At 45.1% G+C, this 69,961-nt stretch overlaps 5 protein-coding genes and 1 pseudogene across 6 annotated transcripts in view; 5 read left to right on the top strand and 1 right to left on the bottom strand.

Annotated features, from left to right (window-relative positions):
• LOC120669179 (far upstream element-binding protein 1-like) overlaps positions 1–9,095 on the top strand; it is an 11,128-nt gene extending 2,033 nt beyond the window's left edge. Inside the window, exons 6-9 of the mRNA XM_039948973.1 lie at positions 7,772–7,837; positions 8,152–8,207; positions 8,430–8,608; positions 8,751–9,095. Of these exons, the coding sequence (XP_039804907.1) occupies positions 7,772–7,837; positions 8,152–8,207; positions 8,430–8,496 (189 nt within the window). The 3' untranslated portion in view covers positions 8,497–8,608; positions 8,751–9,095. The remainder of the gene's footprint in view (positions 1–7,771; positions 7,838–8,151; positions 8,208–8,429; positions 8,609–8,750) is intronic.
• A 1,037-nt stretch (positions 9,096–10,132) lies between these two features.
• On the top strand, positions 10,133–13,250 carry LOC120669868 (BTB/POZ domain-containing protein At2g04740-like). The gene is made up of 5 exons (XM_039949743.1): positions 10,133–10,760; positions 11,528–12,275; positions 12,368–12,404; positions 12,506–12,639; positions 12,728–13,250. Exons 1-5 carry the CDS (start codon positions 10,265–10,267, stop codon positions 13,053–13,055), a joined length of 1,743 nt encoding a protein of 580 aa, XP_039805677.1. The 5' UTR covers positions 10,133–10,264; the 3' UTR covers positions 13,056–13,250.
• Positions 13,251–13,730: 480 nt separating this feature from the next.
• On the bottom strand, positions 13,731–19,462 carry LOC120669869 (rho GDP-dissociation inhibitor 1-like). Its single transcript, XM_039949744.1, has 5 exons — positions 19,090–19,462; positions 16,022–16,088; positions 14,471–14,689; positions 14,233–14,357; positions 13,731–14,144 (listed from the first exon to the last, which is right to left on the bottom strand). Exons 1-5 carry the CDS (start codon positions 19,396–19,398, stop codon positions 14,067–14,069), a joined length of 798 nt encoding a protein of 265 aa, XP_039805678.1. The 5' UTR covers positions 19,399–19,462; the 3' UTR covers positions 13,731–14,066.
• Positions 19,463–27,475: 8,013 nt separating this feature from the next.
• On the top strand, positions 27,476–47,644 carry LOC120669810 (annotated as a pseudogene).
• A 1,954-nt stretch (positions 47,645–49,598) lies between these two features.
• LOC120669809 (carboxyl-terminal-processing peptidase 3, chloroplastic-like) lies at positions 49,599–54,778 on the top strand. Its single transcript, XM_039949646.1, has 12 exons — positions 49,599–50,067; positions 50,181–50,262; positions 50,488–50,618; positions 50,723–50,809; positions 50,892–50,970; positions 51,930–52,018; positions 52,404–52,445; positions 52,677–52,796; positions 53,207–53,293; positions 53,376–53,525; positions 54,056–54,163; positions 54,255–54,778. Exons 1-12 carry the CDS (start codon positions 49,726–49,728, stop codon positions 54,501–54,503), a joined length of 1,566 nt encoding a protein of 521 aa, XP_039805580.1. The 5' UTR covers positions 49,599–49,725; the 3' UTR covers positions 54,504–54,778.
• Positions 54,779–56,188: 1,410 nt separating this feature from the next.
• LOC120669884 (E3 ubiquitin-protein ligase makorin-like) lies at positions 56,189–66,109 on the top strand. 2 transcript variants are annotated; one of them, XR_005672851.1, is made up of 8 exons: positions 56,214–56,454; positions 58,728–58,815; positions 58,913–59,724; positions 59,984–60,053; positions 64,730–64,818; positions 64,887–64,947; positions 65,294–65,422; positions 65,554–65,946. XR_005672851.1 is itself a non-coding variant. In XM_039949768.1 (7 exons), exons 1-6 carry the CDS (start codon positions 56,441–56,443, stop codon positions 64,918–64,920), a joined length of 1,107 nt encoding a protein of 368 aa, XP_039805702.1. In that variant the 5' UTR covers positions 56,189–56,440; the 3' UTR covers positions 64,921–64,947; positions 65,554–66,109. The 2 variants fall into 2 exon arrangements, 1 of the variants encoding a protein (XP_039805702.1); XM_039949768.1 differs by lacking the exon at positions 65,294–65,422 and having other exon boundaries at positions 56,189–56,454; positions 65,554–66,109.
• The last annotated feature ends 3,852 nt before the right edge of the window (positions 66,110–69,961 follow it).

Genomic DNA, 69,961 nt, shown 5'->3' with positions numbered 1-69,961 from the left:
AGCGCTTTCTCCACATCTCCTCCGGCCAGTTGCCCGTCGACCCCAAGCCCGGCAGCTCCTCCTCCCGCCGTGCCCCGCCAGCTGGATCTGGAGCCCGGTACGACCCGACTGACCCCATGGTCACCGAGCTCCACCTCCAGGCCGCCGGCGTCCAGAACATCAGGGCTCTGGTCTCCGTCCTCCTCGACCCCGCGTCCTCCTCCTACGGCCGCTAGCGGGACCAGGTCCTCCTCGCCCTCCGCCGCTACGCCCTCGACGACCACATCCTCGTCGACTCGCCGATCGAGGCGCGGGACATGACGTGGCTGCGCCTCGACAGCGTCGCCCTATCCTGGATCTTCGGGACCATCTCCCTGGATCTTCAGGACCTCGTCAGGACACACGGCGGCACCGCGCGGCAGGTTTGGGTGGCGCTCGAGGGGCAGTTCCTCGGCAACGCCGAGTACCGCGCCTTCGTGCAGGGGGACCTCTCCGTCGGTGAGTACTGCCGGCGGATGAAGAGCATGGCCGATGCTCTTCACAACCTCGGGGATCCGGTGTCTGATCGGGTCTTGGTGCTCAATGTCCTACGGGGACTGAGCAGCACCTACGACCACCTAAAGGGCTGGATCGCCCGCGAGAGGCCCTTCCCCACCTTCCTGCAGGTCCGGGACGACCTCGCCCTCGAGGAGATCACCAGGGGTCTCGTGCCCGGATCGTCCTCGCCCACCCCCGCCGCGCTCGTTGCTACTCCACCAGCCTCCTCCGCTGCTCCTGCCACCTCCCTCCTTGGTGCTGCTTCCGCCGGGCAGACCGGAGGGGGGGAGCAGTGGACGTCACCGGCGACGTGGTGGTGGTGGTGGTGGCACTGGTGGCCCTGCTTCTGGGAACACCGGTACCGGTGGGGGCCGTCGGGGCGGCGCGCCGCCACCGGCTCCCGCTCCCGCTCCCGCTCTCGCCCCTACCGCTGGAGGTACGCCCTGGCCATCCTTCAGCAACCCATGGTCAGGGCGCATCTCGATGTGGCCGTTCCAGGGTCCGGGAGGGGGGCCTCGTCCTCAGCTCCAGCCGGCGGCCATGTTCACTGGCACTGCTCCACTCTTCGCGCCTTCCTGGACCCCGCCCGCTCAGCCCAGCCAGCAACCAACCTGGCCTGGGGGGTGGGACCAGGCCGCTCTAGCACAGTCCTTCAGCACCATGGGATTGACGCCGCCGACCAGCACCGAGTGGATCGCCGACTCGGGCGCCTCGTTCCACACCACTCCCGATGCTGGTATCCTCTCTTCTGTCCGACCCCCACACCCCTCTTGTCCTTCTTCTATCATAGTTGGTGATGGATCTTGCCTTCCTGTCACCACCGTGGGTTCTGCTCCTCGTCTTCCTCATGTTCTTGTTGCTCCTCAAATGGTTCACAACCTTCTTTCTATTCGCCAGTTTACTGCTGACAACTCTTGTTCTATCGAATTTGACTCCTCTGGTCTTACTGTGAAGGATTCGGCTTCCCGGCGTCCACTTCTCCTATGTGACAGCCCGGGGCCCCTTTACACTCTTCGGCTTCCTGCTTCCGCTGCCTCGCCTTCGGCTTCTTCGTCTTCTACTTTTGCCGTGACGCCTTCTTCCACCACCTGGCACCGTCGGCTTGGTCACCCCGGCCGCGACGTTTTGGCTCAGCTCCGCCGTAGTACCGATGTTCCATGTACTAGGGCTCCTGCTGAGCACCTCTGTCATGCGTGCCAGTTAGGTCGTCATGTTAGACTTCCATTTTCTTTTTCTTCTTCGCATGCTGCTCATGCTTTTGATCTCATTCACTATGACCTGTGGACATCTCCTGTACTCAGCATGTCTGGCTATAAATATTATCTGGTCATTGTTGATGATTTTTCTCATTACTCTTGGACTTTCCCTTTGCGCGCTAAATCTGAGACCTTCCCCACCCTCCTCCACTTCTTTGCCTGGGTGTCCACTCAGTTCGGCCTCACCGTTAAGGCCATCCAGTGTGACAACGGGTGGGAGTTCGATAACTCCACCTCCCGGTCTTTCTTCCTGTCTCGGGGTGTTCAGCTGCGTATGTCTTGTCCATATACCTCTCCTCAGAACGGCAAGGCTGAGCGGATGATTCGCACGACGAACGACATCGTGCGCACCCTTCTGATCCAGGCTTCTCTCTCCCCGCGCTTCTGGGCTGAGAGCCTCCACACCGCCACCTACCTACTCAACCGTCTTCCGTCCAATGCTTCTCCTGCTCCCACTCCACACCACGCTCTCTTCGGTACCCCTCCTCGCTACGACCACCTTCGGGTCTTCGGGTGTGCGTGTTACCCTAACACCTCCGCCACCGCTTCTCACAAGCTAGTGCCCCGCTCGACTCGTTGTGTGTTCCTTGGGTACTCCCCTGACCACAAGGGGTACCGATGCTTTGACCTCACCTCTCGCCGCATTCTGATCTCCCGACACGTCGTCTTCGACGAGTCGGATTTCCCATACTCCACCTCCTCCACACCTTCTTCTGATCCAGAGCTCGCGTCTCTGTTTCCGACTGACCCGGTGCTTCAGCCACCGTTACCTGTCTGTCCTTTTCCTACAGGTTTTCCCGGCACACCGGCACCACTTCCGGTGATCCCTGCTGCGCCGCGCGCGGCCCCGGTGCCCGCGGTCGCGCCACGCACGGCCCCCGGACCTCCGGTCGTGCCGCGCACGGACCCGGTGTCTCCCGCTGCGCCACGTGCGGCTCCGGTGCCTTCCACTGCCCCTGAGCGGTACGCTCAGCCGGTGCAGGTGTACCGGCGTCGTCCGGCGCCGAACGCGGCGCCGCTGCGGTATGCTGAGCCGGTACAGGTGTACCGGCGTCGTTCGGCGTCGACACCGGCGCCGCCTCCTGCTCCGGAGGCTCCTGCGACGCCGACACCAGAGCCGTCGCCGCCGCCGCCAGCTCCGGCTTCCTCTCGAGCCGAGCCGGAGGTGTACCACCCGCCGGTCCTCCATCGGGATCCTCAGCATATCCATCCCATGGTGACTCGGCGGATGGCGTCCCAGGCCGCGACTCTCTCCGCCACCGAGGGAGAGCCGCGGGTCTCTCCGGTACCCTCCTCTGTCCGCGACGCCTTGGCGGATCCTCACTGGCGTCGCGCGATGGAAGAGGAGTACGCGGCTCTTCTTGCCAACCAGACGTGGGACCTCGTGCCGCGTCCGTCTGGTTGCAATGTGGTGACTGGCAAGTGGATCTGGATGCATAAGCGTCGGGCTGACGGCACACTGGAGCGCTACAAGGCTCGTTGGGTTCTCCGGGGGTTCACTCAGCGGCCTGGTGTGGACTATGATGAGACTTTCAGCCCGGTCGTGAAGCCCGCTACGGTGTGCACGGTCCTCTCACTTGCGCTCTTGCACACTTGGTCTGTGCACCAGCTGGACGTGAAGAATGCATTTCTTCACGGCACCTTGTCAGAGACTGTTTACTGCTCTCAGCCAGCGGGATTTGTGGACTCGAGTCGTCCGGATATGGTCTGTCGGCTCAACAAGTCTCTCTATGGACTGAAGCAGGCTCCTCGGGCTTGGTACTCTCGGTTCGCCACGTTCTTGATGACACTGGGATTCACCGAGGCCAAGTCTGACACGTCTCTCTTCATCTACCGCCGTGGGGATGAGACGGCATATCTGCTGCTATATGTCGATGACATTGTGCTCACAGCTTCCAGTCAGCAGTTGCTTCAGAGTGTCATCTCCTCTTTGCAGCAGGAGTTCGCTATGAAGGATCTTGGTCAGCTCCACCACTTCTTGGACGTCACTGTTGAGCCTCGCCCGTCTGGTCTTCTTCTGCACCAGCGACAGTAACGCCCTCGATATTCTAGAGCGGGCTGGGATGACTGATTGCAAGCCCTGCTCCACTCCAGTCGACACTCAGGCGAAGCTGTCTGCTGATCTGGGTGATCCGGTGGCTGACCCTACAGCCTACCGGAGTCTGGCCGGCGCTTTGCAGTACCTCACCTTCACCAGGCCGGACCTCACATACGTTGTTCAGCAGATCTGTCTCCACATGCATGATCCCCGGGAGTCACACCTTGCTGCGCTGAAGCGTCTCCTCCGATACGTCCGTGGCACTGTGGACCTCGGCCTGGTACTTCACCGCTCGTCCACTGCTGAGCTGGTGGTTTACACCGACGCTGACTGGGCTGGCTGCCCGGACACTCGTCGCTCCACCTCTGGCTACGCCGTCTTCCTGGGCGGCAATCTGGTCTCCTGGTCGTCCAAGCGGCAGCCGGTTGTCTCCCGCTCCAGTGCCGAGGCGGAGTACCGGGCTGTCGCTAACGGCGTGGCAGAGGCGTCCTGGCTGCGACAGCTCTTGGCGGAGCTCCACAGCCCGCTCGCCAAGAGCACGCTCGTCTACTGCGATAATGTCAGCGCCGTGTACCTCTCCACCAACCCTGTCCAGCATCACCGGACGAAGCACGTGGAGATCGACCTACACTTCGTGCGCGACAGAGTCGCCATCGGCGATGTTCGGGTACTCCATGTCCCGACTACCTCCCAGTTTGCTGACATCTTCATGAAGGGGCTGCCCTTGTCGACCTTCTCGGAGTTTCGATCCAGCCTCAACATAGCCGGTGGCTAGTTGTGGTTGCGGGGGGGTCTTAGCCCTTTTGTGATCTATTTGTTGGCTTTCTTGTTGTCCAGTCTTGAACACCGCTGCGCCGGTAGTTCAGACTGCGGGGGGGTGTTGGAGTATATTGAACCCATGTGTTTAGAGGCCCATCTAGAGGCCCATGTATAGGATCTATATATACCCACCCATCTAGGGTTGGAGGAATACACCAATAATTCCCGTTATTAGGATGTAGTACTTGTGTATAATTGATTTCATATATGACCACTTGACATCGAATGGAAGTTGAGAGCTTGTGATATGCAGTGGTTCCCTGAAAAAAGTCCATTGCCACTTCTATCTAGGATGTTATAGTATCAACATTTTTAGTACTGTCGATCATCTAAAACCGTGTGCATCATCAGTTTGGGTGGTATGATAACTTCACATGTGTGGTTGTGGCCACCTTTAACTATCAATGAAATTGTGCTTGAACTGTTAGACTTGTGCCAATGGCTGTTATAGCTTGATTAAAAGCAGAGGTTGTGAATGTTGCATATCAAGTTACTTGATTTTCTGGCGATGAAAATTTTCAAAATTTCAAGCTATCCAATTACTCAGAAATTGTTTACTGAATTTAAGCATTCTTCGAGGTATGTTGTGGGATCTTTTTTTTCTCGAACGCGCAGGAGAGCTGCGCATCAATATATTAAGAAGATAAAAAGGAGGGAAAGAGCCTCCCGAAAAACAAAAAATGTTACAGGGATAGAGGGTCTGTAACACACCCTAAAAGAAAATAAACTCTCTCAACACACTAACTACTATAAGACCAGACCACACACCACCTGCCCAGGGCATCTAGGAGGTAGGAGGTAGGGCAAGGAGATAAGAAACTCCTCGAGCCCCAGCTACAGACCACTGCTGAACATCTTCTCTAAAAGTTGTCATGACCCGGGATAAACTAGGGGTTCCCCCATCAAACACACAGTAGTTACGGTGTTTCCACACTAACCAAGATCCTAGGATGATGATGGAATCAACTCCCTCTTTAACCTGACCAGAAAACCTGCTGCTTGCTTTTGCCCACCAATCAAAAAAACAGTGTTCATCCAACCGTGGCGCAACAGCTTGCAGCCTAAACTGCTGCAGGATGCAGAACCAAAATTGCCGGGTGAAAACACAAGAGACCAACAAATGATCAATTGATTCTCCAACCTGATCACAGAGTGGGCATTTCGGTGGGTGGTTAAGGCCCCTTTTAGCAAGTCTATCTGCTGTCCAACATCGATTATGGGCCACAGTCCACATGAAGAACTTGCATTTCCCTGGAGCCCAACTCTTCCAAATTCTTTCCCATGAACCAAACTGAGTGGCTCCAATGAATAAGGCCTCATAGGCTGATTTGGTGGAGTATACCCCAGTAGTTGAGAATCTCCAAATATGTGTGTCGTCCACCCCAGCCTGTAGTTCAATATTGGAAAGAAGGTCCCACAGGTGGAGATATTCAATCAGAACCTGCATATTCAAAGCTCCTTTAATATCTGAAATCCATCTTCTACCAGAGATAGCATCATAGACTGTTCTCCTTCTTGCTCTTACTGCAATTGCACTGAACAAATGTGGCAGGGTCTGTTTTAAGCTTTGCCCCAACAACCATCTATCCAACCAGAAATGAGTATTTTTTCCATTTCCAATTATTGTTTCAACAGCCATTGCAAAGAAGGCTTGAAGCTGGGGCTGGGCTTGGATGGGGAAGAAGGCTCATGCCTTTTCAGGCTCTGTTTTCTGTAGCCAAAGCCACCTGAGTTTCAGGGCTGACCCTAATTTTTGGAGATCAGAGATGCCAAGCCCTCCCAAATAGATTGGTCTTGTGACCTTTGGCCAAGCAAGCAGACAGTGCCCTCCTCTAGCATCTTTTCTGCCCTTCCACAAAAAACCTCTCATTATCTTGTCGATTGCCTTTAAAACACAAGGTGGTAGCTCGAGTGCCAAGAGAATGTAGATGAGCATTGAAGTGAGCACATACTGCACCAAGATCATTCTACCAGCTTTGGTGAGCAAATCAGCCTTCCAACTTGGGAGTCTGTCTGCTATTTTCTCCACAATGGGTTGTGCTTGTGCTTTAGTGATCTTGTGAGGAGAGAGAGGAACTCCCAGATACTTACACGGGAATTCAGAGATCTGACATGGCAGGGATTCTTGTAAGAATGATTTGTCATCTTCAGTACAATGTATGGGGAGAACACTACTTTTTTGGAGATTAGTTGTGAGCCCCGAAGCATTACCAAAGAGCTGTAGGATATCTAGAGTAATTGCAATATCACTGGCCGAAGGCCTCAAGAAAAGCACAACATCATCTGCATATAAGGAGATCCTATGTTGCAATGCCCTTCCAGCAAGTGGTTGTAACATCTGCTCATCTGCCGCTTTCCTTATTAAGTGACAAAACACATCCATGACTAGGATGAAAAGCATGGGCGACAATGGGTCCCCTTGTCTTAGGCCGCGCTGATGATGTATCCTTTCTCCTGGAGATCCATTAAGTAGTACTTGAGTGGAGGATGTTCGAAGCAGCCCACTTATGATATCACACCAAATTGGTCCAAAACCCAACTGTTTCAATACTTCCAAGAGAAAAGGCCATGAAACCGAGTCAAAAGCCTTATTAATATCCAGTTTGAGAAGAATACGAGCCTTTTTCTGTTGGTGTAGGAATTTTGTAGTCTGGTGAACCAACATGAAATTGTCAAGAATGAAGCGACCTTTGATGAAAGCGCTCTGATTAGGGGAAATCAACTGATTTAGAAAACCAGCCAGTCTGTTGTGGGATCCTGCAGCCACCAATGAATTGAATTGATCTTTTAGTAAAAATGATTTTGGAGAAATGGTGGTTCTTGTCATAATTTTGTATTATAATACTCGTCTCTTTTTGTTAAGGTTCCATTTGAAACTATACTATCAAGATAGATCGAAGTGCTTGCCACTATTTCAGTGATCATTTTTTATTTAATGTCAGATTTGGATGATCTGATACTCATTTTATGCTTTGAGTGACGAGTGCATGATCTTATTCTAATTTTGTATGTAAAGGAGCTTATCTCCATGCTTGCTGATAGACAAGGAGTTGCTTAGGCAGTATACTATGGGTGTAAATTTCAGTGGTATGTAATTTATAAAGTGAGCCTCACTCTCTTTAACTCTGAAGTATTCTTGCAGGACCATGCAGGCAGCAGCAGGTGTTTTTGGAGACAGCTCTGGAGAGTGCTTGAATGCAATGATTTGGTGAGTTATCCTCCTTAATGTCCAGTGTGGTTGATTGCTTTTACTAATCTTTCTTTCTGTCTGGGTGCTCATACTGGACCATTTGGTAAATTACTCAAGGAAAGTAAAAAATAGATGTAGGTGCCCCTTGCAAACTATAGTCTGTATGTTGATGCTGATTTTTGTTCTATTGTGTTATTTTATATGATTTACTTGGATTGTGCTGCTGTGTTGACCTGCATCATGTTCATGCTATTTTGATTGAAGAGTAATGCTCTATGATGTGTTTTTTTTTTGTATGCAAATTACTGACTGGTTTCATTTCTGCCATGAAGCTGCTTATGGTGGTGATGCCCAAGATCCCTTACTCTATTGCTGCCCTGACCTTGAGGTACATCTTATTATGCTTTTCGTTCAATTTTTTTAACTACCAATGGAATAGCTTGTAAGCCAACCAAAATGGTTGTATTGTACCCCCGCTTGAAGTTTTTTCATGTAGTACCTGTCTCAAATTTTTCTAGGGAGGATTAAGGATTTCTGCTATATTCATGTAGTCCCTGTCTCATATTTGCGGATTCCAGATCCACTTAACTGCTCATACAACTTGCTGCAGATCTGGAGAATCGCTCCTACCCAAAAGAATGACAAATACCAGTGCACACACTTCGCTCACAAAATAAATAGCTTTGACACAGCACCTAAGAAGTTGTTGCCATCTGATTCCCGGTTGAGGCCTGATAGATATGCCCTAGAGAAGGGTGACATGTCGAAGTCTGGCACCGAAAAGAGCAGGTATTGCCCCTTTGTCTTGAATTCGGACCACTCATCTGTAGCACTAGCTGCCTCATTTTATGATTGATGCTGCAATTTTGCAATTTTGAGCACGCTGATTGACCCAATTTTGATCTACCCCGGGTTTCTGCAAAATTTTCAGGCTTGAGGAACAACAAAGAGTTGAGAAAAGAGCTCGCGAGGCCAAGGATGAGCAATTTACAGTCTGGCGCTGATTGTTGTGCTATCAGCGGTTTTCATGCCTCTTTGTAGTATTATGACCTCCTTCCAAGTGCCTGTTGTGCTATCAGCGGTTTTCATGCCTCTTTGTAGTATTATGACCTCCTTCCAAGTGCCCCGTGCTACAACTATTCAGGAAGTAATGTATTTGCAGTAATGTATTTGCTGTAAGTTCATGTACTGTGGTTAATCTAGCAGAAATTGCAGAGTTTCTTTGACCGTTGGGTGGTTGTATTTTGCATGATATATGTGAAACGTTTGGATTTTTAAAACATGTGCGTGCCGCACTTTATGTCTGAACCAAAACTCAATCGTAAAGAAATTAGTTGGGTATGGAATCAATTTGAAATGATCACTATTAGTGAATGCAAAATATGTGCAAATCAATTGTGAAAATCTTGCTTACTTATCTTTGCTTTAGAAATGCTATGTTATGTCATAATCTTTGTTATTATCCTATCACTTTTCTCTATAGTGCTGGTTTATCTTTGCTTAGGTGGTGTTTGTAATTGTAGATGCTGTGGAGGGGCAGGATCAATCAATTTTTTCTTGGGAATATTCAAAACATTCCCTATATAGAATTCCTATGTTCCGGTTTATATTTGTGACCCTATGTTCCGGTTTATATTTGACCTTATTTAAGCCACAATACACCATGTATATATGTTTCAGTTTGTACTCATTAATCATGACATTTTTTCGAGTGGTTTGTACTCGTAACTTTTACTTGTGGTCTTTATGTGGTTGAATTGCACTTAGGCTAAAATTTTTATCTATTAGAATTTTTGAAGATACATCCTTGACGGATGAACATCTTTAATATAATTATTATAAAATTATAAATTATTAGATATTTTATAGGCATAATTACTTATTTAGTAGATTTTTGAAAATACATGCGGGCAAACCAGCTGCATGTTGTAAGTGTTAATTTGTTTTCACGCAATTTCTGTTCATAACGTGGTTCTTAAAACATGTGGGGCACCCTACTATCTTAGGCTATCTCCGGTGACCGAACCATCATCCGACGTGTTTTCCTTGAAGTGAATCTTCACCGCTGCAGCAAATGAACCATTATTGTGATATGAATGTTTTGACCTGACTGCATATTTTCACCATATATAGTTTCGTTAAAATGCTTCTTACAACTAAAATTTAGTGTGTTCATTTTTCTGCAATATTATTCTTCAAGCATGTGCGGCCCTACTAGTCAATTATAAGATGGTGTATTTTTTGAAAATCTTTTCTGTAAAACTAAAACTCTTTCTCTTCAAACCAGAAATCTCATTTCAATCTCAAGAGGAAAGAAATCTCTCCTCCGGCGCCGGCCCTCCCGTGTCCCGTCCGCAGATATTTTGCGCGCACCAGTACCGTCGACTCTTCCCCTACCGCCCCTCTTCCTCGCCGCCGGCCGCCGCGTCGCCAATTCCGACACCCATGGACTCGGATCCTGACGTCGAGCTCCGTGCCCTCGACATCGACGTCGAACTCGATCCGGAGGACCTCCAGCCGTCGGTGCCCCTCAAGAAGGTCCCCGGCGGCGACCTCTTCGAGGCGGCGCGGGCGCGGGACTGCGACCGCCTCGCCCTCCTCCTCGAGGTCGGCGCCAATGTCAACGCGCGCGACCGCTGGGACTCCGTCGCACTCTACTACGCCTGCCTCGCGGGCCACGCCGAGGCCGCGCGGATGCTGCTCGAGGCCGGCGCCGTCTGCGCCGAGCGTACCTTCGACGGCGACCGGTGCCACTACGCCGCGCTCAACCTGCGCCTCCGCTGGCTGCTCAAGTCGTTCGAGGCCAGGCCGCCGCCTCTCGCGCCGCTGCCCGCCGCGCTCCGGGCGACGTTCCTCGCCTGCCCCGCCAACCGCGCCGCCTTCCTCGAGATGCTCCAGGGGAGCGCCGGCGCCGAAGCTGCCGCCCTCGCCGCGGCTGCCGGTGAGTGTTGTTGCTCACGTTTCATTTTAGTCCTTGTTCTTGCAATATATTGATGTCAAGTGGAATGATTGTATTGGTAATTGGCTCATTATTCCGTGGATCATAGGAAGGATTAAATTTTTTTGTGAAGTTCTTATTGATAGCCTGGATCTCGTTCGTATGCCAATGCCACTAAGATTATTGTCAATGGAAACCATCTTTAGTTTTAATTAGTATGCTTGCCTGCTGAAATGGAGCATGTGCAATCAGTTCATGTTGCTGTATGCGAAGGCTAATTTGATATATTGTTGTGTGTGTTTTCTGAAATAACGGATCCAGCGTAGTGGAGATGAGTCTGAAAGTGACTTTGCTTGCTCGTTCTTGGGCTATATTGATCACAAGTAAAAAGATTTGAATTTATGGTGCAGTTCAAATAGGATTTCCAATTTGGGCACCAGTCCAATTGTAATAATTGTAAGGATACTTAGTATATTTCTTTTAAATTTGAATTGTTAGCTGTCCATTTCATGTATGTGCCAATGTCAGTCTAAGATTACTATGAGTAGAGATTATCTGATTTCTGACACTATGAAAAAAAAATCCGAATCATGTGTGCTTACCTATTGAAGTGCATAATGCATAACCAATTCATCTAGCTATATGCAAAATGCCAGTAAAAGGTAATACATGCATCAGTTGTTTCATGCAGCACAATGTGCAAAATTTTGAATGCTCACTTTGTTTTATTACATATAGAAGATGTGTTAACATATATACTGAATATGCAGGATTTGGGCCAAAGGATGATCCATCAAGTGCTTGCCTTTTTCCTCCTGATATTACATTCTACGTGGATGGAAAACCTGTTGAAGCTCACCGCGTCATCCTTTGTGCTCGATCTCCTTTCTTTGAAAAGAAGTTCAAGACAGACTGGAAAGACAGGAAGGAAGTGAGATTTTCTAACCAAAAGTTGTATTATGGTGCCTTATACAGCCTCATCCATTTCTTCTATTCTGATAGACTCGAGGTAGCTGTGGACGACATGGAAAATTTGGCGCGGGCATGCAAAGTTTGCAAGTGTGAGGAGTTGCAAAAGATTTTGGATAATGAAGTTGCACATCAGAAGTATGCAGAGTACAAGTCGGCGAGAGAATTAGATTTGGACAATTCACAGAAACGATTCATTTTACAAGCGCAGTCCTTGCCTGAGGAAGATCGCCTTCCATCAGCATTGCAGCGTATTCTGCAGACTTGTCTAGCTAACTCAAGAGAAGAAGGCTATGATACTGAGGAATCAAATGAGATGCCCAAAAACTTGGAGGAGGATCTTGCTGATCTTTATATAAAAGTAGGTGATAAGGTTTTCCATTGTCATCAGGTGATTTTGGCCTCAAGGTCAGAGTACTTCAGAGCCAGGCTAGCTCGAACTGCTGATTTTCTTGAAGGTAACTGTGGATTTCAAGCAGCTCAGAACCTTCCACTTCTTGAGGAGCATGACTTGAGTGCAGAAGCATTTGAAAAGATGCTGGAATACATGTAAGCTCGGATTGTAGTTTACATGCTTCACCACTATTTTTGTTGTTATTGCTATTTTCTAGTAGCTTACTTTTATCCTGTGTTACATTTAGGTATACTGATAAGCTAGAGCATTTGGATCCTGATCAGGTAACATATACAAAACTTGAGATTATTAACTCTCATTGTAATAAATGCCAATATAGTTGCCCCCTTTTTTGGTTAACAAAATTCAAGTGCAACTATTGCAGGCTGAAGAACTATTTGACGTTGCATCAAGATACTTGTTGTTTCCCCTTAAGCGGGTTGTAGCTGATATGCTGTTGCCACATCTTGAACATGCTTCACCGGCAGAATTGTGCCGCTGGTTGATGCTTTCAGACATGTATGTGTGCTCACTATTCTTGATTGTAGTTGTCGTGAATAGATTATTTAGTGTGATACTCAATATCAGATTTTGGTCCTGAACACAGATATGGTGTCATGAAAATAAGGGAGTACATCTTGGATATCATCGCCTGCAACTTCGAGATATTCGCAGCCACTCGGGAGTTCCGGGCCTTGCTCTTGATACTCCCACCGCCATCCGGAGACGACTCATTGCGGACAACTCGTCCCAGTGCACCTGGGAGTGCAGGAAATACTGACCAAGGCAACATTCTTGATGATTTGCGTGAGAAGTGGTTAGAAGCAGAGGGCGCTGAGCTTGATGAGAGAGATGACAGTGCAGCTCTGTTCGATAAGCGGCTGGAGACGCTTATGCTTGTTGCGGAGAAAGAAGCTGTTGATGAAGACGCTTGAGTTCAGTGAGAACTAGTGTCTCGTGTAGCTGTTGATGAAGACGCTTTGTTTTTGTAGTCTTTACTGGAGACATTTAGGTTTTGTGAGTTGCTCTGTACAAATTTATCTTTTGTTGTATGAACATCAAACAGGCCAGTTTTGAACGAAATTTAATATCTAGAGAGCAAACGTAGTATCAACAATTACCTTGTCTTAGTATTGTTGCATATTATCTGAAGTCAAACAGATCCTAGATTATGCTGAAATTTTAACATCTGGTTACATGCAGTCTAAAAATTGAAGTCAATTGCTTTGTAGCTCAAGTCCTGCAAGTGAACCATCTTACTATGTTGATTTGTCGATGTTGCACAGCTACTTCTTGAAATTCTGTGTTATCATCTCCGTTTCAAATTGTAAGTTATTATAGCTTTCTTGGAGAGTGAAACTATTTTTGTGTTTAACCAAAATTATAGAAAAGATTACAAAAATTTATAGCACCACATAGATATACTATGAAAGTATATTTAATGAAGAATCTAATTATACTTATTTGGTATCATAAATTTTAGTACTTTATTATTGTATAAAACTAGATCAAACTTGAAATATTGTTACTCTCCAAAAAAGTTGTAACAACTTATAATTTGGAAAGGAGAGAGTATTGAAGAAAGTTGTTTCTTGATGAAAAATCCATAATGGTGAGCGAAGCTGTTTTCCTATTTCAGTTTGATGTGAATTAATTGAATGAACCAGGGCCTATCTTGTAGTTGGAGATGTATGAAGACCGTCAAACTGTTTGTAAAAGAAAATGGCTACAACTTCTGCGACAAAACATCCAAGGCGCCCTACCCAGAAAGGAAACACCTGAACAGAAGCTACCTGCAGACTAGCAGAGCTGTAATCGAACACACATCAGAGTTTGTGTCATCAAGTTATTAAGCAATGGCAACAGCTTGGGGCCTCGAGAACCAAAGCATGTACCCCCAATTCAAGAAGATCAATCATTCAGGGATTGAAAAAGCACGCTGCTCATCAGCTTGACGGCCAATCCCGGCGGATGTCAAAGGTGTAGTTCGTCTCCAGGTAGCACTTGCGATCGTCGTCAAGAAACTGATAAAGTGGAAAAACAAAACAATCAGGTTCATTGACTCCCGAATCATGCAGCTGAAGTGAACAATGTTGCAGGAAGGTTGTTTACCTTTGTCCTTGCAGAGTATGATCCCCGGGCAAAGATCCCCGACGGGGTGGTCTCCTCGGGCGTCAGGTAGGTGTAGGGCTCGGCCTGAGGGCTGAAGGTGCCCAGCATCTCCTTGGTGCTGTCCACTGTGCAAGAAGCGATTTCATTAGAACAAGTCAACAAACCCAACAATCCATGGTGCATCCATGGTGGGGAAAAATACAGCGCCCAGAGGACTAGCAGGAGGGTGTGCAGTTACCCCTGATGCCGGTCTTCCAGACAGTGTTGGTGTAGCGGAGGCCGGAGACGATGTTGCCGGCGACGGCGAAGGTGAACTTGAGCCTGTAGGCGCTGCCCTCCTTGAGCGTGAACCAGGGCTCCTTGCTCTTGGGCTCCGGCGGCATCCGCAGCTCCATGTCCGGCCGGCCAGGGGACAGGATGGACAGGCCCGTGATCTTCACGTCCGGCTCCAGCGTCTCTGCAGTTTGGTTGGTGACAAAGCATGAGGCCAATTTGGAACCGGAATTCGCCCAAATGTTTGCAAGTTCAGGCAGGATGGAATCATGAACAGTTCCTGAGGGTGGATACGAGGTGGAGTGCTCTGTTAGGAGAAAGACACTGTATCTGTATGATCAATTATGCTGCGGCTCTCGTCCTCCACGGTTGGGAGAGACACTGTATCATTGTCCTTCACAGCTTTTGAGGACACTGTCATTGACCACTACACCAACGGAGTAGGAGCACAGCATGAGATACCTAGGCAACAGGGCATGGATGCAAGAGAAAGATGCCGGAGCAAAGTGCCGACCGGAGGCATTTGTGCAACCTTTGGCTACAAATGAGGGCGTCGAAGCACGCCACACGGCCTTTTCCGTGGCACCCGGCACAACGCCCCTCCACTTTTCTCAGCTTCGCCAAAGCATGCTAGCCCAGTTGGTTAGTCACTCCGGCGGCACCCCTCAGGTCCTGAATTTGACTCCCCGTGGGAGCGAATTTCAGGCTGAGGATAAAAAAATCCCCTCGCTGGCTCTGTGTGCCAAAGCACTGGTTGTGAGACGGCCCAGGTCGGCCTAAGGACCCTTACATGGCCCAGGCACAGTTCCCAGGGATTACGTCTCCCAGTGTCAGGACAGGCCAGGGTTCGGGGATTTTCTCGGTCGGGGAAGCCGAGGCTTCTTCTTAAGTTAATACCGGTGGGGTGATCTTTCCCCACCCGGCCGAGTTTTTTTACTTTTCTCAGCTTCCAGCTGCGTATTTCAGACCAGAAGCTGCTGACTGGTTAAGGGACGGCTTGCAGTTCATAATGCCTTATTTAAAATTTAGAAAGGAGAGAGGATTCATAATGCCTGTGCCGCTTTGTGCAAAATTCCAATGTTCCGAACAAGTCCTGTATGTGTACTATTGCGACAATGGCCGAATCCAACTGCAGTTCCTTCCTTTTGAATTCTACTTTTTTTTCAAAGCAAATTGAGAATATGTTCCCCGGCCGGCTGCTAAGACTCGTCTTGTTTCCTTTCCTAAACACTAATTTTTTAGGAAAAGTGAATATTGGTGAGAACGAAGGTCAAGGGTCGCGATACAAGGAACACGGAGAGAGATGACCCAGAAGCCAACGGGTGAGTAGTTCACCAGACCAGAGCACTGAAAGACTCACGCACGGTGCAAATTCAAGTCGCAGACTGACGTGCATCCTGTGCGCTACGGTCTACGGATCATGACGCTTCACGCAACAAACACAAAACGAACAGACAAAAAAGTGGTTTGAATCGACAGCTTGGGGCTGAAAAGCTACTGCTGTTTTTAGTTTTACCTCCGACGGAGTTCAAATCCACGCTGCCCAGGAGCTGCTCCTTCCATCGCCTCAGGCTCTCATCATCCTGCACGAGACGACAAAAAAAAATTAAGCATTGGCCTGAAAAAACAAGCAGCAGTAGCTAAGCGAGCGATTAATAATAATGATAATACACCACCAGGGACCTGAAACAGAGGAATCAGGAAGAGGAGAATTAAATGGAGCGGTAACTGATGAAACATTCACTGCTGCTACAAAGGTAATTAAGCATTGGCCTGAAATCTTCTAAAGACGAATCCTGGACGGAAACTCAGGTAGAGAATTGGGCCACGTCTCCTGTTCTTCCTCGCCGTTGGATTTTAATTGGACCGTTCGAAAGCAAGTAAAGCGTTTCCAGAATCTTCCTCCGCCCTCCGTCGGGTCGTCGCTGCTTGCAACGCGGAAGCTGGATGCACCTGACCAGAGCACGAGGCACCTGGTACCCGCACGGCCCCAGATGCCCGATAGAGCGTGGTCGTGGCCAAAGAAAGGGTGCTTACCCTCGCCGCCTGCCTATGCGGCTCCCTCTGCTCGTTCCGCTGTCCAACGCATGCGAAGGAGGAGGAGCATCTATGGCAGTGCCAAGCAAATGCACACACGACGACACAGGCAGGCAACGCCAGCCCTTCGCAGCTCCCCCTGTGCCCTCGCACTCTGCAGAGCACACCTGCCAGCGGCCTAGCCGACAGAGTGGCCATTGGAAGATGACCAGTAGCTGCTCGACGAAATGCCTCAAAGTCAAGCTACTGACCAACACTCAACACAGACATCCTCTGCCTAGGAACAAGGTGGCTACAACATCCTCAGCCATGTCTTACTCGCGTTCGATGAAGACTGTAGCTGCAGCAAGTCGCCTTCTCTATAGGTAATGTGTCGTTTGATGGAATTTTCTAAAGCTTTCTTTTTTTCATGGTCTACATATGCATGCGCCTTGCTTGGAGTGTGCGGTGTGCCTTATAATGGATGAATCTCATTTTGTTGTGCTACTTCACCTTTTATTCTGTAGCTCAACAATATTACCTTACAGATACAGTGACAAATTTACAGAGCATTGCAGCATGACTGCATGAGCACAGACCAATAATTACAAACCAAACAAAGTTTGTTTAATACATAGCATGGAGGTGGGATCACAATGCTGGTAAAAAGATATGTGCATGCAAACTTGACAGGCACATCTCAGTAATTGCCAAAGTTCATAGATACTGTAGGAAAAGACTTATTGGTTTGAACAGAAATTTACTTAGTTAAGTACTGTGGGGTACAAGACAGTGGAGTTTGTACCACAGGCATAATTTTTTTGATGAAGTAGAAGCATATTACAAGTTAAGCAATAACAACTGTTAGAGATATGTATAGCTGTAGGCTTTTATTAGCATTCATTGGCCTTCATTGCATACTGATTCCCTACCATGTATACATAAGCCCATTGGCTATATATATCAGTGACACCCCCCTGATTGGGGTGTGTGGTGTTCCCCATATTCACCTCTCTACAACAACTTCAACAAGTATTTAGTAAAGTGAAGTTCAGCTGCTATGGCATTCTGGATTGTAGGAGTATCTTGGGCTCTGTAAGCATTAGGATAAAATGGCATCTATACATTCAAACAAATAACAGTGTAGTAGCAGCCAATTTGGCTATCATCAAACTAGGATGACACCTGAATGAACTTGAAAAGAGAATTTTTTTTACGCCTCTCATCTGAGTATGAAAAGAGAAAAATTGAGGAGGTAGAAGAACTTCCATATAGCTTTAGGAATATAACTCTCAACATACTGCTCTGTTTTCATGATGGGGCTCCAGCTTTAATTGTACTAATCATGAGAACATCAGAAGCATGGCTCTCCCAGCAGATGTTACAAATGACATTCAAGATGCAGCTACATGTAGCAATTAACGTGGAGTATGCACTTGTGCTATCCTATTTATTATGCCACTCAAGCACAGGCTTAGCTGCCTTAACAACTTTGGTTTCAGGAGCCATCCCTGAACCCTTATACAAAAACCAATCAAAAAGAGTCCACCAGAGTGCAAATTATAATGTTTTTTTAGGAAAACTGAATTTATCAGAAATATCACACTCTCCTGCAACAGTATTGTACAAAAGATTAGTGCTCAGAATACAGTGATACTTGAACTAAACTAAATCTTAGTGAGTTGCATTGACTATTTTGCTTTGTTGAATTAGTTGGGCAGCGAGGAAGTTCTAGATTGCAGTACCAAATTTTTTTTGGGATAATATAGCTTAATAAAACAACTCGAAGTCCAAGCTATGCTCATCTTTTTTTAATATCTCTATAGTAATATCCAAGCTTAAAAAGTGCCTTGGGCATGATCTTTTATAACGGTTGCAATCAGCTGGATAAATGGCAGGAAACAATTTTGTCAGTACATAAACAAACATGTACAGTACTCATCTACGGACAATTTGTTTATGACTGTTATACATACTCCAAACAGTGTGGTCACTCAGACATTTGGAGAAAGATTACAAATAGAAAATGACATATGGGTTAAAACTTCAGACACGTATTCAATATGTATATACCTCCACAAATGATAGTGTATGTTCATCAGGATTCAGCAACATAATTTAAAATCTGCCATTTCATAGACTTTGGAGCAATTCCAAACTTTAATAACTTGAGTGGCCCCCTTTTATAGCTGTGATATATTCCTTAAAGCTCTTTCAGAAAAAAAAATTATTTCTTAGCAGCAGTGACCACTTAAGCATATTAGAAAGTAATTTTAACAAAGTGTAAAAGTTTCCTATTAAAACGGAGTCCTAATGAAGTGTTTGATCCCTTGTTTTTACACTACCATGACATTACTATTTTGATCTTTTACAAAGAAAACACTGTTCAACTATCATTATGGAGTGAAGGGCTCACTGGCCAAATCAAGCTGGCGCGGCAACGCCGCGCCCTAGGTTTTCTAGTGGAGTACGAAACTAAAGCAAAGCAGGAGCGAATTCAGAAACTACAGGTAGTAGGATGAAGAAGCGAGCTGCTGAACAATCGAGGCGTTTCGTTCTCGCGCTCACCTTGTCCTTTTCGAGCTGCTCCTTGATGCTGACCCTGGGGCCGAGCTCGATGCCGTCCTTGGCCGCCGCCGTCTCCTCGTCGTCGTCGTCCTCCTCCTCCTCCTCCTCCGTCTCCTCCTCGGTGGTGCTGGCCCACAGCGACGCCTCGCTCAGCTTCCGGTCCACCGCGGCCACGCGCTGCTCCTGCTCCTGCTCCCCGGCGGCGGCGGAGCTGCACGCCTCCCTCCCCTCCGGCGGAAGCCGCGGCTGCTCCTCCTCCTCGGGCTTGGCCGGGCAAGAAGACGCTGCGCTCACGGCGGCCGACGACATCGCACCGAGAGCAGCGGTGGGATTTGCTGTGGCAAGCTGCTGCGAATGAGAGAGAGAGAGCTGAAGGGCGACAGGATCCAAAAAGACGAGGCCTGTCTCTGTCTGGTCGGGAGCACGCACAGGAATGGAGCAGCTCGGTTGGTAGCGCCTGCCCGTGGGCACGCTGCCCACCAGCGTTCGAATCCCAGGTTCGACGTTGGTGTTCTCACCGGGAACAGTGTTTCCCAATAATTTCTACAGCCTCTCGTGCATGGAGCCACAAAGGGACTGTGACGCACCCATCGCCTACGGAGTTTTGGAGGTTTCGGTGATCTTTAGAAGGACGCGGTCTTCGTATCTGTGTGTAGTTGTAGGTCTGGTTGTACACGTGGACTGTGACGCACCCATCGCCTACGGAGCCTTGGAGGTTTCGGTAATCTCTAAAAGGACGCGGTCTTCGTATCTGTGTGTAGTTGTAGATCTGGTTGTACACGTGTGGTGTGTAGATCTGGTTGTACACGTGTGGTGTGTGTGGTGTGTACGTGTGTAGGATGGTGCGTGCGTGTATGAATAGATGCTACAACTGTATCCAGATGAGAGTCATAAAAAAAGGAATGGAGGTGGCAAGGGAGAGGGGGGGAGAAGAAGAGCTACAGCTAGAACGGCCTGGAAGGAAGCAGCAGGTGGGGAGAACGTGACGGCCACTAATGGAATTCCGGCCCTGTTTGTTTTGGTTTAGCATAAGTAGCACAAAAATTTTAACCAATAATTAGAAGTACTAAATAAATTTAATTTCCAAAATTAACTCCACAGCCCTGCACTACTTCGCGAGACGAACCTAATGAGGACTTTGACCGCACAATTAGAAGATGGTTACTGTAGCATCACCGTAGCCAATCATCGATTAATTACTATCATTAGATTCGTCGTGAAAAATTACACTCATTCGTGAAAAGGTTTTACAAATAAATTTCGTTTAGTACTCCATGCATATGAGATTCTTTTCTCGGAAAGTGTGTGCTATGGTATGATAGGGAAAACCAAACAGGACCTCCTATGCCGTTTCAGGAGCCGGGACCGGGATGTTAAAGGCTGTCGAGCAGCGAGTCACGCTCAGGCGGTGGGGTGCAGTTACGCCTGCCATTTCCAAGATGCGGAGCTCACTCTCTCCCCGTTCTTGACGCAAACGCGATCAAGGAAATCCGAGCACGAAGCCGCGCGGGGCAAGACGCCACGCGTGGTGCTCCCTCCGTGCGAGTGCGATCATGATGGCTGCTTGCTTTCTGCTTGTATGAAAACTCCTACTCATATGCATGCATTATTGGTGCTTGATTTCATTTTCATGGAGGGAAATATTGTATCTAGCTATATAGCAAATAGTATGAATTATAACACTAAAAGTAAATAGTGATCTGACAATCTCTACCGGGTTTATCTCTCAAAAAAAAGAGTGATCTGCCATAAACAGCAGTACCAATTGAAGTTGAAGTAGGCTTCGGAACAATGAATGTCCTCACGAGCAGGGCGCCCCCCACCAGTAGAAAACAAGCCAAAGGTCTATCCTTAAAGTACCGATATGAAGATGAATCGGTACATATACTAGCATAGGTACCGGTTCATTTTCATACCGATACTTTTGGGGTTGATGGATTCTATGGATGAGCCTTAGGTACCGGTTGGTGGCTCACCATAGGTACCGGGTGGTAACTTTTACATTAGTACCGGGTGGTACCATCAACCGGTATCTATGGATGAGCCTTAGGTACCGGTTGGTAACACCAACCGGTACCTAAGGCTCATCCAAGGGTTACATCAAAAGGAAAATATCTCTCTTCCCATCACAAGTAATGTGTAGGTGAGATGGTAAGAAAGGTGCACGTGACGCAAGAAGTCCCAAGTTCGAATCCCAGCCACCACCGCATGCATATTTTTAACAAAAATGAATGCCATTGGTACCGGTTGTGTTACCCGGTGTTAAAGCCAAAATCTTTTAGTCTCGGTTTCGAAGTACCGGTTGGAAAAATCGGTACCTAATGTCCTATTCAACCGGTTGGTGTCGTTGGTCGCTGTTGCTGCGTAGCCATCTTAATTCCATTCCTCAAAAGAAAAGAGCCTTCTGAACTTCTGAAACCGTACTGTTCAGATCAAATTAAATTTGTTTGAGACTCGGTGCTACGGGTACTCAACTACTACTACTAGTTTTGCTAGTGGTTACGTCTTGCGTTCGAGTCAACTAGTGCTTTTGCCAAGGTCGTTCCACTCAAAAATAATAGCCGAGGTGGTCCAGTTTCTAGAATGGACGACCTGTATATATATCTGCTTCTCAACCACTGAGCCAGCCCGCTCCAATCGTGTTACAAAAGGTCAGTTTCAGTAGGAGTTTCATGAGCACATTTATCTAGGCTGGAAACTAGATAACTATGCCAAGTGAGTTTTATGATTGTTGGGGGTGCGCCTAGACTGCCACGTAAGGCTAGGGCCCCCTTTGTCTAAAAGAGTCTAAATTAGAGGGTTTAAGGGCTAGTTTATGAGTTATAGGGATTTATTTGCAGCTTTCAATGACTTGTTTGTAAATATCAAGAACTTTCTTGTAATATTCGACCCCACCAAGGAAATAAGTATCAACAACCACCTCCTCCTCCCTATAAATAGCCCCCATGGGGAAGAGGTGGGGGACTTTTGGCCTCTTGTTTATTTACTCACTTAGCTTGTTCTCCCTTCACTCTATCTCATCTCTTGTCTGTTCGGGGGCAAAACCCCAACAATGATGATGAAATTCACCTCACATTCTATAAAATTCTATCCTTCTCTCCTCTTGCCATGTCAGCAAAATTAATGATATTTAATTATATGAAATCCTCTATAAAATTCTCATTGAGACTGACCTAATACACCCGGAAGGCCGGAAGACAAGTACTTTTCATCTCCATAGTGGTTCTACATGTTCGGTTCATCAACTGGTTCTACATACATCGTCTTTTGTGCCGTCGCTGAGAGCTAGTCAACTTATTTCTTTTCTTTTCCTCAAAACACTACACGGTGATCCAACTAACTTTCTTGGGAGGGAGAGAAAAGAAACGGGTTGCTAGATAATTAGGAGTGCAAATGTGTGACATTTAAGTGCACCTCCAACCCTTTTTAGTTTAAAATTTTATACTAGTCTTAATATTATTAATTGGAAGCTTTTTTGAAACCTCCATGTGAAGCCACCTAGTATCATAGGTGGACACTATAAAAATATAGAGAAGTCCTAGAAATTCCCACAAAAATCAGAAACATCTGGCCATCCATCTAACTACTCTAATCATAATAGTCATTGGATCTGTTATCTTTTTTAATAAATTACCCACCTCTGCCATTATAAAAATAGATTAAAGTAACCCCTAAACATGTATCTAAATTACCCACATCTGTTATTATTAAAAAAAATAAAGTAACTCCTTAATCTTTGTGTAAATTACCCACCTATGCCATTAAAACAATAATGCAAAACAACCCTAATTTGTATATAAATTATCCAACTATGTTATTATTAAAAGTTAAAGTAACCCCTAAATATGAATCTAAATTATATAATTATAATAAAATATTAAAGTATATCAATATAAAATTCTAAATTAATATTTCTATCATTACTGTATTATTATGTATATAAAAATACTACTCATGATAAGTGTCACTGTGTATTCATGTACGATGAAAGAGATAGGAACACTAATTCATAAATAAATAGTTTAATTAAATATATATATCAAACACACATGGAGATGTGGTGCAAAATAAAATCTATTGCAACTATATTATAATAAATATATATTTTATAGTATGTGTTAGAATATCCAATAGATGAAAGTGCGTGAGATAGATAATTATAGTTATTAATTGTATGATTTATTTTTAAAATAACTCTAATTAGGCTATGCGGAAGCACGGGTTGATAGACTAGTTTTCCAAATTGAGATATGGTTTTGGAGAATTAGTACAAAATTTTAAATTAGAGAGGATTGGAGGGGCACCTAATGGTTACCCATTGACACCCCTGTAGACAATAGCCAGTAATCAAGTCGAGTTTTTTTCTGCGCCACTTCGCATTGATGCTGAAAACACTTGATCACATCATGCAAGATTCAGCATGGTTACGCGCCAAGTGCATGTGGAACCAACTCGTCACAACCATCTCATTCCACATTATTTTCCTTCCCCAACGGGCCAACAGCCATGTCATCCATGAAATTATACTTTTACTAAATCAACATCGGTCCATATATATAATATCTGGAGCCTCCCCGCATCGCCCTCCTTTGGCGACGCTGGCGGCATCCCTGCCGGCGCTTCCAAGACCCTCCCATCCTCTCCCTAGCGGCCTGGTCGTGCCACCACCAGAGCTGCCTGCCGGAAGCCCGTGGAGTGGTGAGGATGGTAGCGACTAGGCACTTATTTGTTTTCTATCCTTGTACCTAATTTTTCTGCATGCGGGTGGGGCTGATCTCCTGGAGTGAAAATTACCATCTTGTCATGAAATCTCTCCAGCCCCTCCCTTATTTACCTCACCCAACCAACTGAGCAAAAATTGAAACCTTAATCAACACAAACAAACAAAAACGAAATTCCAGTGTAACCAGATCTGATGACTGATAAATAGCCTAACCAAAACTCTATTGAATCACCAGGAAGGGAGCCGCATAGATTCCATTTCCCCTTCCCCCGCGTCGCTCCCGCGTGGGCGACATGGGCGGAGCACTAAACCGCCGCCGCCGCCGCCCCTTCCACCTCCTCCTCACCGCCGCGCCGCAGCCGGAGCCGGCCGCCGGAAGCCCGCGCGGCTCGCGAGGACGGTGGCGGTGGGGCTGCCTTCTCCTTCTTCTTCCATCTTCTCCCGTCGGACGCGGCCGCTGCATGAGAAGAAGGAAGCCGTCTCGCCCCGGGGCCGGCGGCGCCCGCGCCGGCGGAGGCCGGATCCGTGGCTCCCGCGGCCGGATCCGGTGACCTCGACGGTGGATCTGCTGCCAGCGTGGGGCGCGGGTGCGCGTGGGCGGCAGGAGCCGGGGGCCGCGGCGGCGCGGGTGGCGGCTGGGCCTGTGCGTGCGCGGCGGAAGGCGTGGGCCCACGGTAGCCCCGGCTTGGTCGCTCGCTGGGGAGCTTGCCCCTGGCGGTCCTGGCGCCAGAGGCCGCGCGCGGAGGTGTGCCGCGCGTGGCGGAACGACAGCGTCACGCAAGGTGTCACGGTGGCGCCCGCCCCGACAAGGTTTTTCTTGACTGAGGTCTCGTTTTGCCGAGCTGCGTGCTTTCTTGCCAGTGTTGGGATGCTCCTGGTGAAAGCCTTTGCCGGCATTTTGCTGGTGGCCATGGCGGCGGCGCCCTAGGGCGTTGTTCTCCCCGGTGGGGGCGTCATGTTGGAGCCCCTTTTCTGGTGCACGGGGGTTCTCTGGGTGAAAACACTGCCCAGTTCTTGGATGGACGGTGGTAGCGCCTGTGGCGTCGTGCCCTTCTTGGAGGCATCGTCTCTTGAGACCCAACTCGGCTTTGGTAATATTTGACTTCTTTGGTCTTGGGAGACTCTTTCGGTGGCGGCGGCATGGATGCGAGCTTGAAGGGGGTTGCCGAACTCAAGTGGAGACTTTCTTTGTTGCAGTGGTGGCCAGGGGTTGCCACAGGGTTGTCGGTGGCTGCTTGCAGCGGACCGCGGCGGCTGGCGCTGCTTGGCGGCTGTCAGTTCGATGCGAGACAGCGTTGGAGGACGGCGCTTGCGGCATCGATAACATGGGGCAACTTGGCTTGCAGCGGACTGCGGCGGGTTGCTCAACCTCGCTTGAGCTACTCCGGTGCGGTACATCGTCGAAAGACGGCGCGAGCGACCTCTTTGGCTTTCTAGCACGGCGGTGGAGGTCTTTCACGCGAGTTATGCAAGGTGATGAGGTTGGCGTGCGGTGGCGGCTCGACTGTTCGATGGGGACCCTGGGAGGTAGGGCGACATTATCCACCATTCTGATGGCAACACAAGAGACAGATCTATGACATGGAGTGCTGTGGCGGACGTGGCAAGGCCCCCGCTTGCGGTGTTTTTTCGAGGCGGCTAGAGTGGTGTCCAACGGCGGGCGTGGCGAGGCCCCCGCGCGTTTGTGGAGTGGTCCGGATCTGGTGTTATCACTCTGTCAGGTGGTGGATGGTGTTGCAACGGTGCTACAGCGTAGGGTCCCACATGGCGGTGGCCTTCTCGGTGCGGTGCAGTCTGTTTCTTCGTGTTCTCTATCGGCGTGGGGCCATGCTGGGCTCCGACGACTTTATGTGCGTGAGGCTGTCTCGGGTTGTAGTGGTCTTGGCGTGGAGTTGAGTTTGAGTTTGCGGCCAGTCCAGCCGGGTGCTGTTGAGTGGAGTTGCGTGGCCGCGTTGATGTTCCAATCCAACTGGCATGTATTGTTGTTTTACTGTTGTACCTAGCCTGGGTGTTATTTCTTCTTTTTAATATAATCGGTAGCTCTCCTGCTTGGTTCGTTTCAAAAAAAAACTCTATTGAATCACCAGAAAGATAGAGTGAGCAGACAAAAAAATGGTTAGAGATAAAAAAAAGGATGGAGCAGTATAGAAAAAAATGGCTACAGACTACAATTTTTCTTCCAAAAAATTACAATAACCGCGAGGAAAAAGACTCAAATGGGACAGAGGCGCAGTGCAGAGGATGGAGCAGGATAGATGAAGAGGAGCAGGGGGGAGTGGTTTGAAGGGCAACTATGGACGAATCTTGGAGTTGGAGATCGCCTCGCGCTGCTGCCTTGCACTGGCCTCGGTGAAAGGGGAAATGAGGCAGAGCATGATGCTGCGATGTGGGGTCAGACTGTCAGCATACAGAGACAAACGGATTGCAGGCTGGAGAGCGGATCAGATGGACAAAACATAACAAAGGCAGCGATTGGGGCGCTCACAAATTTGGGTGCCGGAACCTTCGAAACAACCTGTTGTTGTTTAGCTATGGGCTAAACTTTAGACTATATCACATCAAAGAAAACATTAAAATTTATTAGTATTAAATGAAGTATGATTACAAAACTAACTGCAAAATCCTAAGACTAAACTGCGAGATGAATCTAATGAGATATATTAATTCATAATTAGCGGATGGTTAACTGTATCATCACTGTAGCAAATCATAGATTATTTAGGTTCATTAAATTCGTCTTGCTAAATGTTAAGATTTTATAAATTTATGGTTACTGTATCATCACTGTAGCAATTTAATGAGGTATATTAATTCATAATTAGCGGATGGTTACTGTATCATTACTGTAGAAAATCATGAATTATAAATTTATTTATTTATAAATTTTATTTAATATTTTTAAATGGTAAGACTTTTTTTGATGTGACAGAGGCTAAAAAACTGATGGAAACAAACAAAATCTATATAACTACATGACATCTTAACTCCTAATAGCCACGATGTTAAGGGCGGGCGGGGAATACGAGGAGCGTATTCTCGTGGGTCATGGCCCAGATCAGTCAAGATATGGGCTTCTTTACGTAGGAATTAGGATCCTCTAGACTCTAAAACTTTGGAAATACGAATGGTCTTCGCCTCTTCGGTGACTTTATATTCCTACAAATTACATCTGTTATTTTTATTTACATATCGTTTTAGATTTATCCTAAATCAAGTTTATCCAACTTTGATCAACATTATAGAGAAAATAATAATATGTCCAACCAAATTTATTTCATTGAAATCACTATTAAAATACTATATGTTGTGTGGTTAGTATTGTTGTTGCTCTATTTTTGTATAGAAGCACGACGTCTTGTATGAAACTTTTAAAAATACATATACTTACCAATAACTCTATATTTTACCATACATTCTAATATAAATGGTGCTCAAATCTGCCTCTCGAAGATGTTCGTTCAAAAAAAAAATCTACCTCTCGAAGAGTACGAGAAGCAGAACGGTATGAAACTTGTGAAATGCAAAAGATGAACTAAAACCAATCAACCAAAAGCTGCTTTAAACTTTTTGGAGCCCAAAATTTTTGACGGCCCAAACAAGCGGGCCCGGGAGGGTACCACGTCAGCGGAGCCAGGATTCCTCGCCCACACGTGGCTCCTGGGATCCCACACCACGCAGGCACCGCGCCCGTCGACGCGACCCCCGCGTGCCGCCGTGACGTGCACCGCCGTTGCCGAGGCCCCCAGGCTACGCGCCAAAATCCTCCGTCACGCGGCGGCAGCAAAAGCAGGGAGGCACACAGAGGGCATGGCCGAGACGACGCAGGGAGAGGGAATCCATGTCGGCGGCGGCGTGGTGGGAGACGCTGGTGGCGGCGGCGGCGGCGGTGGGCGGGACGGCGGGGAGCAACACCACGGTGGTGTCCATCTGCGTGTTCACGGCGGTTCTGTGCCTGTGCCTCGTCGCCGGCCACCTCCTCGAGGAGAACAAGTGGGTCAACGAGTCCATCACCGCGCTCATCATCGTACGCCCAACCTATTCATCACTCAGTACCAATTCAGTCCTCCTTTTTTCGGTCAACAACTATTCTGCAATTACTTGCTTGATTTTACTTCTTTTTTTGGCAGGGGTGCCTCATCGGAGCGATCATATTTTTCTGCTCACCAAAGGGAAGCAATCGCACATCCTGAGGTTCGATGAGCAGCTCTTCTTCATCTACGTGCTTCCACCCATAATCTTCAATGCCGGGTATGCGTGTTTCCACTCCTGTGGCATCGTAATGGCTGCCTGATTTAGGGTCTGAACTTTCTGACGAATCGGGTGATGTGGACATGGTTTCTGTTTGTGCAGGTTTCAGGTCAAGAAGAAGCAGTTCTTCCACAACTTCATGACCATCATGTCTTTCGGGGTATTCGGGGTTTTCATTTCGGTTGCAATAGTTTCCGCAGGTAGGTTTGGCGACTCTCAAGCTTCTTCTGCATATAGGTCACATTTTCGTTCAGAGCATATAACAACTGAAAATTTCGGCCCCATCGAACAAATTGTACTTCTTGTTATCAGGCTGCTACTGGCTCTTCCCGAAAGTTGGATTTGGAGAACTAGACGCATCAGATTATCTAGTTTTGCCTTCCTTATTTGTGTTGTTTCTAACTTTCTTCGTCCTCGCTTGTAATTAGTACTGAACTCATCAACAATTTCAGCATTGGGAGCCATATTCTCTTCAACAGATACCGTGTGCACATTGCAGGTCTGCTATATGCTGCATTCTGAATTGCCACATCTTCCTCATACTTGTTCAGCTTCCATCTGTTTTTGATATATGGAGCCGCAACACAGGTCATAAACCAAGATGAGACACCAAGGTTGTACAGCCTGGTGTTTGGAGAAGGAGTCGTCAATGATGCAACAGCAGTTGTTCTTTTCAATGCTATAAAGAATCTCAATATCGGTCAGCTCAAAGGCGGGGTTGTGCTAAAAGTGAGAGCTGATTTTCTCTATCTGTTCGCAACCAGCACTATCCTTGGAATCTCAGTGAGGACACGCTTTAGTCGCATAAAATTTTAATTTTAAGAATTAGATATTCCATTTCTTTTCACACCCTTAACTTATACCATAATTTATCAGATCGGTCTATCTACTGCTTATGTTCTCAAAGCTCTGTATTTGGGTAGGTGAGTAAGTTCTTAGAAATAGACTCGGGTTGTGTTCACCTTCTGCTCTTATCTTTGAAATTCTTCCCCTTAATTTTCAGGCATTCAACTGACCGAGAGGTAGCCCTGATGGCTCTCATGGCTTATTTATCATATATGCTGGCAGCGGTATGATTATCCAATTAATACCACTAGCACTGTAATAATTTCTTTCACGATTTATCTGAAGACGTTGTATGCATCCGACTTCACAGTTGCTAGACCTGAGTGGGATTTTGACCGTGTTCTTTTGCGGTATTGTCATGTCCCATTATGCATGGCACAATGTGACAGCGAACTCAAGAATCACGACAAAGTGAGATTACCTTGTTTCTAAATTTATCAGAAATTGGTATCATTATTTGAGGTCAATATTTCCAGTTTCTAGGAAAGCTGAAGTTATTATGAATATTTATTGGGTGATGGCTGGAAATGCAGGCATATATTTGCAACGTTATCATTCATCGCTGAGACATTCATCTTTCTTTATGTTGGTATGGATGCCCTTGACATTGATAAGTGGAAGACATCAAAGGCAAGGTGAGCAACACAGATCACATATATCTGGTTTTTCCATATCTTCTGCCGTCCTGAAGTAGCTTCTATTTACTGTTTCATATCAAGTTATCTAAAATCGTGTCTAAGTGGGTTTTGTAATTTTTTCAGTTTTAAGACATCCATCAGTATCTTTGGTATCATCATCCTGCTCGTGTTAATTGGACGGGCTGCATTTGTTTTCCCCATATCCATTTTGTCAAATAACATGAGTGGAAGTTCTGAGAGAATGCCAATCACGTTCAAGCACCAGGTAGCTTCTACACCAACAATTTTAAATTTTTAATGCCTTCAGTAGTTTTAGACTGAAATGCATATCCCTGAAATTCTTTATTAATCATGTCAAAGGTTGTCATTTGGTGGGCTGGGCTCATGAGAGGCGCTGTTTCGATTGCACTAGCATATAATCAGGTGCCACTTTTCTTCTGTCTAATTACATCATGTATAAGTCCTTAGAATGATTTGTGAAACTTGCATTGTTGCAGTTCACGTTTTCAGGGGTAACATCAGATCCAGTTCATGTGTTAGCAATCGAAGGGAACTGGAGGGGAAGGAAGAACGAAGCTAGAGCAAGATAGGAACTCGGAGGACAGATTCCATTAGGAGAGAGCCATGATTACATTTCATGGCGAGTTTTGTTCTCGTCTTGCCTCTTGTAGCCGCCGGCCACGGAATCACACACGCAACTCACGCATGCCACTTACACGGGCCGTTGCCACTCTGGGCCCGACACATGCACACTGGGAATCTTGGGCCGAGTAGATCGCCGAGGCCCAAGCGTAGATGAGGATGTAGTCTTGCTGGTGGTGGTAACATCTCCCCCCTGTAAAGAACCCGCTTGCCCCCAAGCGGGTGCAGCCGGGAAGCGTTGACAGAGAGCTTCCACGTCTTCCCAAGTGGCGAGAGAAGCTGGCCAGCCGGACCACTTCACCAAGACTTGTTGAATGGAGCGAACGCCCTTGGTCACCATCTTCTTGGCCAGTACCTGCTCTGGAAACTGTCAAGGAGCATCGAGGTCAGGAATCAGAGAAGAAACCTGATCTGTCTTGGAGATGGCTTGCTTCAGCTGGGAGACGTGGAAAACGTCATGGATAGATGCCGACGATGGAAGCTGGAGCCTGTAAGCGACCGGACCGACTTTACCGATGACTTTATACGGGCCGAAGTACTTGAAGGCTAATTTCTGGTTAGCACGTGGCGCCAGCGATGATTGCACATATGTTTGGAGCTTGAGATACACTGAATCGCCCACCTGAAAAGAGCGATCAGTCCTGCCCTTGTCAGCTTGCATTTTCATACGGTGTGTAGCGCGATGCAGGTGCTATTGGAGAAGTGTGTTCATCAGCTTCTTCTCACGGATCCACTCCGAAATGTTTGCTCCCACGCCCTGAACTGAAGGCAAACCCAGGCTGCGAGGAGAATACCCGTACAAGGCTTCGAACGGGGAACACCCGATAGCAGAATGAGCTGAAGTATTATAACAATACTCAGCCGAGCTCAACCAATCCACCCATTTTGATGGGCAAGCATGAACGAAACAGCGAAGGTATGTCTCGAGGCACTGGTTGACGCGCTCGGTTTGGCTGTCTGTTTGAGGGTGGTAACTTGTGCTCATACGAAGAGAGACCCTGACCAGTTTGAAGAGTTCTTGCCAAAATGTGCTTGTGAAGATCCTGTCACGGTCGGAGACAATGGAGTCCGGAAGCCCATGCAGCTTGTAAATGATATCAAAGAAGACTTGGGCAATATCAGCAGCTGTGAAAGGGTGTGATAAGCCCAGGAAGTGACTGTATTTGGTGAATTTATCCACTACTACCAGGATACAGCTTTTACCCTTGGACTTAGGTAATCCTTCGATAAAGTCCATGGAAATAATTTGCCACGCCGATGAAGGGACTGGAAGTGGCTGAAGGAGGCCGGGGTACTTGGAACGGTCTGGTTTAGCTTGTTGGCAAGTGGAGCAACTGGCCACAAATGCTTTAATATCAGATTTCATGGCCTTCCAGGCAAACAGCTGCTTGACCCGGCGGTAGGTTACTGGGAAACCTGAGTGACCGCCTGAAGGGGCATCATGTAATGCTGACACTATTTGAGCTTGCAGGTTGCTGTTGTTGCCGAGCCAGATCCTTTTCTTGTATCGAAGAATTCCATCTTGAATAGAAAAATGAGGGACAGCTGAAGGATCTATGGTCAACTTGGACAACAACAATTGAGCATCTTCGTCCTGATTGTAACCTTGAATGATGGCCGAAGTCCAAGACGGGGCACAAGAGGACATGGCGTGCAGGACTGGTTCAGAATCATGCGGCCGCCGGGATAGAGCATCGGCCACACGATTGTCGGAGCCTTGCTTGTAAACTAACTTGTATTGCAGCCCCAATAATTTAGTGAACACCCGCTGTTGCCAAGGAGTGTTGAGGCGCTGATCAGTGAGGTGAGTTAAGCTGCGTTGATCAGTGAAGATAGTGAATTCTGCATGTTGCAGGTAGGGGCGCCATTGCTCAACTGCAAGGAGAATGGCTAGATACTCCTTCTCGTATGTAGAAAGGCCTGCTGTCTTGGGACCTAGCGGCTTGCTGATGTATGCAAGAGGGTGACCACACTGTATGAGAACAGCGCCAACACCATTGGCACAGGCGTCAGTCTCCAAGCAAAACGGCCTGCTGAAGTCAGGAGTGGCCAGAACAGGTGCCGAGCTAAGAGCAGACTTGAGAGTATCGAAAGCGGCTTGATGATCAGGTGTCCAGACAAAGATGGAGTGCTTCTTCAGAAGATCAGTGAGGGGGACGAGCAATGATTGCGAAATGTCTGACAAACTTCCGATTGTAGGGTCGAGATGGCGGACTAGAGGGGGGGTGAATAGTCCTTTCTAAAACTAATTGCGCCGGCTAACCGAAACTTATGCGGAATTGAAACTATTCGCTTAGCCAAGACTTCACCCCTCTAACTAGAACTCTAAGGCACCTCCAAAAAGATCCTACACAAAGCAAATGGAGTGCAAAGCTAGTAAGAGCTCTTCTAACAATTCTAATGCCAAGTCATACAAGCCTAAGCACTAGTACTTCACAAACCGGGGAGCTCCTACACAATTCTAATGAGCAAAAGCACAAAGCCAAATCTAAGCTCACTAGATGTTCAAGGACAAGGATACACAATCCAAATCCAAGAGCTCAACTTGCTTAGCTACACAATCTAAGCAAGAGCAACTAATTAAGCTACACAAGTTAACTAGTTACACTAGGATCTCTACTTCTAGCTACACAAGCAAGAAGATGATTAGCAAGCTACACAAGCTAACTAATCACTAGAGAGCAACTACACAAGCACAAGATATATATGAATGTAAATACAATGCTTGTGATTTGGAGAATGCAAACCACCGAGAAGAGTAGACAAAGTTGACACGGTGATTTTTATCCCGATGTTCACTTGGTTGCCACCAAGCTAATCCCCGTTGAGACAAGCTCCAAGGTTGCCGCCGATCCTCTTGCTAGTGGTGACTCTCAAGTCACACTCTCCCACGTGGAGTGCTCACACCGAGCTCTAGCACATGATCCGGCCGAACCACTTGTTGCTCTTCACGTCTCGCTCAACTAGAGTTGCTCTTCGCGGCTCCCGCGGGGTGAGCACAATACCCCTCACAATCTCTTCTCCGGAGCACCGCACAATCTTCTTGCGGGCTTCAACGGAGCCTCTTGCCACCAAGCCGTCTAGGAGGTGGCAACCTCCAAGAGTAACAAGCACACCGGCTTGCAACACGATCACCTAGTGCCACTCGATGCAATCTCTCAAAGCAATCGCACTAGAATCGCTCTCTCACTCGATTGGATGATTACTATCAAGTTAGAGTGAGTAGAGGGCTCTCAAGCACTCTCACACATGGACACCAAGTCCCCAAGGTGCTAAGTCTTCTCAAATGGCCGGCCACACCCTCTATTTATAGAGGGAGGCCCCAAACTAGCCGTTACACTCAAATCCCGTGAAAACTGAGTTTTCGCGGACTGTCCGCCTCACAAAAACCGGACCGTCCGCCATTTAAAACCAACGGCTAGAACTGCAATGATTATGTGTCAGAGTCGACCGTTAGAGCCCCGGGCGGACTGTCCACGCCCCTGGGGCAGACTGTCCGTGGTTCAAAACTTAGAACCAACCGATTTGCAAACGTCTCTGACTAAATCTGGAAGTGACCGGCGGACTGTCCGCACCCTAGGGGCGGACTGTCCGCAGTTCAAAACGTGAGCACACACAGAAACCGCAGTGTTTCTGCGCCCGTTTCAGCTTTTAAAGGCGGACCGTCCGCCCCCATGGACCGGACGGTCCGCAGTTCATTTTGGACACCCAAGACAGAACAACCAAGTTTCTGCGCCCGTTTCAGCTTTTAAAGGCGGACCGTCCGCCCCCATGGACCGGACGGTCCGCAGGTCATTTTGGTCCACCCACAGAGCCAAAAACGGTTCTGTTCGAGCTCAACCGAGATAACTGCGGACCGTCCGCCCCTCAAGGGCGGACCGTCCGCAGGTCTAGGGCGGACCGTTCGCAGGTCTATTTCTAGCAGAAATGTACCTCGGTAAAACGGCCATAACTCTTAGCTCCGATGTCCAAATTAGGTGATCTTGGACTTTATGGAAAGCTAATTCAGAGGGCTACACAACCCAACTGAATTCTTGATCCAAAACACAATGGATCAAAGCAGTATTCCACTCCAAGAGACAACCTAATTTCTGGAGAAGACCAAAAGACCTTTCTTGCTTCCCAAAGTTGATCAACATCAACTCCAACTCTTTTTCCTTTGCAAATGTGCCAACACCACTACGTGAACAACACCATGTGCATGTGTGTTAGCATTTCACAATCATTTTCAAAGGATTTTCACTTGATCTCACCACGCCACTCGATCCTAGCAACATCGCAATGTTAGATCGCTCAAGGGGCACTAGATGACCGATATGCAAACAAGTTTGCCCCTCTTGATAGTATGGCCATCTATCCTAAATCCGGTCATGCACTTCTCTACACAACCTTTGACCGGTGAAATGAAATGCCCTACAAGTCATACCTTTGCCTTGCGCATTCCATTTCATCTTCCCAAATGTTGATGCCACACAAGCACCAAATTCCATCAAGCCTTTTGATCATCATCATGAGTCAACACTTGGCTTGATCTTTCTTAAATGATATGATCCACTCCATATCATCACATGACCTCTTTGGTCCATCGATCTTGACCTTGCTCGCTCTTCACCGTTGCCTCGGTCCATCGGCGCCAAATCTTGCCCAAGCTTCACCGCCTCGCGGTCCCTCGCTTCAAAGCCTTGACTTGCCCTTCTCCATTGCAACCGGTCCATCAAGCCAAGCCTTGTCTTGATCTTCTCCACTTTGGTCACATAACTCCATGTCATGTCTCATATGCAATTAGCTCCTCGATCACACTATATGAGCATAGCATCAACCCTTAGCCATTTCTCCTCCATGGCATATGTCGCTCATACTAGTGTCTTTGTGTGGACTAATCTTCTGTGTATCTCAACATAAACACTTATTAGTCCACCTAAGTTGTCACTCAATTACCAAAACCAAACTAGGGCCTTTCAATCTCCCCCTTTTTGGTAATTGATGACAACTCTACAAAGATATGGAAATTAAGCAAATTCCAAGCTAGCACTTCACACATGTGTAAATAGCTAACTTGGTTTGGATTTTATGTTTCTTATCCACCAATAAGACCACTTGTGAAAGATTGGATAAGCACCATAAAAATCCGACTTGGTAGTGATAACTCTCCCTACATGTGTGCTCAAGAGATTTGGTTTTAAACTCACACACATGCATAAATATGAAATTTGTGGGATTGTTATCACTACTAAGTGATGCTAAGGTATATAGGATAAACCTTTGAAGCGTGATACCAATTTGAGTTGCTTCCTTGAAGTTCATTCCTTAGCATCAATGAGTAACTAGACATTCATCAAAAACTCAAGATACCTCATGAGATCAAAAATATTAGCAAGGCTCTTGATTCACTTGTAAAAAAATGTCTAGCTACAATCTATGCATGCTAGTTGTCAAATCATCAATCAAGTTCTATGACTAGCATACATCACACACAAGCAATGCATATATAAATTTTAAAACTTATGCAAATGCAAGCAAGCGCATGAATATGCACATATCAAATGCAAACAACAAAGTTCATGAGCTTGCTCCCCCTACTTGTGTGCTCCTCTTGTCCAAGAATATTGATCCTCCTCAATATTGCTCCTCTCGATCCATGTCCATGATCACACTCTCATCTCCCCCTTTGTCATCCAAGGATAATTCATATCTTTGTTCATTTCTCTCCCCCTTTGTCATCAATGACCATAAAAAGAGCCGAAACCACATGAAATTTGCCATGTGAAGATCAATGGCTACCACTTGAAGTTGTACCTCTTGTACTTGTAGGGTTACCACTTGAATACCCCTTGTAGGCAATCATATGAAGCGCTTGTGGTTTGATACAAAGAGTTAGACTTGGGTAGATGGTTGAGTCTTGAATCTTCATTTTTGATGGACACTTTCAATTTGATTGGAATTTACACCACTTGTAACAACAACATGTGGAAGCATGAAGACCACATTGAAATGCCACATGTAGGATACTAGTAGGATCCTTGACCTTGATACCTTGTAGTGGGACTCCTCCCCCTATGTCAAAGTATTTGTCAATCTACTTGAATTTTGAGCTCTTCTTGATGAGGATAGCTTTCTTGATTTGAATTGATCACTTAAAGTTGAGGATCACTTGTGGAACCACCATTGTTGCACTAGATCTACTTGAATGAATACCACTTGTATGACTATGTATATCACTTGTAAAATCATGATGGATCATTTTGTTGAATTTGACATTGATAACCAATTCTTGAACTAGATTGTTTCCATGAGCTTCTTTCTCTTTGACTTGATCTAGACTACTTGCCCAAATAATTCAACTCGGTTTGAACCAATGACAAGCTTCTTCACACCTCATTCTAAGGGTTATCTTGACAATGTTGAGTTAAACACTTGAAAGCTCATTTTCTAGATCAACTACTTGGGTTACTCGCTCATGAACATGTCATATGTTACCACTAGATCATATCAAGCATAGAAGCAATAGTGGCATCATAAAACATTTAAAATTATTTTATTTTTCATGAATGATCACTATATATGACTATATGCACTAATCATGTCCTTAGCATAGTATGAATGCATATGTCAAGCAATTTCACCTTTCTATGTTGGAGTAGAGGATAGTCATTAGATTCCAATGTAGCTCTCCAACTAGCATCATGAAGTCCAATTATAATAGCTTGGTGAAGACAATGAATACCAATATAAAAACTATTCTTCACCCATATGAAAAGAATATCACTTATCATCAAATGCACTATCTTGTTGTGGTTTGCTTGCTTCATATCTTTGATCCTTGATTGCACGAGAGAATACCATTTGAATATCACTTAAATTATCATGAATCTCTCTATGTTGGGTGTTGCTTGCTTTTCTTGATCTTCTAATTTAAGTACCAAAAATATGATAAGTACACACTACAGTCAAATGGCTTTGTACCTAATACTTGTCATGCTTCTAGCTCCTCTAAAAACCAAACCTAGGTTCCTCAACCACTTGTAACGATGATTTCAACTTGAGGACCTTTCAATTTAAGTGACTCAAGATCAATCCAATATTTGTCACTTTTCTGGCAGATTTTGTACCTCTCAAAGAATATGTCAAATCTCTCAAAGTACAAGTTGAATTGCCACGAAATTTTGTGGAGATGTGTGACACTAAGTCATATAGCAGCCATAAAAATTTGAGCTTCAATGCATTTCTAGATTGCTACCAGATTTCACATCTTCCTCATAGGTGTATGCTGAAAACTGCTGCACATGCATTGACAAGATCCACTCCAAAACCGAAGTATCCCTCATCATATTCCCATGAAACTTGTACAGCAGCTAGTATCATAAGTGTAGGGCATGCATACCAAATTTCAAGCTAGTCCAAATAGATTTGATCATCCAACTATGGCTATCTTCTCAGTTTACTCAGATTTTCAATAAAGGACAGATTTTGAGCAATTGAACTATACTTCATAAAATTGAATCAAACTTGATGTTAACTTATTTGAATGAACTCACAAGACATATATCTAATCATATCCCATATTGAATGTCATCTCATGATCATATCCATTCAAACTAACTCAATTTTGATCACTAACCATTTAATCCAATCAATCATCTTGTAGCAAGCAACAAGAGCATATATATCCAATTCAAAACATCTCATTTGCACCCAAATGAATGTGATCAACTAGAGATATACCTTGATAGCTGATGATAAGTCTAGCTGTCAGGATCCTCTTTTTTGTCCATTCGCGGACTGTCCGCAATATCCTAGCGGACCGTCCGCCTTTGAATTTTCACACCGCCGCCCGACTGAAACTGCCTCTGGCAAATACTGCCCAACACAGGCGGACCGTCCGCGGTCCTTTGGCGGACCGTCCGCAGTGTATTTTTGCGGTTGAGAACTTCTTTGCAGAGCCTCTGGTGAACAAGTCACTTGAACGGCGGACTGTCCGCCTCTTACCCGCGGACTGTCCGCACTACCAAATTTCAGACAGCCCAGAACTTTTCAAATTTCACAATTTTAACTTTGAATTGGGATCATTGCTCATATAAAATTCCAAAAATCTCAAAACTAGCATGAACACCATACAAAGACTCATATGAGTGAGTAAGAATGAGAATTCAAAAATAATTCGAGTAAAATCAAGGAAACTCAAAAATACCCCATAAATGCTTTGAAAATTCAGAAATTTGAAGCAAGGAGTGCACAAAAGAACCAAATGTCATAAGAACTAGTTTTCAAGCCACATTTGAGAAGTAAATGACATTTAACTCATTTTTCAATTTGCAAAAAGATTGTTCATCCAAAAGCAAAGTTTAACACAAATAAATTAACAAGCCAACAAATATTTCCAATGAATTTCTCACAACTAGAAAAAGATACTTGTATGTTGTAGCACTTAGACTTCATTGGTTTGATTTGGCATTGGGTTGTATAAATGCAAAGAAAATTTCAATTCCTTGATTCAATCATAAGATCAAGAATATGAATTTTATTTGAATCAAGCCTCCAATGCCTTTGGTACCTACACACATTCATCCACGTTTTGATGGTACCCAAACTAGGTTGGGTCCTCTCAAGTTAGGAACAACATACTTTGGCAAAGCCTTAGTATGAATAGCGGGATGTTTTGCAATAGTAACAAATGAGGTACCATTACCATCCTTTCTAAGCATAATATTTTCATCAATTGAAATAAGCTTAGAATTGTTACCTAAGGGACATGAATAAGCCATGTGTCCCCTTTCCCGGCATAAGTAGCATCTTCTCTTTTGTTGAGCCTTTTCTTTCTTACTCATTTGATGCTTCTCATTGCCTTGCTTCTCATAGTTTGCTTGAGCCTTCTTCTCAAGCTTGTTTGGGCAACCCGAAGCTAGGTGACCCAATATTGCACAACTATAGCACTTGATGTGAGCATGTGGATTCTTCTCTTGAATCTTGTTTTTGCTCAACATCTTGGCATCTTGAATGTGAGTTGGATGCCTTGTTCTTGCCTTGCCACCCCTTCTTGTTCTCTTTTTCATCATATTGAAGTCATCAACTTGATCATCATGGTTGATTTTGACTTGAAGTTGGGGTGCCTTCTCTTGCTCAACTTGTGGCTTTGGTTGAGGTTCTTGTTGCTTCACCAATTGCTTGGTTGGGCACATTGAGGTGAGATGACCCCAAGTGCGGCACTTGAAGCATTTGACATATTTAAACTTCTCTTCTTCCTTCTTCAACTTGAGCTTTTCTTTGTTGGGGCAACCATTTGCAAAGTGTCCCATCTCATGGCACTGAAAGCACATGAAATGAGATAGCTTCATTTCTTCTTGCTTCTTCATCTTCCTATTATATTTATTCTTGCCCCATTTCTTTTCTTTGGCTTTGCTCTTGTTGGAACCAATGCCACTCATGTCACCGAAACTTCTTTGATTTTTTATTATGCTTTCAAGGGTGACTTTTGATTTTGTCCATCTCTCTATCTTGTTGCTCAAATACTTCACTTGACTTTGGAGCTCTTTGTTTTCTTCTACAAGGTTAGTCTCATATTGCATAGTAGAAGAAGAACAAGCATTTGAAGTACATGGCATAAACAATAAATCATCACATGAGGTGGATACATGTTTCTTACCTACATCAAAAGGGTTAGCAATATTTTGCAATTGATCCTTTGACCCATGTGATGAGCTCTCACTAGTTTTAATTACTTTACTAGAAAGTTTGTTAGTGAGTAAAGCATGGTCTTGTACCAAATTCTCATGAGCAACACTGAGCTCCTCATGAGTCAATTTTAGCTCCTCATGTGAACAACTTATGACATAAAGTAGATGCTTTTGTTGTTCACATGTGTATTTGAGAAAAGAGTTTTCTTTTTCAAATTTGATTGTCTTGGCTAACACTTCCTCAAATAATTTGGTCAAGCTAGCATATCTACTCAAGAGCTCATCATATGAATTAAGATCAATCACATTGCAATTTGATACCTTTGTGTCACCTTGTGACATGAAACAATGTGGAGATGGAGATGAGCTTGATGTAGCAATATCATCCGTACATGAGCCAACTTGATCATCAAGTATGCTTGGAGTAGAATCATAATTTGCAACACTTGAATCATCATCAATCATGTCAAGTGAACTTATTGTAGATTGATTATCATCGTCATCACTTGACCATGAGGTGGAGCAATCTTCCACAACCACCATGTCATGGATGTGTTCATCATCCTCATGCACTTCCTCCTTGGTCTTATAATCATCATGATCATCGGAGGCCACCCCATATTTCTTATTTAGATAACTCCAAATCTCATGGGCGGTTTTCATATCCATGATCTCACCAAGTATACAATTATGCAAAGATCTAAATAAAATGTTAGTAACTTGGATGTCTAGATCTAGGCATTTCTCTTGTGTTGGAGTTAGATTTCCTTCATCTAACACATGAGAAAAACCTACATCCACCATCCACCACATTTGAGGGCAAATAAATTTAAAATTGCATATCATCCAAGTTTTCCACCGTGTAAAGTGTGTGCCATCAAAAATGTGTGGACACTCAACATCTAACCCATAAGTCGCCATCCTCTCGGGTCGGTAAGGACCACAAATGAGAGACCTCGGCACTGATACCACTTGTAGGGTCGAGATGGCGGAATAGAGGGGGGTGAATAGTCCTTTCTAAAACTAATTGCGCCGGCTAACCGAAACTTATGCGGAATTGAAACTATTCGCTTAGCCAAGACTTCACCCCTCTAACTAGAACTCTAAGGCACCTCCAAAAAGATCCTACACAAAGCAAATGGAGTGCAAAGCTAGTAAGAGCTCTTCTAACAATTCTAATGCCAAGTCATACAAGCCTAAGCACTAGTACTTCACAAACCGGGGAGCTCCTACACAATTCTAATGAGCAAAAGCACAAAGCCAAACCTAAGCTCACTAGATGTTCAAGGACAAGGATACACAATCCAAATCCAAGAGCTCAACTTGCTTAGCTACACAATCTAAGCAAGAGCAACTAATTAAGCTACACAAGTTAACTAGTTACACTAGGATCTCTACTTCTAGCTACACAAGCAAGAAGATGATTAGCAAGCTACACAAGCTAACTAATAACTAGAGAGCAACTACACAAGCACAAGATATATATGAATGTAAATACAATGCTTGTGATTTGGAGAATGCAAACCACCGAGAAGAGTAGACAAAGTTGACACGGTGATTTTTATCCCGAGGTTCACTTGGTTGCCACCAAGCTAATCCCCGTTGAGACAAGCTCCAAGGTTGCCGCCGATCCTCTTGCTAGTGGTGACTCTCAAGTCACACTCTCCCACGTGGAGTGCTCACACCGAGCTCTAGCACATGATCCGGCCGAACCACTTGTTGCTCTTCACGTCTCGCTCAACTAGAGTTGCTCTTCGCGGCTCCCGCGGGGTGAGCACAATACCCCTCACAATCTCTTCTCCGGAGCACCGCACAATCTTCTTGCGGGCTTCAACGGAGCCTCTTGCCACCAACCGTCTAGGAGGTGGCAACCTCCAAGAGTAACAAGCACACCGGCTTGCAACACGATCACCTAGTGCCACTCGATGCAATCTCTCAAAGCAATCGCACTAGAATCGCTCTCTCACTCGATCGGATGATTACTATCAAGTTAGAGTGAGTAGAGGGCTCTCAAGCACTCTCACACATGGGCACCAAGTCTCCAAGGTGCTAAGCCTTCTCAAATGGCCGGCCACACCCTCTATTTATAGAGGGAGGCCCCAAACTAGCCGTTACACTCAAATCCCGTGAAAACTGAGTTTTCGCGGACTGTCCGCCTCACAAAAACCGGACCGTCCGCCATTTAAAACCAACGGCTAGAACTGCAATGATTATGTGTCAGAGTCGACCGTTAGAGCCCCGGGCGGACTGTCCACGCCCCTGGTGCGGACTGTCCGTGGTTCAAAACTTAGAACCAACCGATTTGCAAACGTCTCTGACTAAATCTGGAAGTGACCGGCGGACTGTCCGCACCCCAGGGGCGGACTGTCCGCAGTTCAAAATGTGAGCACACACAGAAACCGCAGTGTTTCTGCGCCCGTTTCAGCTTTTAAAGGCGGACCGTCCGCCCCCATGGACCGGACGGTCCGCAGTTCATTTTGGACACCCAAGACAGAACAACCAAGTTTCTGCGCCCGTTTCAGCTTTTAAAGGCGGACCGTCCGCCCCCATGGACCGGACGGTCCGCAGGTCATTTTGGTCCACCCACAGAGCCAAAAACGGTTCTGTTCGAGCTCAACCGAGATAACTGCGGACCGTCCGCCCCTCAAGGGCGGACCGTCCGCAGGTCTAGGGCGGACCGTCCGCAGGTCTATTTCCAGCAGAAATGTACCTCGGTAAAACGGCCATAACTCTTAGCTCCGATGTCCAAATTAGGTGATCTTGGACTTTATGGAAAGCTAATTCAGAGGGCTACACAACCCAACTGAATTCTTGATCCAAAACACAATGGATCAAAGCAGTATTACACTCCAAGAGACAACCTAATTTCTGGAGAAGACCAAAAGACCTTTCTTGCTTCCCAAAGTTGATCAACATCAACTCCAACTCTTTTTCCTTTGCAAATGTGCCAACACCACTACGTGAACAACACCATGTGCATGTGTGTTAGCATTTCACAATCATTTTCAAAGGATTTTCACTTGATCTCACCACGCCACTCGATCCTAGCAACATCGCAATGTTAGATCGCTCAAGGGGCACTAGATGACCGATATGCAAACAAGTTTGCCCCTCTTGATAGTACGGCCATCTATCCTAAATCCGGTCATGCACTTCTCTACACAACCTTTGATCGGTGAAATGAAATGCCCTACAAGTCATACCTTTGCCTTGCGCATTCCATTTCATCTTCCCAAATGTTGATGCCACACAAGCACCAAATTCCATCAAGCCTTTTGATCATCATCATGAGTCAACACTTGGCTTGATCTTTCTTAAATTATATGATCCACTCCATATCATCACATGACCTCTTTGGTCCATCGATCTTGACCTTGCTCGCTCTTCACCGTTGCCTCGGTCCATCGGCGCCAAATCTTGCCCAAGCTTCACCGCCTCGCGGTCCCTCGCTTCAAAGCCTTGACTTGCCCTTCTCCATTGCAACCGGTCCATCAAGCCAAGCCTTGTCTTGATCTTCTCCACTTTGGTCACATAACTCCATGTCATGTCTCATATGCAATTAGCTCCTCGATCACACTATATGAGCATAGCATCAACCCTTAGCCATTTCTCCTCCATGGCATATGTCGCTCATACTAGTGTCTTTGTGTGGACTAATCTCCTGTGTATCTCAACATAAACACTTATTAGTCCACCTAAGTTGTCACTCAATTACCAAAACCAAACTAGGGCCTTTCACCGATAATAGCCCGCCAAATCGAGGAAACTCCGCAGCTCTTTGGTGTTGGTAGGGGTAGGCCACGAGACCATGGCTTCCACCTTTCTGGAGTCAGTTGAGATACCTTCGGCGCTGATGATATGTCCGAGGTAAGAGATCTGCCGCTGTGCGAAAGTACATTTGGACAGTTTGACTTGCCACTGGTCTCGTGCGAGCAACTGAAAAACGGCACGAAGGTGGGAAAGATGCTCTTCAAAAGAACGACTGTACACCAATATGTCATCGAAGAAAACCAGAACACATGACCTCAATAATGGCTGGAGAGTGGAATTCATAGCACCTTGGAAAGAAGCGGGGGCTCCACAAAGGCCAAAAGACGTAACCTTAAACTCGAAGTGGCCAAAATGGGTTTGGAAGGCTGTTTTGTACTCTTCGCCGGCCTCCATTCTGATTTGATGAAAACCCGAATTGAGGTCAAGGGTAGAAAACCAAGAAGCCCCTGCCAATTCATCGACTAGCTCATCGAAAATGGGTATAGGGAACTTGCCCCGGATAGTTAGCGCGTTGAGGTAGCAGTAATCCACACAAGGACGCCATGTCCCGTCCTTTTTCTTAACCAACAGCAGTGGTGAAGAAAAGGGGCTGCTGCTTGGTTGGATTAGGCCCTTGTCCAGCATATCTTGTATCTGCTTTTCAATTTCGTCCTTGAGAGCCGAAGGGTATCGGTAGGGGCGGATATAGACTGGTTTGGCGCCCGCCACTAAGGGAATTGAGTGATCACAATCCCGAGCAGGAGGTAACCCACTGACTGGAGCAAAAACTGAGGAGAATTCAGTGAGCAAGGTCGAAACCGAGGGGTGTACTGAAGAAGCTATCTCCTCTAGCTGATCAGGTACTGAAATACTGCAGAGCTGAACAATTGTATCAACAGGCACCTGAGGCAAGAGACCTTGTAGTAATACAGTGGAATTACCATACGGAATTGACATCCACTTCAGCTTCCAATGAACCTTCATGGGGCTGAAAGACTCAAGCCAATCCATACCCAAAATCAGGTCAAAATGTTGAAGGGGAAGAACCCGCAGATCAGAAGAGAAATTGAAGTCCTGAATTGACCAAGAAGCCCCAGGTAAGTGAGTATCACACTGCATAATACCCCCATTGGCAACCTGGACTCTGATGGCGCTGGGTAGAAACTGAACCCCAAGCAACATGAGAACTGAGGAATGAATGTGAGCTCCCCGAGTCCACTAAAATGAGCAGGTGATGATTTTGAATAGTGCCCTGAAAGCGCATTGTTCGGGGACCTTCAGTGCCACCAAAGGCCTCCGGAGACAGAGCAAGAAACAGCTGCGCATCCTTGACTGATCCACCCTGTTGAGAAGATAGCTCGTAACCAAAAGAGTCAGTGTTACCGTCGGCGTGCGCGATCAAGTCCATCAGCTCTTGCACGACATGAAGTTGCACTGTCGGGGCACACTTATGGCCAGGATGCCATCGCTCGGCGCATCTGTCGCAGAGACCGCGAGCACGGCGGTAAGCCTTCAGTGCAACGAACTTGTCGGCTGTTGGCTTCCCAGGATCTGGAGTTGCAGGTTTGGCGTCAGTCGGAGGGTGCGGCCGATCGGCAGCAGGAGGCGCCGGTAAAGGTAAAGGCGCCCGCGGGGGCGGAGGCTTCCACTGAAAACCAGCTTCAGGGCGACGGGAATCTCGCTTGAACACTGTCCCGACCACTTCTTCCTGCAACAAGGCAAGGGAGTAGGCAGTATCTAGAGAAGAAGGGCGCTGAACAAGCACAATGGAACGGATATTATCACATAATCCATCCATAAAACGAATAGTGTAGTACATAGGATCCGTGGAATGCTCGTAAGCAATAAGTTGATCCACCAATTCAGAAAACCGTTCTACATAATCAGCGACAGTACTAGTCTGGCGAATGTGGTAAAGCTGCCTAATCAAGGATTCCTGCTGGTCTCTACCAAATCGCTCGAGTAAAAGAGAGGAAAACTCAGACCACGATGATTGTTTCAAACGCTTGGCCACAGATTGGGACCATCGTGCGGCTGGACCATCTAACTGATTCAAGGCCAGACGAACCCAATAACTAGAATCAACAGAGTACATCTCGAAATAATCCTCACACCTAGAGATCCAGAGTTTGGGATTTTCGCCATCGAATCGATGGAAATGTAATTTGGGTAACTTGCCAAGCATGGAGTTGTCACGGGAAAAACCAGAGGAACCGTGTTTCGTGGAGGAGATGGGAGGGGGAAGGGGATGAGATAACATACCCTTGACCGGGACGTGGGTGTGGATCAGCATGGATCCGAACCCCTCATCCCGTTAGTGATGTTCAGCGCGGTGCCCAGCGGGGCCGTCGGCGTCGGTAGGAGCAGGTGAGCGCTCCGTCGCCGACTGCGGGGATGGGAAGATGGGAGGCTCCTGGACCACGCGCTCGCGGAGTGAGCGGTCCCAGAAGTGGGTGACCTTGTCGAGCTCGAGCTTCACATCGTCGACGGTGGCCTCGATGCGGGGACGCCATTCGTCGAACACCTGAGCCGCGTCCTCCAAGCGGTCAAGCCGGGCGCCCTGAGATTGCTCGATGTCGAGGAATCGGCGGTCCCACTTCTCGTCGTGCTCGGAGAAGCCCTTGCGGAGCTCGTCGGAGAACCGCTGCTGCATCTCGTCGAGGATGATCTTGACGGCGGGATCCATGGCGCCGTGGCGACGCTGAAAGCTAGTGAAGTGCTCGTGGGCCGGTAGGGAATCCAGTGCTCAAACCCGACCTACTATCCTAAGCGGCGCGAATTTGGGTGGTCGCTGGCGCAGGAAGCGCTAACCAGCGATATGCAGGGTTGCCGCCGACTAGGAGTCGGTAGGTGAGGCTTGGACGCCGAGATCGGAATGATGCACGGCGGCGCGGGAGAATCGGGCGAGCAGAACAGCGGGATGCCGAGGAACGGGCGAATCTGATACCAGAATGTTAGCAATCGAAGGGAACTGGAGGGGAAGGAAGAACGGAGCTAGAGCAAGATAGGAACTCGGAGGACAGATTCCATTAGGAGAGAGTTCTGATTACATTTCATGGCGAGTTCTGTTCTCGTCTTGCCTCTTGTAGCCGCCGGCCACGGAATCACACACGCAACTCACGCACGCCACTTACACTTACACGGGCCGTTGCCACTCTGGGCCCGACACATGCACACTGGGAATCTTGGGCCGAGTAGATCGCCGAGGCCCAGGCGTAGAGGAGGATGTAGTCTTGCTGGTGGTGGTAACATCATGCCACCATCATCACCAGCACAATCATTGTAGTATTTTTCACCACTCTGGTTGGTATCCCGCTGAATCCAACACTACGTGAATTCATACAAGTTCATAGTCAAGACTTCAGAAAGCATCAACATGTCCCCTTGATTTCAGGTATTTGGCTTCCTGACTAGGCCTCTCATAAGTGCCATGCTCCCGCGTCACTCGAGGGCGCCATCCAGAGGCCATAGCACCGGCAGTAACTCCCCAAAGGATGACTTCACCCTGCCATTTTTCTCTACTGATGAGGACGCATCTGGCAGCGGTATCGTCTTGGAGCAAGCCAAGAGAAGCATATCTATGCTGCTGGAGAGGCCTGTCCACACGGTTCACATCTACTGGAGGAAGTTCGATGACAGGTTCAAGAGGCCAATCTTCGGTGGACCGCAGTCACACTGACTGTGGATGAAGCAGAGCCAGATGCTGCCATATACATCTGGGGTTCTGAAATCAAGCGCAGATAAAGAAGCTGCGTCTTTGGTGGCGATTCCCTGTTTAGTTTCATAATGCCAAATGCAGAAGGCAAGCTTTTTGGCTCGCTGCCCTGGTAGGCTGAGACTGAAAACCTGAAATGTCTGGCCTTAGGAAGCTGTCATATAAAACAGCTACTCCGTGTTTGGCAGGCTGGCTTTGTGCTGATAATAGTTTCTCTGAATTCTGCCTGCCTAGTTTGCTCATGGCACTGTAAAGTTTATGACAGAATGGTTCCGAACAACTTCAGTTCCCTCGTTATTCGGAGTATACTTATTACACCACAGCAATCGTACTTGTCAAAACGAGTCAACAATCCGTCTTATTTTCATATTAGAGCTATAAACATCTAACAGAACCTGTAAAAACAAATAAAACAACCAAACGCAACTTGTCGTCATCATCTCTCTTCATTTCACTACTGTGCTTGTGTTTCCCTGAATTCCCGTGTGTTTAGGCGCCACCGCAGCCGAACTTCTTGCCGAAGCAGCAGCCGGTCAGTCGGTTCGGAACCGAAACTGAACCGCTGCTGCTATAGTGATCGGCATCGGCCTGTTCATAGCATACTAATTTCCTCTCTTCGACTCGGAGCTTTGCATTGAGCGAGAGGATCTCCAGGATCTCCGTGAGTTTCCGAATAAATCTTTCCCAATAATTAACTAATAGTTATTTTACAATATTTTTTCATAGGTATTGGTTGCAGTTTTTTAATAATCTCATCCAATTCAACTACTGCAGTGAGAGTCTCAATTCTCCCTATAGTTTGAAGAGGATAGCTAGATTATTAGTTCAACCTAATAATTATTAGGAAAATGAAGAAGTAAAGCAGGTCTACTAGAGCACTGTTTTTACCAACTCTCATATTTAACTCTAAGAGTTAGGAATAGTGATCTGTTGGAGATGCTCTAAGACAAGTAGTAGAAGAAGAACACATAATAGGTGAAGCTCGGAACGCATTTGATTTCTTCATGAGCAATTAAAACAGAACGACATAACTCTTCGGTGGCTGCAATCACACTGACTATTGTTAGTATAAGAACCAAATTCATATGCCAACCGTGTATTTAGCTCTACTTTAAAAATTCTTATACTCCTTTTAGGGTTGATCAATTTTGTCATAGGCTTGAAATCTTGTTTGAATTTTGTAGCTTTTCAGTTTGGTAGCTGTCTCCAAAGGGGGAAAAAAAACGTACTTGTCAATCTGTTTTTGCTAAGGAACTCTCTACCCTGCCGTGCCCTCCATTTATAGTGCCTTCATATCTCGATGTCTATGTAGATAACAAATTCGCACAATGTGAGGGTGGAGGCGATCACCGCCATGGAGAACAAAGAGCTTGTGACGGTGCAAAGTATAAGTTTATTTTTGATTTTCTGCTGCCGAACATTTTATTGGAATTCTAATTTGCAAACTTTTTCTCCAATTTGGAACTTATTTCGCTCAAAACATTTTCTTGCTAATATTCCTTTTCTTACTAGAGTTTTAATCTTTTTTATAAAAGCTTCAAAATTCTCTCAAGTCAATATATCATAGGTCCCTGAACGGTTGCATCATTCTCATCTAGGTCTATGAACCCTCAAAGTAAGTGTATCTTCAACTTTTGGAGTTGTTCGTTCCAAGTTGAGACTAGTTTTATGATTGGACATCAAGTGAACATAGAGCAAACTAGTGTATTTGAAAAGGTGAAGGACCTCGGTGATCACTTTTGAAAGTCCACGAACTTATATGTGAATGCGTGAATGTTTTATGAACATATGGTGCATTTTGCTTCTTTTTCTCCCAGATTATTATCAAAACGTTTTTTTATCAAATGTTAAGCCTTTTCTAATTTTCCCGTTGAAATATATTTTCGATGTGCTAACAAGTAACAAGCACAAAGCTGTCAGAAACAAAAACAAATAGTTTTCGAAATAATCTCAATGTGCATAACGATTACCATTCAGAGACATGCCCAAAAAAGTTCTCACGGTTTTTTTTTTTTGAGATACACGTGCACTTTTTTCATGCAGCAATATTCCTAGTCCATCAGTTCGGGCAGAAGCAGACCACCACCAGCGAACAGGAGAGAGTAGCAAACAGTATCTGTCGCGCGCACCACCACCCAAACGACGGACCCGCCGACCGGTCACCGGAGATACGTGTGCGAGTCTGAGCCCGCGACGTGGACGCGCCGGAAAATCCGTCCTCACGGATCTCCTCCCGTCCACCAAGCCAGAGAGATTCCCGTGGACGTCTTCAACTGAGGACGGCACGGCACGGCCAGAGAGATCCCCGTGGCCGTCTCCGGCCGGTGTCCACTTGTGCAGCTGTACCCCGCGCGCTCCCGAGAGGAGCTAGCTCGCCCAGTCGTTGCCGCCGGCGTCGCGTCCATGGAAATGGTGGAGTGCTCCCTCGCCGCCACGCTCGCCCCGCGAACGCTGCCCGGCCGGGTCCGGAAGGCCCCGCCGCGGCCGGCCGTTCTTGCGGGGAGGGCGAGGCTTCGGGTGCGGTCGGCGAGGCGAGAGCAGCCTCCGCCGCCGGAGCCGGTGGCAGTCCGGGGCGCTTCTGGGACGGGGCACGGCGGCCGGGCGGTGCGGCAGGCGGCGGCGGGCCTCGCCGCTGCCGCCGTGGTGTCGCTGACCGGGTTCGCCGGTGACGTGTCCCCGCTGCCGACGCCGCCTGCCCGGGCCGAGTCGCTCACCGTCGCGTTCCCCGTCGCAAAGGCGCGCCAGGTGGGTCGGGCTCCGAGTTCCTTCAGACTCCAGTGCCAATGGACGGCGGCTGAGAGTGTTTTCAAGAAAGAAGGATTTTTTATGGTGATTTTGTTTGTTTGGGCTGTTGGCAGGTGAACCGGGTGCAGAGGACGCTGGTGGAGGCGTGGGGTCTGATCCGCGAGACCTTCGTGGATCCCACCTTCAACCATCAAGGTATAGCCCCCCAATTTTGCGAAATGGTGCTGTTTCAGTGTTTTCAATTGATAATTTTCGTAGAAGTGAAGTGAGATTGCAAGTGTTTGGTTGGCACAGTCATTATGCGGAGTGTGCATTACCAACAATGAAAAGGCAGAATGAATAGTACTTGGAAACATTCACCGCCCGAAGACAAAAGTAGGACATGTTATTTTCAGTGTACTTATTTTGCTGACTGTGTAGATTGGGATCAGAAACTGCAGCAAACCATGGTAGAAATGTTTCCACTGAAATCGGCTGACGCGGCCTACAGTAAAATCAGTGGGATGCTTTCCACGCTTGGAGACCCATTTACAAGGATCATCAGCCCGATGGTATGCACGGATTGAAACTGTCAAATGTCAACAATAGCGACTATCTGACCTGCACAAACCTGATGTGAATTGTGCCAACTCTATACATGTTTGTTCATATGCAGGAGTATCAGAGTTTCAGAATAGGAAGCGATGGAAATGTGCAAGGGGTTGGGGTGTTCATAAACAGGGAGCCAAGCTCTGGACGCTTGGTAAGTTTGTCTTTGTTCATCCTCTTATAAAGAGGACATAATAAGGGAGTATTCCAATTTCTAAATCCCAGATCTGTTCCAGCTTGTTATGGACTGCATTCAGGGGGGCCCAGCAGATCGAGCAGGCATACATGAAGGCGATGAGCTAGTTGAGATAGATGGTATTTTACCTTTTTCAGTTTTTCTACTGTTAATCTGTTCTTTTTTAGAGCTACTGTTAATCTGTTCTAGTTATTACACAAAGGCACGCTTCATTATAGCCGGATTGGTTAGGTGGCCTCAGTAGCACTCCTCATGTCCTGGGTTCGACTCCCGGTGGGAGCGAATTTCAGGCTGAGGTTAAAAAAATCCCTTCGCTTGCCTACACGCCAAAGCACATGGAAATAGGTCCCGGCTCACCCCGGCCCGCTCTCACACGGGTTACGGTATGGGTTATAGCGCCCCTGTGTAAGGGTGGGGCAGGGGTTCAGGGGTTTTCTCGGCCTGCGTGAGAGGTCTTCTTCTTACATTAATGCCCGGGGGCGGCTTGCCCCTCGCAGGTCGAGTTTTTTATACAGTTTTTCCTTTGGCAATTATCATGTATAAATACAGTTTTTCCTTTGGTATGCTTGTAGTTTTTCCAGTTTTTCCTTCAAGTTATTACATATCCATGAAACATCAGTTTTGACTTAAGCATTATTTTTTTGAGCTTTTGTCAGCATTGAATTATGACGAGTGTAAAAGAATGAACCTTAATACTATGAGAAAAGAGAAATCATTACATGACCATATGCATTGGATGATCTTAATACTGTGAGAAAAGAGAAATCATTCCATGACCCTATGCATTGGATGATGCAAGAGGTCAGAAAAATTGTCCTTTATCTAAATTCTAAACACAGATGAGAAATCATTACAGGTGATGGAATGATAGATAATTAGCCTTATTGTCGAGATACTTTTGTTGGTTAACAATTGTCACAGATGGCATAAATTGTTAGTAATTGTTTGATATGGATCGCTTGACACAATTAAGAGCCAAATTTGATATTGATGCTATATCGACTATGCATTATCTATTTTTCCCTGACATTGTGCAACCAACTTGTTATGGTGATGGTGATATTTCCTCATTCTGTAGGGAAAAGTGTTTCTGGAATGGATGGAGAGGCTGCGGCTCAGAGGCTTAGAGGCCGTGTAGGAACAACAGTGAAAGTGAAACTATTAGATGTATTTCCTTATCTTGATCTTCATTTTTCTAATTATTCTTATTTTCATTCAACACTCTTTTCTGGGTACAAAAGCATACTTCAGCTTTAAATACTAACAATAGAATGCCCATTATTTTGATCTAGCACTGTAAAACAGTGTATCCATCTCCTGCGCATTCGAAAAAAAAAGTGTATTCTCACTGAAACTCTCTAACATGCTAGGCTTCTATTATCATTATCATCATCATCATCATCATCATCATCATCATCATCATCATCATCATCATCATCATCATCATCATCATCCCATATTGCTTTTATGCACTTGTTAAGTTAGGTGTGAAAGCTTCTTTTCCATGTCTTAGTGTATTTGTTTTCTGACTGATGCATAATCATGTCTCCAGGGAACTGACAATGATAGGGGTGGCAGGAATAGGCAAAAAGAGGTAATGCCTAACTTACTGTCTGAACAACTTTAAATGCCTAAGCAAATTTTTATTTTTGTATTTCTAAGGTATGATCTACTTCAATTCTATCAGAGATGTGCATTGTGCATATGATGCTAACCAAAGTCATGTGCAAATCTGTTGAAATTACATTAGCCACAAGAGAACTATTTTCATAATAAGACTGAATGGGTGTTTCCTAATCCCTTCTGCTACCTTTTCTTTCCAAAGGTCCAGCTGTCTCGTGAAATCATCAACCTTTCACCTCTATCAACTACAATTATCTCTCATAGGTCTGACGATGGCCATGAGTGCAAGACTGGGTATGTTAGACTAGCTTCCTTTTCTCAGGTAAATAATATACATCTTCCTATTTTTGCTTTTCATGTTTGCACCTAAAACTGAAGTTATCTATAAACAGAGTTAAGCTATTTTTCTCAATGGAGTTATTAACTCAAATTCTTCACAATTCCCGGTGAAATAAGTATATTGAAGGAGTGTAAACATTTTGAGGTGGTGCCAATCTGCCAAGTCATTTTGAAAACTGTAATTAATCTTACATTATATTTTACAAGAACTCACACTTTCCAATTCAGAATACTTTATTTATTGTTCAATGATAAAAAAGAGTTTGGAAAACCCCTGAACTTGTTTTATTGTAAACCTAATATGTTCTTATTTTATTTTTCAGTTATATCCTGAAATGCTTCCTATATGATGTTTTTAGACCATTCATATGATGCCCTTTTCTTTTAAATCAGACTGCTGCAGCTGAAATGGAAAATGCTGTAAAAAGGATGGAGGATGAGGGTGTCGAGTCATATATTCTAGACCTGCGGAATAACCCGGTCAGTCTATTTTTGTCACAGTTCCTCTTCAGAAGTTCAACGGTTAATGTTTTTCTTATATTAATCTTGCTGTTTTCAATAGGGTGGATTAGTAAAAGCTGGTCTCGATGTGGCTCAAATTTGGTTGGATGGAGATGAAACTCTCGTCAACACTATTGATCGTGAGGGAAATGTGCTACCGATAAATATGATCCAAGGGCATTCATTAACACATGACCCTCTTGTAGTGCTTGTGAGTTCTACATTCAGTGCACCTTGGACTGTGTTTCTTTTCTGTTCTACATCGGCAGATTTTGCCAAGAACCAATACACTGCCATGCTAACCATGGATTTAATTAGTTTACCCTTGGAAGGATGATCATATGGTTCACATTCTTTACTTGCTCTGGGTTTCTTATAAAACCATCACGGTACCAAACCCTATTTCTCACTCTTGGCAAAATTATCCTTGGCTTGAAAATATTTTTTTAATAAACTCAGACCTAGAAACTAAAATATGATTTTTGGTTCAAGATGAGATATAACAACTTATGTTGTTTAAATGCTTCCAAAATCATAATCTGTTTGCCAGCGGACCTTCAGTGTGTTGTTTGACATGTTATTTTTTCTCAAGGATAAAACACAACATACCAGATATTTTTCATTCCATACTGGAATATTAGACTGCATTTGTTTCTGTGGTGACTTCCATTTGTTAAATAGGTGGAAGTATTTGCTCTTATTTACTTGATGCCTGGTCTTTGTTCATGCACATAAACATAGGTCAATGAAGGAAGTGCAAGTGCGAGTGAAATCTTGGCAGGGGCATTACATGACAATGGGCGAGCTATTCTGGTCGGCCACAGAACCTTTGGTAAAGGAAAAATTCAGGCAAGCCCAACTTCACAATACACTTGTGCTCAATTCTTTATTGTAAAATGTTTGAATTTGGTATGCTTCACAATCGTGTACTATTGCGCAGAGCGTCACTGAGTTGGATGATGGTTCTGCTCTGTTTATCACGGTTGCGAAGTATCTCTCTCCAGCACTGCATGAAATCGATCAAGTAGGAATCCAGCCTGACATACAATGCAGCCCTGATATACTATCCTTGCCGAGAGCGCCTTCACCAAGAGAAAACAGCGAAGCCACAAGTTTGGAGATGGATTCATGTATCATGGTGGCAGAGCAAGCATTGGAAATTGAGCAAACGAAAGGTTCTGCTTCTTAGATGTTCAGGTTATAGGCTCTGTATGCTACTGTAGATTGTATTGCTGATAGTATAGACTGATAAAGCGCTGTAACGCTATGTGTATAAGCTGACTGCACATGTTTGATTTTAGGCATCATCAATTAGACGGTTCACGGGAATGTGTATGAGTTGACCTTGTCACATGCCTGTGTTGCATTGATTCTCAACATGTATCATCAGAAATTCAGAATTATAGGATGTAAATTTTGTAATTGGTCTGTTGATTATTGTGTAATGTTTAATGTTCATCAGCATCTAATAATTCCAATTGGAGTCTAGTATGATAGGTAAATTAAGACCACAAACCATTTTGAAACACGAGACTAGGAGAACGAAGGAATTGGAATGATGTGGGTTTAAGACCACAAACTAGAATTAATAGTGTGGATTTGATTTAAAATTCAGTGGCTAACATGCATCAACTATAAAAGGATAGAATATAGGCGGTTGTAGCAGGGGAAATCTATTCCTCTCGCGCGCGGGTGGCAAGCAAGCTGTCGTATAAGGGGGAGCGGCTGCCGGCGAGCTAGGAGAGTGGGAGGGAAGTGGGTGGAGCAGCTGCCAATGAGCTAAAGGGAGGGGAGGGGTGGGGTGGGGTGGGGTGGAGGGTGGGAGGTGGGGGGAGCGGCTGGAGGCAGCCGGGGGGTGGTCGAGGTGTCGGAACTCAAGAGTTTCGGGTTTTCAGGGCTCCAATGGCCATTGACCCTAGAGGAGGAGGTCAGCGGATGCAGAGGCCCGGCGGTGGTGGCAGTTCGACCAGCGACGGAGGCAAGGCGGTGCGGGAGCGCTGCCGGCCGGACGAGACCGAAATCCGATGGGCGGTGCCGATGGCGAGGGCAAGAAGAAGGTGGGGAAGGGGGGAGGTGGTCGGAGACGGCGCCGGAGTCGGAGCCAGGGGAGGCAGGAGAAGGTGGGGGGGGCTTGACTCTATGATCGGATGAATTCCAATCACAGAGGGCGATGAATACATGCTTCTGTTGTAGCATAGCATGCATTTCCTCATTAATCACATGCGCAAAAAAGTATGAAGCAATACAAAATTCAACTCAGCTTCATCGCCAATCGAACCTCGATTGGGAGTCCTTTTGAGTAAGCCATGAGCAATCTCTAGAAACAACTATGTCAAATCTTGGATGCAAAAGATTAAAAAATGAAGAACTTGTTCATCTTTATATTTATTTTCCTTCAAAGTTTTGTGAACTCAATTGTTCCAAATCGGTCACTTCATATGGTTCCAATTTGAAGGGGCTATTCTTCTATTCTAAAGGTAAATAGGACCATAAGAGTTTTATAGGATTCAAACAATACATATTGTTTCCACAAAATGGCTCTCAAGATTTATCTTCTTTTATACAATTTTAGTATAAATATTTTTATCAACCATGCACACAACAGTACGAGATGTAATCTAAGGACAAGCTAAGTTTAATCGAAGAGTCTAAACAAGTCAAATTCTTTCCCAAACTAATCATCCAAGTTTCTCGTATGCCTATTTCAAAACCATGCACATAATACGCGTGAAGCATGTCGACAAGCCCAGCTAAACTTGGTCAAAGATATTCTAAACGAGTCAAACCTCTTTCCAAAAACCGCTCATCCAAATGACGCTTGTGCCCGTTCCTCCAATCCTCCTCTTTCTACCACCCTAGGGGCAAAACCATCATATCCTGTCGTCCTGTTTCCCGGAATCATTCCCGGATGCGATACCCCCGCAAAGCCAAGCCCCCCAAAACCGGCGACGCGACGAGGGCGAGGAAGGCGCCACCGGTTCAAGCAAGCCCTAGCCCTTGGCGACGCGGCGGTGAAGGATTTGATCGGCGGAGAAGCCCTAGGTTCTTCCCCTGTTACTCTCCTCGGCGGGCTGCGCCGCGAGGACCCGTGTTGATCTGATCCATTCGGCCCGGCTCGGCCCCGCCATGTCGACCCATAGGTGATTTGCTCTTTCGTCTCGGTTTGAATTCGACCCTCTTTCTCAGTTGCGCACGAGTCAAGACTCGATTGATGTTTGCGTGCGGTGAAGTCGCGTCGGTGGTGATTGGTGAGAGCTGGATTGAGGCGGATTGGGCTTCCGTCTGGACGTAGGGTTGGATGTCGGAGCTGATGAAAATACGTGTCTAGTTAGGATTTCGGAATTTTGATTTGGGATTGAGTTGGAGGGCAGCTCTAGCTGATCCGCTGCTAGGTCTTTTGGTAGTAGGCGCAGAGGTAGGTACGGAGGTACCTGAGTGACGTAGGCTTGGTGCAATGAGGCACTTTAACACTTGGAGACTCCTGAGCTTTCTGAATCAAACAGGAATTCGATCTAGGTCGAATTGTTGCGGAACTTTAGTTGTGCGCCCATTGGTCTGGGCTTTATGCGCTGATGATTGCCTTAATAGGAAAGGCACCTCTGTATTTGTTTCAGCTTTTGTTGCGATCACTTTTTGTTTGTGAATCAAGCACTGATGTTGGTGCTGGGTGCTGATAGTTCCATGCACCGTTTTACATTAATTATGGTGCGCACGTTGTTTGTTTTGTTCTATAACGGATAAGCGACACGTGGGGCGAGGTATTTGGTTCTCCCAATCATGGTTTTAAAGGCGTCGCCTAGGCGTCGCCTAGTCGTCCGGGCGGAAAAAAAAGTCTGGGCGTCCGCCGCCGCCTTGCCAAAATCAAGGAGAAATAGCCAGGGATGAATGGAGGAAGAGGAGAAGAACGGGAGGGGAGCAGCAGGTCAAGAAGCGGCTGCCTCACCATCTCTTGGCAGCTCGGTCGGCGGTGACTAGTGCAGAGAGGTGCGGACCTCCTTCTGGTGAGCGGCGGCGGCGGCTGGTTTGGAAGGGGACCGGTGGCGGCGGCGGCGGTCGATTCAGAAGGGGAGTGGCAGTAGGGACCCATCCAAGGGCCGGGTAAGAGGGGGAAGAGGCAGATGCTTGGAGGAAGGCGAGAGATTGGAGCGGCGGCGCAACTGCTGCGAGAGAGATGCGAGAAAGAGCGACGGGAAGAGCTGCGAGAGAGAGATGCGAGAGAGAGCGGCGGCGCTGCTGCTGTGAAGAAGAGGGCGCAGAGGGGTTGAGGGTGGTTGCTACCTGGGCCTGTGCTGCCTAAGGAGGGGTAAGATATGGGCCTCTTCGTGGGCTAGGCCAGTCTCCTTCTCCTTTCCCTTCTTTCCTTTTTCTTTTTCCTCTTTCTTCTATCCTTCCTGCTGTTTCTGGACAGTCATAAGGCGTCGCCTTGCCTCGCCTAGGTGTCGCCTAGACTTCGCCTAGGCGTCCGGAAGGTGGGTGAACGCCGCAACTCGCCTTACCGCCTTAAGAACTATGCTCCCAATGATAACTAAGAATTTGGCTAGTATGGCTGTATTCGAAACAAAACAAATTTGCAATTGTTTATGTATCTGATGAAACAATGGAAGTGCTCATTTTCTAAAAATCTTCTTAAAGCGGTTAGCAAGAGAAATAACAGTAAAAACAAAATTATGTTGGAACCAGCATTCTGTTTGTATAAGTTGGACATTTTTGCTTTGATAATAATTTAATCCTGTGCCATGCATTGATACTCTGTATCTAGTTTGTAAGAGTACTATCTGGAAACTACTTCTCTTGTCCTGGCATAGCAATAGCTTATTTCTGTTATCCATAGAAAAGAATCGTAAATATATGAGGACTGAGGTGCTAAAAGAAAATATAGAATATTTCACCTTCCCAGTATTCGGTCATGACCAAAACTGGTGCATGACTGGAATTGGGAAATTGAAGTTGTTCAGTTTATGACTGTTTTGGTAAATCTATTTTGTATTTTTTTTTGAGGTTCAAGGGCAGTTATCCATAATCCTTTCTTTCCACTAGCAAAAGTAACACAATTTTGATTGAAATTGTTTTGCACTCTCAAATCTGTGCACGAGTTGGCAAGAAAGGAATAGATGTGGCAAATATTGTAGTTGTCCAATGGTAGCCAAATTTCCAAGACATGACCTAATGTTGGTAAGGCTAGCCCAGGGTGTGAACCAAACACATCTGTACATTTCTTCAGATTCTCAAATTGTCTAAGTATGAATCCTTGATACAGACAGATTATTTTCTCAAATTGTTTAAGTATGAATTTGATAGACTTATATTTTCATCTTAATTACTTGATGATAAACAGTATTTTGACACTGGTCTCAGTAAAATTATTCTGTTAGAGATGAAACCAAGAATTTAGATAATTTGCTCACTGTTCCAGGGTTCTTTGCAAGTTCTTCATGCATGGAGCTTGCTTGAAAGGAGAGTATTGTGAGTTCTCCCATGACTGGAAAGATCAAGCGAATAATGTAATGTATTGATAATTATTACATGCATTTAAGTCTTAAATCTGGAGTTGCAGTGCACATCTGTTGGGGTTTCTTACTGTGATAGTTTCCTACTCAGGTTTGCACATTCTACCAGAAAGGTGCATGCTCATATGGTAGCCGTTGCAGATATGACCATGTCAAAGTTTCTCGTAACCCTACAGTGCCTCTGCCATCACCATCGTCAAGTACTGCAAGACCCTCATCTACTTATCTTCAACTTTCAAGTTCTGGTCATCCTCCTCGCACGGGACACCAAACAGATTCAAAGAATCAAAGAAATCAGATATCTGTAGATGTGCCGGCACATTCTGCCAGTAAGCCTGCATGGAGAAATGATTTTCAACACGTTGTTTCCGAGGATGGAATTGACTGGTCCTCTAACCAAACTTTGCAAAACCAGACATCATTGAAACCTGCTGATCTGCCTATTTGTTCTTTTGCTGCTGCTGGCAATTGTCCTTATGGGGAAGGGTGCCCTCAAATGCATGGAGATATTTGCAGTACCTGTGGAAAAATGTGCTTGCATCCTTATCGTCCTGATGAGAGGGAGGAGCATATCAAGTTATGTGAGAAAAACCACAAACGCCTTGAATCTCTGAAACGCAGCCAAGAGATAGAATGCAGTGTCTGTTTGGATTGTGTGCTATCAAAGCCTACTGCTGCTGAAAGAAAGTTTGGACTATTATCTGAATGTGATCATCCTTTCTGTATCGCATGCATTAGAAATTGGCGTAGCAATTCTCCTGCATCTGGTATGGATGTGAATTCAGCACTAAGGGCATGTCCAATATGTCGCAAACTTTCGTACTATGTCATTCCAAGTGTTCTTTGGTACTTCTCGAAGGAAGAGAAGGAGGAGATCATTGAAAGCTACAAATCCAAGCTCAAGTAAGATTTATGTTTCCCATCTGTAGTTACTTTTTTGAAACGCCCCTAATTTTATTTGTGTTGTATATTAAAATCAAATTTAGAATGTTTCAAATATTTCAAGCATTCACACCTTAACTCAGTTGAGTGCGATATTAGTAACATACTAGAAGATGGAATCAAACATATGTTTCATGAGAAGCAATTTATGGTGAATACCAGTTCATCTTATTACTTATCTATAATTTCATAGTATCTAATGTAGAATATAATGTTGCAGGTCTATAGATTGCAAGTACTTCGATTTTGGGACTGGCTCATGCCCCTTCGGTACAAGTTGTTTCTACAGGGTAAGGGATCTTTCACATGCTATGAATATTTCAATGCAGCTGGTGTACTCTGAGATCTATAAAGTATAAACCCAATTTCTTTTTGGCTAACCGGATAGGACAAGGGAAATTTTAGTTCTTCACCCCCCTTGAGATGCTCCTGTACTCCATAAAACACACACAAAAGTACATAAAAAATTCAACCAAAAAAGTTAATGCATAGATGATGTGCAAAATTTGGGATTGAACAAAATTCCATGCAAGGAGAAACAAAAAGGATAAAATCGGTATATCAATTGGGTTGGGTGTACTATTCATATGGATCCATAGCCTGCACCTATTCATATGCCGATTTGTCATTCTTCTCTCCTTGCACAAAATTTTGTGCAACCCCGAATTTTGCATGAACATAGATCATTGTTTCATCTATGCATCCATTTCTTGGTTGAATTTTCGATGCAATTTTTGGTTGTTTTTTTCTGGGTGGAATGTCGGAGCACTTTAAGGGGGGTGAAGCACTGGAATTGCTCTCATGAAGAGTGTTTTAGAGCCCAGTACCAGCCTATCAGACAGATTCTTTGCAATCTATGTGTGGTACCTAATCTAGTAATGATTATAACTCTAGCTGGAACTGCTTCCCAACGTTCATGTTTGCTTTGATTTCTGAGCAGTTTTAATATTTTGTGATCTATGTAGTACTGTGAGCTCAGATTATCCTCAAATCCTTAAACTAGCTGAGTCTTTCAGTTTTTATTTCTAGTGGTATGCATAGGTTCAAATGAATTTAGTCAACTCTATGACATTTTTAAGAGTGGCTTAAATCACAGTGACTTGTCCAAATAAAATGCATTACCTATAATATTGACTGAAGAAAGGTTTTTCAATATACATGTATTGTAGTATATCAGTGGATGGATCTGGCAACAGTGAGGCAAATTGTGGCTTAATTTATCTGTTCATCATCATCATTTCTGTGAGATATTTGAGTTATATGACTTTTGCGTCATGATACTTTCCACGATGTTAGTCTTAAAAATGGTTCATGCATACTGGCAATATAAAAAGTTCTCTTACATGGAGTGGTGAAAATTTGTTAGCGGATAAAGATTCATTTATATCATCCAATTAGTCTTGTTCAGTTACAACATTGTGTGTGCTCACTGATAGATTTTCTGGGTAGCTGTTTTAAGTTTTAAATCACTGAATAAGACATTTAGCGTTTGGCCTCCTGAAAAGGCTAATAGCTGGCTAAATGGAGCCATAGCCACTAATAGCTGCTAAGTTGCACATGAGAACAAATAGCTGCATTCTCCTCAATCTGCTATACCAGAGGCTATAGCCGGCTACTGTAAACTATTATTAAGGTGCAGGAAACTTGAATTCTTTTTTATCATTTCCCTGTTTGACTCACCTTGGTAATGTGTTGGTAAACTTTAATGTTACCTGCTCAGTAGGCTTTCATTTTCATTCAATGTTGAACTCACTCTTGTTGTTACCTAAACTCGTTGGGGCGTAACCCTCTTAGCGACGCGCTACATCGGAACCCGGGTGTGGTGATAAATGGGCAAGGGCCGGGTCGCCATCCCCCCAAGGGCGCGTCGTATCGTGACCTGGGTACGATGATAAGTGAGCAAGGGTCGGGTAGTCACCTGAATGACGCGCTACATCTACGCCCGGGTGTAGTGAAAAATGAGTAAGGGTCTTCGCACTTCCCTCGACGGGTGCGAAGGGTAAGGAAGCTAGCCGAGCCAACTAGGATTCGTATAGGTAGCTGGAACGTAGGGTCCCTAACGGGTAAGTTGCGAGAGCTAATTGATGCAGCATTTAGGAGGCGTGTAAATATTCTATGCGTTCAGGAGACTAAATGGAAGGGCCAGAAGGCAAAGGAGGTTGAGGATATTGGCTTCAAGCTTTGGTACACGGGAGTAACTCCGGGTAGGAATGGTGTAGGCATTTTGATTGATAGGAGCCTTAAGGATGGAGTCGTAGAGGTTAGAAGGCAAGGCGACCGGATTATCCTAATCCGGTTGGTAGTTGGAGATTCGGTTTTGAATGTGATCAGTGCCTATACCCCTCAGGTAGGCCTTAGTGAGAGCACCAAGATGCAGTTCTGGGAAGATCTAGATAGCATGGTTAGTACCGTGCCTACCAGCGAGAAACTCTTCATAGGAGGAGATCTCAACGGCCATGTGGGTGCGACTAATGTAGGGTTCGAGCGAGTGCACGGGGGTTTTGGATATGGTAGCAGGAGTCAAGAGAGGAGGATGTGTTGAACTTCGCGTTAGCCTACGACTTGTTGATAGCGAATACCGTGTTTAAGAAGAGGGAATCCCATCTTGTGACGTTTCGTAGTGGACAACACTCGAGCCAGATTGACTTTATCCTTGCTAGGATGGAGGATAGACGTGATTGCTTAGATTGTAAGGTGATACCTGGGGAGTGTGTTGTCCCTCAACACAAGCTTGTGGTGGCGGACTTTCGTCTTCGGGTATGTGTCCACCGGGACAAACGTGCCAAGATTGCGAGAACAAAGTGGTGGAAGCTTAGAGGGGAAGTGGCACAAGCGTTTAAGAAAAGGATGCTAGGTGAGGGGCCTTGGGAAGGAGAAGACGCAGATGACATGTGGCTAAAGATGACAATATGTGTTCGGAAGGTGGCCTCAGAGGTGTTTGGCGTGAGTAGGGGAGACAAACAGGAGGGGAAAGACACCTGGTGGTGGAACGACGAGGTGCAAAGGGCTATTAAGGAGAAGGAGTGTTTCAAGCGCCTCCATCTTGACAAGTGCAGCCAACATCGAGGGCTATAAATTAGCGAAGAGGGTTGCAAAGCGAGCTATGAGTGTAGCAAAGAGTAAGGCGTATGATGACCTGTATCAGCGGCTAGGCACGAAAGAAGGGGAGAAGGACATTTATAGGATGGCTAGGATCCGCGAGCGGAAGACAAGGGACATCAACCAAATCAAATGCATTAAGGATGGGACAGATCGACCGCTAGTGAAGGATGAGGAGATCATAGATAGATGGAGAGAGTACTTCGACAAGTTGTTTAATGGGGAGAGTGAGGGCTCTACCCTTGAGTTAGATGACTCTTTTGACGATACCAACAGGCAACAGACATTTTGTGAGGAGAATTCAAGAGGTAGAGAACGGGGAGGCTTTGAAGAGGATGAAGGGAGGTAAAGCGATGTGCCCTGATGGTATCCCCATTGAGGTGTGGAGATGCCTAGGAGATAGAGCAATAGTATGGTTAACTAAACTTTTTAATCTCATTTTTCAGTCAAACAAGATGCCGGAAGAATGGAGGAGAAGTATATTAGTACCTATCTTCAAAAACAACGGCGATGTTCAAAGTTGTACTAACTACCGTGGGATTAAGCTGATGAGCCATACGATTAAGCTTTGGGAGAGGGTTATCGAGCATCGCCTAAGAAGAGTGACAAGTGTGACCCAAAATCAATTTGGGTTCATGTCTGGAAGTCAACCATGGAGGCGATTTTCTTAATACGACAATTGATGGAGAGATATAGGGAGCAGAAGAAGGACTTGCACATGGTCTTCATTGACCTTGAGAAGGCATATGACAAAGTACCGAGAAATGTCATGTGGTGGGCCTTGGAGAAGCACAAAGTCCCAACTAAGTATATTACCCTCATTAAGGATATGTACAAAGATGTGATGACGTTTGTCCGAACATGTGATGGCAACACCACTGACTTTCCTATTAACATAGGCCTACACCAGGGGTCAGCATTGAGCCCTTATTTATTTGCTTTAGTGATGGATGAGGTCACAAGGGATATACAAGGTGAGATCCCTTGGTGTATGCTCTTTACTGATGATGTGGTGCTAGTTGACGAGAGTAGGGTAGGGGTTAATAGGAAGTTAGAGCTGTGGAGACGCACGTTAGAGTCGAAAGAGTTCAGACTTAGTAGGACCAAAACCGAGTACATGATGTGCGATTTCAGCGCGACTAGGCATGAGGGGGGAGACGTTAGTCTAGATGGGCAAGTGGTGGTCTAGAAGGATACTTTTCGGTATTTAGGATCGGTGCTACAAAAGGATGACGACATTGATGAAGATGCTAGCCATAGAATTTCAGCTGGTTGGTTGAAATGGCGGCAAGCTTCTGGCATTATTTGTGACAAGAGGGTGCCGCAAACGCTAAAAGGCAAATTCTATAGGACAGCAATTCGTCCGGCAATGTTATACGGTGCTGAATGTTGGCCTACAAAAAGGTGACATGTCCAGCAACTGAGTGTAGCAGAGATGCGGATGTTGCGGTGGTTTTGCGGGCACACAAGGAGGGATAGAGTCCGGAACGAAGTTATTCGGGATAGGGTCCGGGTGGCACCAATTGAGGAGAAACTTACCCAGCATCGGCTGAGATGGTTTGGACATGTCCAACGAAGGCCTCCTAAGGCGCCGGTGCGTAATGGGGTTCTTGAGCGGGTCGATAATGTAAAGAGGGGTAGAGGTAGACCTAAACTGACGTGGGATGAGTCGGTTAAGAGAGATCTTAAGGATTGTAATATTTCTAAAGAGATAGCTTTGGATAGGAGCGCTTGAAGACTAACTATCAATGTGCCTGAACCTTGAACTTATTTCTTTCGGGTTTCATCTCAGCCTACCCCAATTTGCTTGGGGAAAAAAGCTTGTTGTTGTTGTTGAACTCACTCTTGTAGCCTGCGTGTTTCGCAGCATGCCTATAGGGATGGACGCTTGGAAGAGGTCGTACTGCGGCATCTTGATGCTGATGATGGAAGTACAGTAATTGCAAAAAATATCAGGTATGTGTTCTCTATCAAGTTTCTTTGCCCTTAACATACCCTTTCTCACCTTCATGTTTGTCTTCCAGGCTGTCGGATTTCCTCAGTCGGATGCATCTTTAGGGATTACCAGCTGTATATATATCAAATGTAAGAAAATGGAAAGTCTATGATTTGTACCAGTCTGCATTATGATTCTAGTTCTGGCCAAATAATCCAGTATCCAATACATGTCTTCAAATGCCATTTATTTTCTGATGTAGGAGTTTAGCAGTAGTCCTGTGTCACCATTGAACAATTCGAAATTTACAATTGGATATAGTTGTACATGGAAACTTCTGCAATCATTTTCTTCATTCAACAATATGTGAAGTCTTGCACTTTTTTCTCTTCTCTCGATTTTTCATTCATTCTATTTCAGTGTTTTCAGTGCTTATACTTACAAAAATCATTTCTTTCATCATTTGACCAAGTGAACTGAAACATTTGTAACCAGGCATTCTGGGATATCATTATCCACCAATTATTTGCAATATTCTGAAGAGCAGTTTAACTTGAGGCATCTTCGGAAACCACAGCTTTCTCTCCATTTAGTGGTGGTTGCTTTGTCGCCAGTTGAACAAAGGCAATCCTTGTGCACTAAAGATTTGATGCTCCTTTTTTTTTCAAGGCCATGCATAAATTCACTTGCAGAATCTTTTTTTATCTTAGACGCCTGATAATCTGATATTGAAGTATTGAACACTCCCAATGCAGAAATTTTGAAGTTCTCCGCTGTCTGGCTAGATGCCTGGATGACCTCTTGAAAGAAGCACAGTCGACGCAAGGATGACGGGAAAATAGTCCCAGAAGAATTGTGCTGGAATTTCAAAGCAGAAGTAAAACAATTAATAGATTTCACTATATGCGTTTTGAGTGCTGGTCTTCTGGGCTACCAGTGATTCAGTAGAACATTTCCTGGCCGTCACTAAAATGGCAGGTGTGTAAAATACTAACCTTCTACCTTGGTGGTCGTATTGTGTTGAGAAAAGGGTTAAGCACCGTTGGCCGTTCACCAATTAGTCAACTGAGGTCATTTGGTTGTATTACTTTGTTATACGGAAGGTGGACAAAACAGCAAATGAAACGCAGAATGGTCATTGTCGTACAGCGAATTCTCCCACAGCTGAGTCGAAGGTGAGTTGTACTTCCCAACTGGAAGGGCCTCGGGACAGCAGGTCAATTGAGGTCATTTGGTCATAGTGCTTAAATTTATGTGAAAACTAACGAACGAACACATGATGGTCACTATTCTGCAGTGGTTTTTAAGTGCGAAATACTCCAGGGTATTGTAGCCAAACTTTTGACAGTTTTTGCATTAGAACCGTAGCGTCTGGAGCTCAGATGCTGTTTCTGATTTGTGGCAGCATCCCTTCGTGATCAAACAGCTCTCGATCGCTGCAATAATGGTTGATTCGTGTTGGGGTTTTCGTTTTGAACGCTTGATTTGTGTTGTTGGCGCCCTATGAATAGGTATGCAAACCAACTCAAGCCATTTACTTGCTAGAGACGTGTAGACTAGGTCCTGTTTGGATGAGCTTTATAGAGGGGCTAAAATTTAGCCCTTAATGGACTAAACATGGGTTAATTAGGGCTAATGGACTCTAGTCTTATTGGTTGTTTTGATAAATCTAGATACAAAGCTTTTGCTATGCATCTAAATAATGTTATGTTTAGATACATAATAAAAACTATATATCTAGATTTGCCAAAATGATCTATAATAATTTAGAATGGAGGAAGTATCAATTAGCTTTTATGTGTGCTATTTGCTTAGCAATTAGCACCAAATAAGAGAGCTAAAGTTTAGGTCCCGGTCCAAATGGGGCCTAAGGTAGCTAGGTAGTTGGTGTCGTTAACTTGCAGGTTTATTAAGCAAGTACGCATAAGTATGTAAGTGGGTCCCAATGGTGTTTTTTGGGTTAGCTAATTAATTATGATGACATGTCATTCTAGTTTATTTCTCTTTCCAAATTATTTATGCATAATGTTATTTTAGTTTATTTTATCAACTTTTTAGATCGACTCAATAACCTAAAAATTATCTAACTTGCATCCCTAAGTACGCAACAAGTCAAATGCCTCATGTTAATGGTTATTTCATGCCTCATACTCACAAACCATGTGGACCTCTTTAATTTGGCTGCTGAAATGCCGTCCTGTAGTGATTATAGAATGGATTACTTTAATTTTAACGTAGATGTAGAGTTCCGTGAAAAGTATGGAAGATCGAGATTATGAATTATGATCATTACTTATTGGATTGTATTTATGTTTGATATAGAAATTATAGAATGTTGTTCTTTTTGTTTATTATAACTTGATCACATGTAGATGCTTTTACGCAAAATATCTATCCATGACCATTCCTTGTTTAAACATGCATTTCTCTACCCATACTTGGTAAGAGCTCCCACAGTGCGCAAAAACGATGCTTGAATCGAGAGAAAAATCAGAAAATCGATTTCACCACTGCAGCCGACGATGCTGGGTAAAAATTTCCTAGCCTCGACGCCAGTAGAGCCATCGTTGTCTGAAGCCTGATCGATAGAGAATGGCGTTGGGAGAGGTGGCATGCGGCAACCAGCTCTCATCTCTCCCCCCAAGTCAAGTTCTTTTTCAAAAGGAATCAGGTTCTCGAAATGAGAACCCGACTTTCTGCATCGTCGTGATATGTCAAGTTCCTTTTCAAATGAAACGGGTTCTCAAAGCGAGAATCCGACTCTGTATCGTCGTGATAGTTTCTAGATCAAGCATTATCACATATAAAATTTATTTTAATTATATATACAAAACTTATTTAATATACATATCAGAGTCATGCAACGCTTTCTCGCATCCTTTTCTTGCATCCTGGTGAAGTTTGAGCGTGAAAGCACAATGCCAGGCCGAAGGCCGGCCGGCCTAGGATTTCTCCAAAAACGGCTCAATTTTGTACCATGTGCTCCTGCAATCCATTTGTGGGGCCTCATCCACCTCTCCAAATGCATTTTTAAGGACTAGTGGGTGTCTCACCCACCTCTGAAAATCTATTTGTAGGTGCGGGTGAGGCCCACACCTACCCATACAATTTTTTTAATTCCCAAATTTTGATTAAATCAAAAGATATAGCAAACCATGACAAAAAAGTGAAACTTGTAACTTAATGGTATTATGACATGTAGAACTTAAAAAAATCAAAATTATATTTTCTTGTATAAAATGGTTAAGAGAGCTAAAACCACAATGTATAGCTTCCTCACGCTACTATCTTGTACAACTCAAAACTTATGGTTTCCATTCTAATAATCTCTATATACACTAAAATATGCTTATAATATTTTTTTTCTTATTCTATAGATCACCATAGGTTTACGGTACAAATTTCACTTTTTATGTGTTTAACTATTTTTTGAATTATTTGAATTTCTAAAATAAGATTGAAAATTTATTTTCAGGGGTGGGTGGGATGTCACCCAGTCCTACAAATGCATTTTCATGAGTGAATGACGCCCGTACCCACCCTACAAATTATTTTGATTATGATAATTTGTTTCAAAAAAATAGCAAAAAAATGAAAAAAGTCAAATTTGTACCAAAACATATTGTGACCGGTGGAACTTTAAAAAATACCAAAACCTATAATAATCTAGTATATATAATAATTTATTTTGATTCTGAAAATTTGTTAAATTTAAAAAATAGTAAAACACATAAAAAAGTAAAATTTGTACAAAAACCTATTGTGACCAGCACATTGCAAAGAAAATACAAAAAACTACATTTCAGTGTAAATAATTATTTAATTTTAATTCTTGAAATTTATTAATTAAAATATAGCAAAACACATCAAAAATTTAAATTTATACCAAAAATCTATTGTGACCGGTAGAATGTAAAGAAAATACCAAAACTATATTTCAGTGTATACAATAATTTATCTTGATTCAAAGAATCATTATTGTGACCCGTAGAACTTTAAAAACAAAACAAAACCACATCTCCAAAAAATATAACGTCCATATTTCTTAATATATTTGATTCGAAGTGTCCTTATAGTCAGGTCTGACACAGCTAACACTTGTCGATTACATGAATCCAAAAATAATTTACTAGCTAAATATTTAAGGGTAACAATTCTCGATTCTGCATCCTTGTGTGCCCATAGCTTGTCGTCTTTTCTTATGCTTACTTCTGTAATACTCATCTTCAGTGGTAGGTCTCTGAAGAGGTTCATTTCATTATGCTAATTATATCCTTCTACTCGTTGATACCATCAACTCCTATATTATCTAGTTTTCAGGGTGATAATGTATTTTGTCTTCTTTGATGGATCAACTATAATAATGTATTTTGTCTTTTTGATGGATCAACTATATACAGTACCTGTGCGATTTGTGAAATAAGCTCCCATGGATCGTCTTTGTAACCAACATTGTTGAGGTTAACAATCATGAGCCCGGATTTGTCCACCTCAATACCTCCTTTTGGGTGTTTGCCCTAATGACACCAAAAAATTAGGATTTATATATTGCAACCATAATGTACTTCCCATATATCATGTATGACACCACATATCATGCATTTATGTCATTATAGAAAAAATAGATCAAATCCTTTTCTCAAAGGAAATGAAGCCCTAAATGGCCATAAATATATACTTCTATATATGCATAGATGTTGAAAAAAGTCATTTTAATATGTAGTGAATAAAAAAAAAATCCAACCTATTATTGTACCACTAAATCTTGGAAAAAAATCTATCATGCAAACAAATAAATCAAATCTTTTTCTCATAGGAAATGGAGCCCCGCCATAATTATATACTTCTATATATGTGTTGATAGTGGAAAAAGTCAATTTAACTTATACCAAATAAAAAAAATCAAAACCAATCTAGTATTGTAGCACTAAATCTTGAAAAAATATCATGCATTTATGTAGATATAGAAAATATAAATTCTTCCTCTCTTTCTCCTCGAAGGATCTAGAAAATTATTTACCTAGGAATGAGGCTAAAACTTATAGATTGAGCCCAAATGATTTCATAATCGTGTTCTACTAATAAATAACACAACTTTATCAAAAATTTGAGGCAAATGGAGCCCCAGATGGCAAAAGTACAACAGGAAGATCTAGATCTAGA

This window comes from Panicum virgatum, chromosome 4N, assembly GCF_016808335.1.
Source record: "Panicum virgatum strain AP13 chromosome 4N, P.virgatum_v5, whole genome shotgun sequence".
NCBI classification, from domain to species: domain Eukaryota; kingdom Viridiplantae; phylum Streptophyta; class Magnoliopsida; order Poales; family Poaceae; genus Panicum; species Panicum virgatum.
The sequence above is the reverse complement of the archived record's forward strand: the minus strand, read 5'-3'. Positions and strand labels throughout refer to the sequence as shown.

Bases quoted from the DNA above. Each gene is read 5' to 3' on its own strand.
- LOC120669869 (XM_039949744.1), bottom strand. From the start codon at position 19,398: ATGTCGTCGGCCGCCGTGAGCGCAGCGTCTTCTTGCCCGGCCAAGCCC. The intron at 14,690-16,021 runs GTAAAACTAAAA...ACCAAACTGCAG, and splicing joins GGATTTGAACTCCGTCGGAG to AGACGCTGGAGCCGGACGTG. The intron at 14,358-14,470 runs GTAACTGCACAC...CTTCTTGCACAG, and splicing joins CTGGAAGACCGGCATCAGGG to TGGACAGCACCAAGGAGATG.
- LOC120669809 (XM_039949646.1), top strand. From the start codon at position 49,726: ATGGAAATGGTGGAGTGCTCCCTCGCCGCCACGCTCGCCCCGCGAACG. The intron at 50,810-50,891 runs GTAAGTTTGTCT...GATCTGTTCCAG, and splicing joins AGCCAAGCTCTGGACGCTTG to CTTGTTATGGACTGCATTCA. The intron at 52,019-52,403 runs GTATTTCCTTAT...TCATGTCTCCAG, and splicing joins TGAAAGTGAAACTATTAGAT to GGAACTGACAATGATAGGGG.
- LOC120669868 (XM_039949743.1), top strand. From the start codon at position 10,265: ATGGACTCGGATCCTGACGTCGAGCTCCGTGCCCTCGACATCGACGTC. The intron at 10,761-11,527 runs GTGAGTGTTGTT...CTGAATATGCAG, and splicing joins CGCCCTCGCCGCGGCTGCCG to GATTTGGGCCAAAGGATGAT. The intron at 12,640-12,727 runs GTATGTGTGCTC...TCCTGAACACAG, and splicing joins TGGTTGATGCTTTCAGACAT to ATATGGTGTCATGAAAATAA.
- LOC120669884 (XM_039949768.1), top strand. The intron at 58,816-58,912 runs GTAATGTATTGA...TTTCCTACTCAG, and splicing joins GGAAAGATCAAGCGAATAAT to GTTTGCACATTCTACCAGAA. The intron at 59,725-59,983 runs GTAAGATTTATG...ATAATGTTGCAG, and splicing joins AGCTACAAATCCAAGCTCAA to GTCTATAGATTGCAAGTACT.